The sequence below is a fragment of the Anarrhichthys ocellatus genome, unplaced genomic scaffold (assembly GCF_004355925.1).
Source record: "Anarrhichthys ocellatus isolate YVR2014 unplaced genomic scaffold, GSC_Weel_1.0 scaffold2, whole genome shotgun sequence".
NCBI lineage: Eukaryota > Metazoa > Chordata > Actinopteri > Perciformes > Anarhichadidae > Anarrhichthys > Anarrhichthys ocellatus.
In genome coordinates, this window is record NW_022280032.1 from 7,295,200 (window position 1) to 7,347,332 (window position 52,133).

A 52,133-nucleotide genomic window follows, 5' to 3' on the forward strand; every position below is an offset into this window, starting at 1 on the left:
GGAGAAAGCCCACGCTGACACGGAGATCAAATACAAAATATAAATGAAATATATATATAGTTTTCACATATATATATATATTTTATTTATATATATATGTATGTCAATACAATGTCAATACAATGTCAATACAATTGTCAGACTCGCAATGAACAAACAGTGGTGTAGTAGCTAGCTCTGTTGCTTTACAGCTAACAGGCTCTTCTGTGTGGAGTTTGTTCTCCGTGTCAGCGTGGGCTTTCTCCGGTTTCTCCTGCTTCCTCGCAGTCTAAAACGTAGGATAATCAACCCTAAGATTGCCCCTTGGTTTGAAAGTGAGTGTGAATGGTTGTCTGTCTCTGTGTGTCAGCCCTGTGATAGCCTGGCCCTGCCCTGCCTTCGCCCAATGTCAGCTGAGATCATCTGCAGCCCACCCACGACCCAGAATAGGATAATAGAACAGATAATTGAAAACCGGATGTCGACATAACCAGACAGCACACAATTTGATGGGAGATTTGGATGAGTTATGCTAGTAGTGGCTCATGGAACCTCGGAGCCGCTAGCTGCTAGCCTCAAGCAGAGACGAGGAGCAGGCTACAGAGGTCTCTTAACATCACTGGCTGGAAATTTCCATGTGTTCATAGACGCAACACTCGAGGACCCTAATAAAGCGTTTGCCTAAAAAGCTATAATACCAACAAGCTCGTTTTGTAAAGCCATTTGACTGATTCAGCAATTGTTGGCCAGAATAATTACAACAAAACTCTGCGAGATCATGAAGAGACTCAATAGTGTGTTCCTATTAAATAGTCCACAAAAGAAAGGTTATTAGATTAGGTGTGTAAACAAAGAGAATCTCCACATTGTAATAAAATAAAACAACCGGGTTAATGGCTTGAGAGCATTCATTGGAAAATTAGGTTTATTACAGCATGTTACTGGGCTGCTGCTGTCAGTAGATTATTGATATCTCAATAACCTATTTAGATGCTTATTGTCTGCGACTGACTGACTTATGTAGAATCAGATTACAAATGATGTAGCAACCTTACTATTCTCTTTCACTGATTCTTTTACACGATATTAAAGATATTTAAACTGAAGGATTTTGGAAACCATAACTAGTTCTGAGTCCATTGAAATCAGTAGCTTTAAAATTATTATGCTGTTGAGGTCGAAGAGGCTTAAGACTTCAAATAGAATGTTCCCACAGCGCTGCATGCCGCATAGGGTTCCTAAAATTTTAACAGACGTCTTTGGCTTCATGCTGAAGTTGTCAGGCCTCCAGCGTTTCAGACAGTGACGTCAGCAAGACGCAAGTAAATCTCCTAAAACTGGGTCATATTCAAATCTTTCTCTGCAATTGGCAACAATTGCTGGATTCAAAGTGATCGTTGTCTGGGCTTTTTAAGCAGTCACCCGTTTAAGCTAAACACAGCATTCATACCGTATGGGCACCATGAAGGATTTATGGGTTTAGGAACTATAAAGGATTTCTTTTCATGTTGGTAATGTTTGTTAGCACTAGAGGAAAATACCCAATGCATTATAAAACTCTCTAAAAGCTTACTGACAAGATAAAGTCTTGAAGAGCAAATGTAAATAACCTCAAACTAACCTTCACAGATTATCTCAAAAGCAGACGCTCTCACTTGCCAACAAAACTGGATTAAAGTTTTGTTTATTGTATGTGCATTGTTGGGACTGGATGTTTGGATTCGTCTTAGCTTTGGAAAATATAAAAGATTTTTTAAATTCACTTTCACATCGAACAAAAAAAATGTTGCACTTGTGTTCCGTGGAACTGAGTGTTGAGGTACTTCTTCTTGAAGGCTTCTCCTTGACCTTCTGTGGCTTGTTTGTGTGTCATTTGTACATTTCTTTAGACAAAAGCGCAAAATGCAAATGTATTGTTGTTATTTTGATGGAACATATTTCAAAATTGCCGTATTGTTAATCACTAGTCTGCTTGTAAATGTGCATACCTAATTTGACATTCAATTTATTGAGAGTCATGCATCTTAATTAGTCTCAATTACTAGGAACACTCACACAAGACAGATGACATGATTAAGTGTCAACCCACTCTCCTGATTATTCTTTCTGTTTCCCTCTCATCCTCTTCACATGAAAACACTTTTGCATCATAGAGAATCACTTTGATGGCATTGGAGAACAATAATGGTCAAAAATAACAGTATTGTCTAATGGTGTGTAACAGAAGGAAGCAGGCTGATAAGGTCTTGTTGTTCTAGTCTGTATGAGGGTAATGCAATTTTGATGCAGAGTGATTAAGCACAAAAAAAGAGCCACTGAGCTACTGATACAAATTCAATATGTTGGCCTCAGACCCTCGGTCATGGATGACTCCTCACCAAAGTTAATAAATAAGATATTTTTCTACTGTAACTATGATACCCTTTCTACAGTACAACCCGCTCCAAGGCGATGTTGAGTTCTGTTCCAAGAATTCAATTTACTTTATTGTAGCAGGTTTGAGTGATTCAGTTTCCTTTCTGGAAGAGCGAATGGCACGAAATGGCTTTGGCCGACAATTTGTAAATTCTGAGAGCAATAGGAAGACCTTCAAAGAACAAAATAGACCTTTAATTGGATAAGCTAGTGAGGTGACTTCACCCTCTGAAAGCTTTTTTAATTTTAAAGTCTCAGTGAATTTCAAAACAAGATCAGTCATCTCATATTAGTGCAGCTAACTTAACGAAAGCCATTGGGTGCAATGACTTTATTGCACAAGTTGTGTTGGACATTTTATTTGAAATTGTGTCAAGACTTCTAATTTCATGTCCACCTTGATCAGCTCTGGAATAAATCTATCACTTTCTCTGTCCATCTGTCCCTCTCTCTATCTATCCATCTCTTTCTCTTGTAGCATTGTGCTTGCAAGATGGGCTGATATGGACATGCATTATTCATCCTTGTGTCCTTTCTGTCATTGCTGAGCTGAGCTGTGAGAAGAGGGGTGCGGAGCAGGACTACAATCAATCAACCAGGGTCTGACACTCGACACAATGGGATACGTTGATTGGATGTCACAAGATATCCATGCAAATAGAGAAGTGTTGTGAGTCCATTCTGTACACACTGAGATTGTCTGGGCCCTCTTCACACCAGCAACAGTTGAAGTTCATTGGTATTCTACTCCTCAGCCGATGAAATACTCAAACCACCTGTTTCAGAAAAGACCCAACTGCTCACCACAGTGATGGCCTGGATATGAATACGGTTACTTTGTGGGGTGCACGAAGAGTTAATCATAGTGATATAAATGCAAATGAAGAAAAGCCAACGCATGTCATGCAAGAACATTTTCCCATAGCATCCTAAACATCTGATTCAGTAATCTCTCTTTACTGCATAAATTGTCATAAGTTGCTCATTTCGACTTGATGAATGTCACCTGTTCATAAGTAGGAATGAATTCAAGAGATGTGATGATTCGCATAATTGATGCCCATAAATGTTTACATCAGGCTACATCCATTTTCTCACTCACAGAAACGTTGCTGAAGAGTAGAATATGAAGTCGTGATGTTGGATGGAAACATAAAACATTTAGCAGTATACGTAGTCGTGTTCGAGGTCCTGAAGCAATTAGAAAGTAATTGATACAGTTACCAACGACGTGTCATCAGATTTATGAAATGCAACAGAATAAAAAGGGAAAAGATTGACGTAACGATAAATAGTCCTGCTAAAGCTATACAAACCATGACTTAGGATGGGAAGAGGTCAACTTCTACAAGCTTGGACCACTCAAGAGTTCTGTTTGCAATGTCGGTATATAAACAGGTGAATTGAAGAAGGTAAATCTTTTGAATTATCTGTAAGAACTAATCTTTTTTAGAAGAGGTTATTGCATGAGGCCCATTGTTGCTTCCTGTCTGACTTTTAAGTATACCCCCCCGTGTTGGAAGACAAATCACTTTCATTGTCATGCAGTAATTAAAGGCAGACAGAAGACATTTGCACTAGGAGGTCCTAAAGTTTGCAAAGTGTCATCAGAGCAGTTGATTAAAACGCTATTTCAGCCAGCAGGGAAGTTTGCATTTGCTGATTGAGACATTTGTTGACACACTGCCTTGAATATTAGCATTCCATTATTTATGCAGTTTGGACACTTTCTAAACGCTGGCTGTGGCGTGGGGGTTAATGCTTTTAACCCAGAAAATTGGTCCAATCAATATTCTGCAGCACACGTTAAAGAAGTCACGAAGTAGAAAACTCGATAAAGAAGAACTCCTGTGCACATGTGCAAATCCAGTTGTTTGAAAAAAAAGTACTGATTTTCAAATGTAATTATGAATTTCAAACAAAAGGGTTGGAATGCGGAATTGGTCCCCTAAACTCTCATCGGTTCTTTATTTATCAGAAAAGTCAATTTCATGGCTAATAGAGCCTTCTCTGATAAAACCCACTCAGGAGTTGAGAATTAAGCTGCTGGAGCACAGGTCTTAATACGGCTCTTTCTCTGTCTCTCTGCTTCTCTTTCTCGCTGCAATATTACAGTGAAGTCAAACTTCGACCCTTTTGTTCATACAACTCCTGTATTTTAGACTATTGTGACTGCCGTGAGGAGCAAATCCAACCACACAAGAGTAATCTCCTTGTGTAGAAAAGGGCACAGCTTTGCCTCAGCTGCTCTATTCACTACAGACAATTTATCTGCTGTTCTGGGAGAGAGAGTTTCTGCAAAGGTCCAGCTAGACAAGACGGCTCTGTGCTGCATACTAATGACAGCAGACTGTTTCTACCACACAGCCTTGGCACATCATGCATTCGAGACATGTTCTCATGCTGTCACGCTGCGGTGGAGATGGAGCGCTTTATGAGGCGATGCGTTGCTACAGCACGTGCTAGCTCCGACTTGTGTTTGAAATTGAATTCCTTATTGTCATGCAGATACGCCCAGACCCAACCTGCGTCATGCCGTCATATATATATATATATATATATTTTTTAGCAAGTTCAACATACCACACCTCGATATCCTGATTCAGCACATCCTGACAGAGGCTGAGAAAGCGTTCTGCCAGCTCGTCCACCTGCTTAATCCCACATGCATGTGCAAGGTGCATTAACACAAGTTGCTCTCCAGAAATCTCATTTCACCCTCTGCTCCCCGCCCAACTGCATATTCTGATTTAAAAATGCGTCCGGCAAACAAAGTGCAATTAAATCTTCAATATGTGTATGCACAACTTGGCTGGGCTAGAGTTCTCCCTTTCATCTGTTCTAATCTAACACTCTCATGTAATATTCACCAGAAGGCTCTCGGCTTATCATAATGAACCATGAGGGCTAAATAATCCACTCTTTTGTTCCCAATCTGATTACTTCAGTTTTTTCTCTCCGCTTAGATTTCCTGCTCTCTCTCTTTTGTCATTCACACTTTCAACCTTCAAGGACACTGTTCCAAGGTTTAACAGTGCATGCTTAGCACTGCAGGTACCACACACACACACACACACACACACACACACACACACACATGCACAGATATAAATAATGGAGCTTGTAATGTTGTGGTCAGGAAAAACAAAAGAACAGTGGTTCACGTGTTTGCAAGCTATTTGGCGGAGCAGGATCAGTGCTCCTGTCTAATCCAGTATAACTGACCGGCCTCACCGGTCCGTATTGATTTCCAACTTAAGTGGAAGATAGATCCTCAGAAGAAAGATGGAGTGAATATCTCGGGCTGCCAGAGAAAGGGAATTACACATATTTATACGTTGCTTCTAAACTGTTGGAGTGACTTTAGCTGGAAGAGGTGAGATGACAGAGTTTGAATCAATACACAACACATTTATCTGTATTGAACACACGAGGAAACTGTAGCATCCGACCAGCGTTTTGGGTCAAGTGCTTCATAAGGAGCCTCATGGAAACTAAACCCTCTTTTAGGTTTTCAGTTGGCTAAACTAGAAAGGGGGAAGAAATAAAGCTCTAAGAGTTCGTGCTCCTTGGCAAAACGGCAATCAGCTCTATAAATAGCTTCCGCAGACGGTTCTGGCCAATTATTTATGAATAATAATGGAATGACTTGCATGGAGACACGTCACAGTTCAACACAACATCATCCATCTCTCCCTCTCCATCTTAGCTCTCATTGCCCAAGGGGAGGTGGTGGGAGTGGGGGTGAAAGGAAAGGGGGTGGGGGTGTTGGAAGTAAAATAAAGCAGAAAAATCTGTGATTTTGAGCAATGCGCGAGGTGAATGCCTGCCTGGTTAAACCACACTGACACGTAACACATCAACCGGAAGGAGAGGCTCCAGAAATAGCAAGAAATCAAAATGTCTTCATCAAACAGTGTTTCAGGGTCAGAGGAAATTGTGAGGTGAAACTATTTCTGGATCAAAGATGCATCTCCGTTCCCTGCCTCACTCTGTAAAACACAGAGAATATCACTATTCAACCGCTAATGAGAATAAAGAGATTTCAGCTCTACAACACAGTCACAGTTTCAAAAGCAGAAGTATTTAAATGATGTCCACAAAAGTATACGAGCAGTATGCCTTTGGCATAAATTCAGCAAAGTTATACGGTTGTGATACTTAACTAAATAATATTTTAAAACTGATGGTTTCTACGTGACTGTAATGCAGTGTCTAGCTGTTTATTACAGAACTCCTGTCATTAAAAGTGCTTTCTAAAGCATGCTGGCTCCGAGTATAATAACTAAAGCCACTGGAGCGTATCGCATTTTGGGAATTGGACAAGCTTGGCCCATCATTAAACATTACTCAGCATCAGTGTTCAGTTTAGTGTAAATATCAACCGCGGGGGCACACAGAAAAGCCTGTGCCATCCTTCTAGTGTTGCCTCATTTGCATTTATACAATGAAACACTGACATATTATTGTGTGACAGTCGTGATGGTGGTGAAATTGGTTGTAGACTGAGTAATGGAAGTTTCTAGGCAAGTGTAGAACTTAACCCAACATAAATACAACTCTAACCTGGAGCCAAGTCACTAACTTGCAATATCATGCAGTCCTAAGTACACTTGTGCCCATGGCTCTGGATGGATGGTACAGGCTTTGTATTGTGTATTAAGAAAGAATGGCGCAGCTCATGTGATAGAACATATTGCATACCTCTGGAACTGAATATTGTGTAATAAAACAAAATCTACCAATAACTTAAATTTGAATTACAAATGGTCTCCGCTCGGGCTAAAGAGGTTAAACAACCGTTCAACCAATCAGGGACCCATGAGAGCAAAGAAAGCATCACCTTAACCCTCATTGTGGACACCAATGGTTGGTTCAATAATCTCCATAATTTGTATATTATACCAAATTCTGTAGTTGCTGGATGAAGGCAGGGATCATCTCCATGCATTATTTACTTCCTCATTTTCACTCGCTGTTCATCCTTCCATTGGTCCCGCATGTGGATTACATCTAAATCAGGGCAATGCCCCCTGAGTTCTCCTTGACTTTTCTGGGTCACAATGATAAGAGACTGAGCCGGTGTTTCTTATCCCGAGTTGAAAACATCTTGCATGACATTTTGGCTTCTATTGACTGTCACTCGAGAAAAAAAAGAAGAAAGAAAAAAAAAAAGGTGCAAATATGCATTAAAAGGTCTCAGACTGTTATCAATCAAAATACATTCTACAAAGAAAGTCATCTTACACTGGCCTGAAAACATTCACGAATAACAATGATCCACATGGCTCCAGGTGGAATACAGCTGTATGGACTGACGCTTTTCATTCAGCAGGAATAAAACTGCCTTTGCAATGATTACAAAGAATGGGTCTATTTGCTACTCAGCCAAGTTTATTATCCCATCACAACATCATTAACAAAAAGGTCTTCCATTGTCGACAAGATAAAGGGTACTTGGAGTAACTGGGTGTGAACGAGCTCAGACGATCAATCATGAAATTATTCTACTCGCAAGTGTCTGGACACTGACACATATTCTTGATTTTAGGGGTGGGAATCTTTGAAAATCTCTTGATTCAATTCTGATTCTTGGTGTCACAATTAGATTCAGTATCAGTGTGCCAGACCCTTCCCTTTTGGCAGAGCTCCACTGGGTTTGCTACTAATGTTATGTCTCCAGCAATGGGGAACAAAATGAAACAGATTGTACATCTAATGACTTGCCTTGTCTGATCATTGGTCAACTCACTAGTGCTGAAGATCGGTTTTTAGGTGATGGTGTTCTTAGTATTTCCCAAAGATTTCACCTTCGTCTTGAAAATGTAATTATTAAGTCCAGGTGCTGCCTTGTTCAGTCATTTTATTAATGTACAAAATCCTTTTTTGAAAATTGTGAATCGACTCAGAATTGGAAAAGTTATAAATGTGATTTAGTGTGAATCAACGCTTTTCGCTACTTTATATTGTGTAATTTTTGGAAACATCACGAGCTAAGATATTGTGCCAGAATAAACATGACCATCCTTGCCGCCACAAAGCGGTTTGGATCTGCTGTGTTCGAAGCAGGAATAGATGACAGCACCTCCTCTTTGCTGCCTACACTTAGTGTTGTCTTGTAAATGGAAAATGTGCACCACCTGCTACAGTAGAGCAAGCCAGCAGCCTCTAAGCCAGGCCCAGACACACAGCTCCTGGTCTTCTGAGTGTGTAGGCGGACAAACTCCCTTTCACTTGGTAACAGCCGGAATGTCTCCCCAGTACATGTGTGTGAACTTCAGTGCCTCCTTCAGCAGGCAGCTTCTTCATATGTACTGTATGTCACTGTAGTCTTTTGAGAGAGAGAGGGGGGGAATTTAACAGCATCATTTCTGGCCTCCCCCCCATGAACCACAATGCAACCTGATACAGTGCAGCAAGATCAGAGACGGAGGGGGAGACAGACAGTGGGGGGAGGGGAGATTCATCAGTGCCGCTACGCTGTATCCTTAAACAAATTGAGAAATGTTAAAACAAACATCATCATGCAACAGACACTGTGGGATTTGGTTGCATAAAAAGTCAAAGAGAGGAGGCAATGGCACAGTTGTTGTGCTATCTGCTGTGAAGATCAGATCTGAAGAAAGAGCGTGAGCGAGTTTTCCACCCGCTTAAAAATGACACCTATAGTTGTAATGCAGACAGATGGCCTGATATCATCCATCCAGGCCATTTTTTTTCCCTATGAGTTCTTCCAAACGCACAACCCTACACTGGACTGCAGGGCCCTGTTGCTTGCCATCTGCTTGCCATGTTTGGCACTAGAGCACGCGTTTCCTGTTCGAGTTCTCTTCTATTGGGGACACTATTGACTACTCAATTTGACAACCCTGTCATAAAGACAGCTTTATCAGGCAGTTGAACATCTTAGTCACATCTGTCAGGTATACATTGTTACCTCTAGAGTTAATCAGTATTTACATTCCAAATTGCAAAGAAAAAAATTACTTTTTTGCTTAATCTTTTCTATTGGGAGTTTCCCCAAAACGGTGTTATTTCATGCAGAAGTGATTCTCAGTCTCTGGGTAATGCAAAAAGAGCATTTGAATCAAGACTGAGCAGTTGTTAGATGTTTGTTTTGCTAATGCCTCCCTGTGAATTTCTTACAGAGCCCAGCAGAAATCCAATCTCTACCGATCATCCTGCCAGCAAAAGAAATTACAGTCAATTTGTCAAGTGGAACCAAAATCTAATCTGTTTGTTTAATGATACGAGGCTCCTATCTACAAGGCCCACTAAACAGCCTGTTTTTAAGTCCCAGTGCCTTCATTGCTTATCACAAACAACATTTTAATAGACCCAAAAACACATCCATCAGTCTCAGAACTGTCATGATTTTAGTATATTATGGTCATAGCTTCGGTGTATATTACATATATTACAAGCAGATAAAATGTTGAGTATTTATTCAAGGTGTCCTACATGATTTCACATTAGTAGAGGGCAATATGAAGATGTGAATATGTCAACTATCATAGATTTCTCTATATCGTTTATATACCGTACAAATTATCGTTTAATATTTTGGTTGGTTGGACTACTTTGATAATCAATAAATCTGTTGATTAAATCTCGTTAATTGGATTAAAAAACAAAAGAAAAATGATATTTCCAGCATTTTATTTAAAAACCTTAACTTATTCATCTTCTTGTACAATGCTATTTAACTACAATTAAAAAATAATTTAATAAATGGACATTGATTTAGCCATGCACTGAAAATAAAAGGGAAATATAATATATATTTGATCATGATATTGCTCACGTCTCTGACTGAAATAAGAAACAATAAATAAATGGGAATAAGTAGAGTTTGTGAATTAGGAGAGTACTGGCACTTATTTTCTTCCACTTCATGCAGTGGATTAATGAAAACTAACATAATTTGGTATTTGTGTGTTAATTTGAATGAAACCCATGTAGCCTGATCCCAAAACTACGTTGTAGAATTAACTTTGACCCGTTTACTGACCGTACCTTTGATGCTTCGTTTCAACGAGTGCCAACGTAAGTCAGTTGCATTTTACAATGTAAGGCAAGAGCTTGGTGTCAAATTCTAAATCTTCCCCACATTGCTCTTCAGTTAGTTTAGTGTAACTATTATCTGCTCAGCCCGACTTGTTAGTTTCCTCCATATAGCGTTTACAAACTGAACAATAATAGCAGCATAGTTAACTGATTGGGAAACAGATTACCCAGTGCTGGAGTACAAGACACGGCCCGTTCAAACTTTAAATTCAATCAGATCAACCTGATAGATCAGATTAAATCATTTCCATGTTTGAATATTAGTTAGAATTTCAACACTTTTCCGACACCACCACTATTTTACTTCATCCCCCTTTTAATTCAATTTCCAAGTCACTCTGCCTGGATTTCTGCCCAGATAAAGTACGATCAATTCATATTCTGCAGAGATGAGTAACAGCCTGAGAGTCTCAGCATCCTCCATGCTGATAGAGAGACTAATTCACAGTGGAGGCAAACATTTCTTAATGGAAAATGATCACTAAATACCACAGACATTCTTCCTACTTTCGAATGAACTAGTGCTTGATTTCCTGTAGTTGATAGAAGTATTTGATACAACTAAGTGCACAGCACAGGATGTACATGTAACAGTGCAGCGTATGAGTCAGTGTCATCAGCAAGGACGCACTGATTATATAGAAATAGTTTGCCTCCTTTAACATGACTCATAGCGATACACAGAGAAGCACTAATAGCATAGCAACATTCTAATAGCAAAAAGACACACACTTTCAGCCACCCAGTGGTGTTAAGAGTGTGTACCTCGACAGTGAGAAATGCTGATGGTAGTGACCAGCCCTGCGTTACCTTGACCCTGTGCCAGACAATCAAGGGCAACAGCCTGTTACATGAGGGGCAGGGCCAACACCCTACTGCTGCCACCCACACAGGCTGTTACAGTCATCCCACTGCTGCACGGGAGACTGGACTAAACTGGACCTGGTGTCTCTGAAGCTCGAAAAGGCTAAATATTCTGCAGTGATTTAGAGACAGCAGACTAATTCTGAAAATGGCAAGACAAATTACCATTCATTCCACACCTGTCAACGGTTAAGTTATGTGCCCTTAGGTACCATAAAGAGCTCAAGTCACTGCTACACATCCTCACTACAGTATACAGAACACAAATGAGCAGCTTATTGCTGAATTTAACTCTTAATTACATATAATTGTCATCTATTTCCTGCCATTCAAACAGTGGAGAAGTTACAGGAAAAGATACTGGCTTAACATTTTGCGGCATACACCCAGACTCTTAACATCCTGCAGTGTGGAATAAAAGTTAGGCTGATATCAAGGTTCGGCTTTTATATGATTGAGAACAATCGGCATCAGATCCATTCAGTTCACACTTCGGACAAGAGGGGAGATATGCATCCATGCTCCCGCCATCCTACTGACTCAAATTGCCGGACTGGATAACGTTAACGATAGGCCGATCTGGTATCGGAAACCACTATTTTAAGAAATAGTAATTCAGTAAATTTATATCTGTGTATTATTTGTTCCATTTGTTTGTTTTTTTTAATTAGGAAAACAATATTTAAGTCAAGCTTGATGCTGCCTTCCGTGTCTGTTCCGCACCATAATGCATTCAGATTATTCATTTAAAACAGGTATTAGATCAGTACTCAGTATCGGCCGGTACCCAAAGCCCAGGTATCAGTATCGGGACTGAAAAAGTGCATCTCTAAATCGGCACTTGGATATTGACCTGGGTGGGAGGAGGAGCTGAGGTGCTGTGAAGATCCTCATCTGGTGTGACAGACACAAGGTGCTGATCTTTGTGCCACAGTAGCTTGAGGCAGGTCTTAATGAAGAGGTAGCTGAGAAAAAAAAGATTCATCCTGGCTGTCAGAGCCAAGGCAGTGGCCCATTAGTGGTCGGCAGCAGACAGGAGAGGCCTCGCTGACAAGGTGCGACTAGGGACAGGCACTCGTCGACAGCTAGCAGTGGCTAACTATTGTTAGGTGCTAGGAAGGGTAGTGAAGAGAAAGAGTGAGGCCAGGTGAAGGCAAACAAAAAAAAATTTGCAATTTAAGTGTGGGAAATATACAGCAAAAGGTTTGTGTCATGTCATCTATATTTACAAGGTGTAATAGTGGAACTTTTCCCTGGAGGCATTAGATTGTATTTAAAATAGGCCAGTTGTCAAGAGCCAAATAAATTACTGTACAGGGAATCTGCTCTAGTGTAAAAATAAGAATTAAGAATAAGGAATCCCCTCGTTGGCTTTTTTCATTTTTGTGGAAGAGTTTAGCTTCCTTAACAGCATAGCTTACTAGACTCGATAAGGATAACTTGTGACTATGTATTAACGCAAATGTACAAAGTATACAAATTGTTGTGTTTGTTTGTCTGTCGGCCTGTGTGTGAATACACACGTACGTGTACAATGAACAACTCTGCTTATTAGTGGGCCTCCTGTTGGTGTTCACTGGCCCATCTATTTGAGGTTGATCCAGTCATCCCTCTGAAGACTACAACTCAAAAGGAGATACAGAAGAGAAAAACAAGCTTTGTTTGGCGCCAGCAACCACAAGGCCACAGTGTTCCAACTACAAAGCCTTCTTTACATTACTGATCAGCACATTACACACAGTACATGTGCCGATAAGTGCCACACCAAACTAGTTACACATATCTCACCATCAATGGAGCCTTATAGGACCTTTAAAGTCACTGCTACATGACAATAGTGCTGCTTTTCAGAAACAGATGACAGAATGAAACCAACACCAGAATAAGAGATAACAACTAGTTCCTTGACTAAATATAGCAGGACTAACTTCAAAGTAAGTGCTATTTCTACCTTTTTAATGGTGAAGTAACCCAACATGGATAACGTCCTTGAAGGAAATGCCAACCCTGTCTCCATATTGGCGAGCTACTCTGTGACAAACAGCATAAAATGTCACTGTGCTCCATTAAGAAGTCCTTTGTCTATGTTTCCGTTGTGGCGTGGTCTTCAGAGGCTAATGGTCTTTGTGGTCCAAAAGTAATTTCTTTAGAGAAGGGAATTCCCTCTCTGTCGGATCCCCTGTGAGCACTGAGCACAGGGATAAGGCATTGTTATTAGCAGATAGTCAGGAACACCAACGGGGCCGAGAGGCTTAAATCACAGACAGCATGGTAGTCTCAGCTCTTAATAACACAAACAAACTAAGACAGATTTAAACACACACACACACACACACACACACACACACACACACACACACACACGCACACACACACACACACAGATATACAGCCTCAGGGGTGGAAATGTCCTTTGTCCAAAGCATGCGTAATCAATTTTTCCTGATATGCATTTAAAACAAAGGCAATTCAAAATCCCGTTTACCCTGAAGTTAGTCAATGAAAACAAATGGGTTACTGAAGTCCTTAAACTAGTTGTTAAAGGAGAGAAAACTGTGTAACATGTACATGGGCTCCCAGGGGCAGAAACATGATGAAATGAGATGACAAACACTGAGTGCTCTGATGGCTGAGTGCCTGCTGTAGGGAGGAGCATGCATGTGAGCATTTGTGTTTATCTGCAGAGTGTGAGCGGTTGTCCTCTACGTGCTTCCTCAAAGATTCAGCCCTCCGCTGACCTCCCTGCGAGTGTGCGTTCCCACGCCTTTGTCGATGCTCTTCAACATGACAAACGTAAACAGATGTTGCGCTGTGACAGGAAGTGGCCGACTTCTGAGGGGCTGATGGAAAAGGAGCTGTTCTTGTCCTTGACAGAGGACAGCGAAGGGGTCACAGTACAGCAGGAAACGGCAGAGAATCCGTCCCAGGCGAGCATGTGTGTAGGTTCATGTTGGGGATTGAAAAGGCTGCATTTACAATCTCTAACCCCGTGGTTCAGGGTTAAACAGCTGACTACTACACCTTCATGGCTCTAACCTTATTGAGCCGCAATACCACCAGGACTGTAAATCAATGGCAGAACACAGAGATTATATCTAACCAGAACAGGGAGAAGGACAAGTGATTAAATAAAAGAGAGCGAGAGAGAGAAAGAGAGAGCGCAATAGAGAGAGATTATACAACTTTGGCACCTAATGAGTAATAGCTGTAGAACTAAGATAATAAATAACCCTTGAATGACAGAAACAAAGAATATTGCAGCAAATCATGAGCTACGTGTAAAGTGCACTTCACTAACAGCAGCACCGGCCTCTATGTCTGTTGCACTTCTGATCACAGCTGGGCGTCATATTAAGTGCTCCACTCTACTTGTTACCACATCTAAATGTGATGTAGTTTGGTACTTTAGTGCTACGCTACATCACTGGTACTCAAGGTGTGGAAAAGGCATGTTGTAGCCATTAGTTGGCAGGGCAACACCAACTAAAGTTAATCTTTAAAATTAGTTAAAGAATGTATTGTTATTCCCTGGTGAGTATTTCCCAGATTGATTTTTCACAAATTCAGTCGGCCTCAATTATCTAATCCACTATATGCTACTAAAGCCTCGGACATACTTTCATGCACACAGTTTCAATCATGCTACAATTGAGGGGCCACGTCGGTTGAGGGTTGTAATCTATTGTGTAACCAAATTAACTTTGTCTTTTTTTTTTAACTGTATTCACCGATGATACCAAAAAAAACCTTGTACAATATACTGTACTAAATTACATGCACAAATGAAGCCAATTCCTTTTGCTGTGGTGCTCTATGCTTTGGGAAGTGGATGTAAATGATATGGAATAAGTAGAAAAACTGGGGAACAAAAACAGCAGCTTTTAGGGACACCTTTAAGACACCTTATTTGTCTTTCTCCATTTCTGTATGACCCCCACAGATCCATGTGAGTTTGGACCACAAGTTCCAGAGGGTTTGCGAAAAGGACAATTTAAATAGATCAGATGACAGCAGTCCACTACAACATTTGAAACCAGCCACTCCATTAGCGCTGAGCTAGCTCTGTTCTGGAGCAAATCACAGTGGCACCAAATGGAAGTGCAGGGCGCCTGCTGCAGGGAGGAGATAAAAGTCTGTGTGCTGGGTCCTCTGGGCCTGCAGGCTGCCATCCTACTGTTGAAAGATTGCCTGCTGATGTTTGGCATGCAGATGAGATGGCACTCTTGACAGAAACACCACATACACAGTGCTGAAGATGGCGTGCACATGCAGTAAGTGTAGGATATGCAAAAAATGAACACATTTAAGGATCAACAGGCGCATCAATGGACGTCTACAGGCACTCGGAGTGAAAGGGGAGAAAAACTGTAGTGTATGACAGACAGAGGAGTCTGGGGAGAGACAGAAAAAGCTGGATGAAATATTAATGGGAATGAAATATTCACGTCATTCTTCTATTGAACTCTGAAGTTTTGGGAATGCAGTGTTTTGCAGCATCATGTTAACCCCTCTTTAAACTAGGATTCCTGAAGAGATGTGGGAAGGCTGTCATGTGGTCCGTCCTGTCTTTTCATATAAATGTGCACTTTATACTTTCTTCAGGATGCTTCTTATGAAACGCCTTTAGTTGCAGGCTTTTGTACTGATGTGCTGTGTAATTATAGTCTGACAGCCAGAGGCGTACAGATGGATCCCATGTAGGAGGCAGGTGATGTTGGCTGCAGACATCGAGGTACACAAACATGCAATCCAAGGGACACATAGGCACCCAACCTTATTGACAAATATATATGTACAAAAGACTTGCTCACGAACTAACAACAACCACGGATAAGGCTTTTTCATTTTACTCCATCCACACATACAACTTCTGTTGACACGTGCCAAGCTCCATCATATGTATTCCAGTGAGAATTAATGACAGGCTTAACAAAATAAAAGTATTTGCTCTTCTTAATCCTCTAATTAGTGGTGGTCTCCTGTGTCAAGTGGAAGGGAAACATGTATCTCTGTATGATTAAGAGCATCCAATGCCCTCAATAATACCAGATTGTAATTTAAGTTTCCCCCATAACCTCCAATTCTACATTGGCACTGTATCGGGGACATCAACTGCAAAGCCTACCATGCCGCTTACAACATGTATGACCTAAGGGCAAAGTCATATGTAGATAATGTGGAGACATAAAATTGTCAACATTTAGCCACGAGATATAAGGCTGCAATTATTATTGTCATTAGCAATTTTTGTGTGAATTACTTCAATGATAAATTGATTCTTAAAACTGTCAATTAATTTTCTGTCAATCAAAAACTTAATTGAGAAATAGCTTCTTTACTACCAAGGTAATACAACATCACAAGCCCTTCTAAAGCTTTAAACACTGTTCCAATGCAGCAAGCCAACTTTAAATGCCTTGAAAACAAGCTGAAGCATCTGCCTGGCAAAGTGCAATTATTGAACTGTCACCACCAGAATAACTACACCTGATGTATTTTCTGTGGGCTTTAATCGTTAAGTTATCAGTTAGCCATGCCAACGCGACAGATGCCCCCCTTTTCTTAACTGGACGCTGTCAGGTACCAGGATGCCCGTCAATAATTGCACCTGACAAAGAAATGGAGGGTGGTCAAGCTCTTACTGATCTGACGAAGCAACTTAATTGAAACTATCAATCAGAGAGCCACTATACTCTTCTTTTCTGACTTTCATTCCTTCCTGCATAATCTATTCCTCCCAGTCACAGCTTCAAGAATGTATCTTCTCTCTGTCACTTTTGCTGTCTCTCATGCTCACTTGCACACACTTACGAGCTATGCATGTGTGCAAAATCAATACAAAAAACATTTCTCCATCTTCATCATTCCCCCTACTATGCAAAAACACATTGTCCATGACATAGTGACAGAGCTAATTAATACATCATTTCTGTATGTTCTGCTGTTTTTCCTTCAATAGTCTGCCTATCTGACTCTGCAGCAGGTTGTGTGTTTAGCGCAGTGTCATCTAAGGTCCCTACGCTAAAGCGTAGTACTGTAGAAGCTTTTTTCCAAATCACTACAGCCCCACAAGGGATGTCACAGTCACTGTCAGGGAAGAGAGGTTAGAGTGAGAACAAAAGGAAATACCTCCCCTCGCTGGAGAGGAAAGGGTTAAGCCTATTACAGAACACCAATCATGACTGGGGGAGCACTGCAAACCTCCGCAGTAAGAGAGAGAGAGAGAGAGAGGGAACGAGGGAGTGAGGGAAAGAGAGGAGAGGAGTGCAAAGCGGGAGATAGAGAGATACCAGGAATGTGATGGTTTGCACTTCTATCCAGACAGTTAGGCATGGAGGGAGCGCAACAGAGAGTTGGTGAGATGAGTGTTCACAAACCTGTCCCTATGGATGGTTAAGAATTAAAGGGAGGAGAAGAATCCCACCAACATCCCTGTCAGGACTAATCTCTGTGGACTTTGTTTTCCTCGGTCTGTGACTCCGGAGGGAAAGAACATCTTTCAGTTGTGTGACCCTTGCATGTTCATCGATATTCAATCTCTATTCGTGGATTACTGCTTGAAGGAGCAGGAGATCAACCAGCAGTTTCAATCGGTCGACCTAGATTGCTGCAGGGCTGCAAGGAGAGGGGACAGCGTGGTGTGTGGACCAGCTCCGAAGCATCTGTGTTTACCCTGCATGGTGAGCTCTGCCGTGTTTTGATGGGGCACTCTTATTTATTGGTTTGATTTTCTGCCATAAGTGGCGTAGAAGGTGTGTGATGACAAAAAAAAAACTCATTGCCAAACAGCTCTGTCACCACAACAAATGCATTGGATTAGAAACTATCAATATTATTTCCTGAATAACTTCAGGTATAATGTATTGTTGACTTATTGAGTAACACTGGTTATGGTTTAAGTGAAACCTATTAGTAACTGATTAAAAAAGCTTGTCTTGCAATTCCAAGTAGCATGTAATGTAAACATCACACTCTAAAAGGCTCTTGATCATTTGTTTATGCACTACGATACCTCACATGCTGGGAGCAGATCTGTTTGTGTTGTATTCCTACACATATAAATATTCCAAACTGTCTAGGCTGAATATAGGAGAAACTTGATATGCAATTGTTCACTTTAAGATCTTCATGACGTACATGATCCTCTCTTTAATCTAGTCCTGAAGCATGCTACTTAGTGACCATTTCTGCTGACATTGTGGCATAGTAAAGCATGGCATCCCTCACTGAGACAACCTTGAAAAATGACCGACGTGTTCCTCTGAAGAGATTACATGGATGATATATAGTGACACACGAGAGGGCATCCATGTCTTCATGACAAGTTCCCAGAGGAATCACACGGCACTAAAGCTCTAAGGAAGTCTGGCCTATAATGAAAATGGTATGACCCTTTTAGCACCCCTGTTGCTGTACAAGTGACATACACTAATTACCACTAAGCACGTTACTGTAATATTTTACACGAAAACAATAAGAATAGCAACATATTACTACAGTTAATCCGAAAAACGGGAAGGTGGGATTATCTAATACCAGTTGCTTTTATTGCAAGCCCTTGATTAGTGCTACTGTTATGTTAATGCAATAGCAAAGATGTAAAGTGAATCAGGCGATACGCAGGAACATGATAAGACATCGGAGGCTTGTTGCTATGCTAATGAGAGTTTCCTTGTCGCCTCGCTGCTGAGGATATCTTTATTTTCAATAACGCATCCCCCACACATCCCTGTCCTACTCCTCCTACTCTCTCTCTCTCATCCATTACCCTATCCTTTCTGTCTCTTCAGGTCGCTGTGAGAGAAAGATGTGGAATTGACGGACAGACAGATGATGCATGCAGCTCCCTCTACCTGAAGTCCATTTCTTAGTCCGGGATGTTTTTGCAAATCCACAAGATTCATGAACTCGCTCCCACTACCTCATGAGGATGACCTTCTCCTGAATTCCTGAATCAACCCCCCCACTACCACTACATATAAAAAAAAGTGATGATCACAAATGTCTCAGTGATCACACATGCCATGGTGATTGGACACACACGTGCTCTCAAATAATCTGCTCTACTCACGCCATTTCTGGTGATTGAGAGTTCAGCATGTCGAGGGCAAACGGGAGACCTGTGCTCGATTTACATGTCAATGGCAGCTGGAGCCAGGCCTACAGAGACTGATGAGAAAGGTGGAGAATAAAGGTCTGTTCCATTAGTGGTCCCAGGGGGGACATGGGCCTGGATGCTGCCCGGACACACTGACCTCTCCTGGACAGATTCTGGACAATACTATGGTGTACACCGGGGGACTCTACATGGCCGACTGACAAACTCTGCCTCTTGGAGTACAAGCTGATGGATGTAACTGTTTTTTTGTATTTACAGATCTGACTACTATCTTCTCATTGAAGACAAAAAGGCAAGGCTTTGAATCATCGCACAATGAGCAGTACATTCCAGCCCTGCGCAGGGGAAAGAGGCTGTGTGTCTATGTTTTCTTGGTTGGCTGCGTCTCTCCTGCCTGGGAATATCATGAGATTATAAACAGGAGGTGGCTCCAACATCTTATCCCTGTTCCACTCATCCATCAGAGCTCCCACCATCACCAAAGAAAACGGACCAGACATCTGAAAAAAAGTTTGTAGAGGACATTAGCCTATATACTCTAAAACCCACTGGGTGCAGGTGGCTGATTCCTTAGCTTTCTTATCACTGGGGTCAGGAAGAAAAGACTGGCTGCCCACAGACAGTCTTTGGCGAGACGGACAGGTGTTTTTTGGCCTGTCAGCCTCTCTGGGAGGGACTAGCAGTGAAAGGAAAGGCCTCGCTGGGGGGCTCTGCTGGAGCGGAAACTCTTTTCCAAGGGCTATGTTTGGATGTGATGCTCGTCTCTGTGGATGCAACATGGACTTTATGGCCTGATTACACAGCCCTGGTATTCAGATAGTGCTGGCGGGAAGGGTAAATATGTTTAAAAAAAACACTTGTTTCTCTCCCTGTCAGCTTTTATTAGTATCATTATTATAGAGTGCATGTGTAATTGGTTTCTCTCCTCTAACCCATTATTGATTACAGCTTCAAATAAGTTTCTTTTTTTGGTGCACTACTTGATCCTCCAATTATTGAAGTTCTGTCTGAACAAACATCTTGTATTCTGAAGTGTGTCTCTTAGAGTTGGACGAGTGCTGTAGACAAACTCAACATAATCTTCTGGCAGAATATTCTTGTCAGTTATGAACCACCTCCTTTAATTTGGCAATGGCTGAAATGCTGCCAGAAACGACGCGTTTAGTTAGCAAAGACCATATAAACCATGTTGTTTCCTAACTCCCCCCTATATCATATTAATCACAGCCAATTGGGGCTAAAATAAGCTTTCTTCATCATGGCCTTCATGACCTCTGGTTTATATTCAGTATGTATACGGTAAATGCTAAAAAACTATGTCAGCTTGAATGTGCTGTTCAGCTGAGGCTCAGACGAACACTAAGCCACAGCTAAGCCACTACAAAGCCTCAACATACTAAGCCATTAAGGCTATGAGGTTATTATAATTTAATTTCTTCCAAAGTGTTTCTGTGATGTGCCTCCGCTGTGGATGCAACGGTCTGATCAAGGATGGTGATAGCAAAAGCAGAAGCTGATTGAGGCAAGATAGTTACTAGTTAGTCATGCCATGTACGTAGTGAGACAATCTAATCTGCAGGGCATGATAGGAAAAAAAGTTCCAGCACTGTGTCTGAGAGTCTGATCTCAGCATTTCTTATTCAAAACTCAATACGCTTCCTATCGTTTGATAACTGGCAGCATTACGTCTGACAAGATTTCTCAGATGTGTGTTAATTACGACTTTCTAGGGATGCACATGAACATGGACCTCTTCCTTTTCCTCTTCATGAATTCTCTTTTTCTCTTCTCTCTACATGCAGGATAATGCATATCCTTCCTTGCCCTGAACAAGAAGCCACCATGAGCAACGTCACGGTCACCGACAACACTGAGCCCATCAGCCGAACCATGAGTCCGGCAAGCCCTAGCCCGTATCCCTATCCTGTTAGTTTCCAGGTCTCCCTGACTGGCTTCCTCATGCTGGAAATCCTCCTGGGCATGAGCTCTAACCTCACAGTCCTTGCCCTTTACTGCATGAAGTCGAACCTCATTAGCTCTGTCAGTAACATCGTCACTATGAACCTCCATGTGTTGGATGTGCTAATTTGTGTGTGCTGCATCCCCCTCACAATCGTGGTGGTGTTGCTCTCCCTGGAGGGAGACACAGCACTCGTCTGCTGCTTCCATGAAGCCTGCGTCTCCTTTGCTAGCGTTGCTACTGCTGCTAACGTGCTTGCCATCACCCTCGATCGCTACGATATCTCAGTCAAACCAGCCAACCGGGTGCTGACCATGGGCCGCGCCCTGACCCTGCTGTCTGGCATTTGGGTGCTATCCTTTGTTAGTTTCCTCGTACCCTTTATTGAGGTGGGCTTCTTCGCCCATGGCCAGGCTGATCTGAACCAGACAGTGGTGGAGAATATGGTCCACACTAACCAGTACTACACAGAACTCGGCCTCTACTACCACCTGCTTGCTCAGATTCCTATTTTCTTCTTTACTACCGTTGTCATGCTCATCACCTACTCAAAGATCCTGCAGGCACTCAACATTCGCATTGGCACACGTTTCCACGCTTCACAGAAGAAGAAGGCTCGCAGGAAAAAAAGTCCATCCATGACAGCCATGACAACACAGCATGAGGCCACAGATGCATCCCAGAGCACTGGCAGCCGCAACCCCACACTGGGTATGCGTACCTCCGTCTCTGTCATCATCGCCTTGCGCAGGGCTGTTAAGCGCCACAGAGAAAGGCGAGAGCGCCAAAAGAGGGTTTTCAGAATGTCCCTCCTGATCGTGTCTACCTTCATGCTGTGCTGGACACCCATCACAGTGCTCAACACAGTCATCCTGAGTGTGGGCCCCAGTGACCTAATGGTCAAGTTGAGACTGGGCTTCCTGGTGATGGCTTATGGGACGACTATCTTTCACCCTCTACTCTATGCTTTCACTCGGCAGAAGTTCCAGAAAGTCTTGAAAAGCAAGATGAAGAAGCGAGTGGTGTCGATCATTGAGGCGGATCCTACCCCTAACAATGCCATTATTCACAACTCCTGGATCGACCCAAAGAGGAACAAAAAGGTGACATTTGAGGACAAAGACGCCCGACAGAAGTGTCTGTCGTCTGAGGACGTGGGGTGAAGGATCTCATTGTCTTTACGGTATACAGTCAATAAAAGCAGCTAAAACTGACATCAGGTCATGATGAAAAAGGGAACATGTTAATCCAAAGCAGTAATGTAAATATGTGCAATAGAATGTACAAAAACAAGAGGTGGATAATTTATTACTATTTATTGAGAACAAGTGTAGGTTTCATAGATAGACTATATACTGTACTGTAGATATTGCATGGCTTTTTGTAATGGTAGCAACATACAGAGCATTGTGTACATACATAATACATGTACAGTATAGGGTAAACAAGGTATTTAAATAGAGAGAAAGAAGTAGGAAGTACTATGTTTATGTATATTTATAATAAATATCGTGTTCACCTACCCAACCCAGGCAAAAGCTTCCTATTCTACCATCCCCCAAGTTAAGTGTTTGCAATTCCTGTAACAACTGTGAGATTACAACCATTCATCATCATGCCACTTGCTCTGAACACCAGACCTGCAATTCACAGTGACCACTGACCTTATTGCCTGGGAGCCCTCTGAGGGAAGGCAGACAGGTCAAACATGGAAAGAGGCAGGCATGTAATGTATGTTATGTTGCTATAACCGTAAAGCTATGGGGTACTGTTCACAATCACTGCTTTTAGAGTTAAAGAAGAACACTCACATTCCATAGACACAACAGAAGACCATGGCTCTCATCACCTCTTTGACAAAAAACAGATATAATCAAAGCATAGTCTGTTTTACTTTACCAGTCGCGTCTTTCAGCCAAATGGAAAATATACAGTTGCCTTATTTTGGTTTGATGAATTGAGCATGACTTTACGCTGGGACAGGGAGAGCACATACTAAACACAGTGCACAAAATAATGACAAATATTGTTTTAAACCTGAGTGAATCCTCAGAGGTTATGTTTTCATAAGGAGGTTATTTAATCAAACTAGAGGAAAATGTTGAAAACTGTTGTATTATCAAAGTGTCTGTTTTTAATAACACAAGCCGAACAACAATGCTCTCCAAATAAGCAAATCCATAACTGCAATAAAGAACTACTGCAAACATGTTGAAGCCTTATAAAAGATTCTGCTTACAATCCACAATAACAGATAATGAAGTTCTTCTTCCCTGCCTTTGTGTGTCTACCAGTAGTGCGTGTCCTCCTTTGTTTATCAAGGAATACGATAGTGAAACTGTATTTCCCAGGTGGCTGTTGCTGGTAGATTATAAGTCAGCCAGCCTGATATTTTCGGCTCAACTTGTCCTAAATAAGAAGGAATAATATATTCAGAAAAATGCAGAAAAATGTCAGTGGTAATAACAAGAAAAAAAAAGCTGTCAGCTTATTATATTCAGGCTGCGCTCTAATACCGAATCTAGATGAAAAGTTACAATAACCATTAGCATATAAAGCCATGCTCAGCTAGCCTGGCAGTTGACTTCATTACAATCCCTGTGTCAATTATTACATTCTCTCTAAGATGTGGATATATACTGTGCAGTGCAGTCACATGCACGCATAAAGGTGCACACACACAAATGCATATGCACACTGTATGCCACAGTTTATCTCAGGAATGAGCTTATGACGCCTTTGCTGTCTCGGGGAAAGTTAAATAAAATTGAAGAGCCCTTTAGATACTAAGAGCACAGGGCTATTGGCTACCAGAGCGATTACACAACCTTGATCAGATGCTTCTCTGGCTGCCAGACCAGTGTGTGGTTTGTAGCACAACAGAGAGGGCTGATATGGGAATATTGATGCAGGCAAGGTTCTTTATGACCCTGCAGTAAATAGGCAGTGTGGATGTCACGGTACCTTGAGGGCATGCCTGTGATTGAGAGAGGAGACGGGATGAGAGCCAGCAACAGAAAATGTCCTATGAGATGAAACATTGAGCTGGAGGATAGATTTAACAAACGCATGTGAACAGTATGAGTCCAACTTTTAGTAGGAAAACGTCATAGGCGGTGCATCAATATACAAATGGAAAGACTTATTCCCATTGCCAACATAACAATGATTCACTACTAACAGCTGTGTTCCACTACTGAATATATCATTTAGCCCTCTGCTCAAATGGTACCAATCCAAACTTAAATCAGTGCTACTGAAAAAAAATCACTTGTATTGATTACCTTTTTAAAATGACCTCTCAAAGACCAATACAATTTACACTATCTAGGTCACAATTTGTTTTTTTATCCTGGGGTGCAGCCGGCACTGGCTAGGCAAAAAAAAAAAAAAGAACAGTCAGAATCAGTCAGAACATCGTGCTATGTTGGGTGTGCTTGCACACGATGTTCTGACTGAACTGCCACGTTGTTAATACGCCATTATTCAGTTTGACATTCGCTTCTTGTTTCTCGTCTTTTTCTGTTTGGTGGGGGGGGGGGTATTTTGCGCTCACTAATCACTGAGCTTGATGTATCCGTTCTCTTGATGTCATTTTCAGCCAAAACTGAAGCCGTGCGAGTACTGGATAGGAGCAGTTAGCTTCAACATTATCAAGTTTATTGATGTGAGATGATGCTTTTGTAACATTTAAAGTAATTAACTATTTGCTATTTTACAGCCAGTTTGCACACCGAGCTACATGACACGCCAAACCTGTCAGCTCCTTTAACTTGAACCTCATTAAGGCCATCAAGAGAGAAAGTACTGAATCTTTTGTAGCACTAAACTTTTCCTTAACTCTCTTGGGGAGAATGGCACAAACTCCTTTCTTTTAAAGAAATGCCTTCAAGGCATGGCGGTGTAAACTGTTTTTATTCACAGGCTGGATAGCTCCACCTTTTTTATTGACGCTTGTTGCTATATTTGTTTGGATTCTGGCTCTGGCACAGGTAGATGACGTTCCTAACCTTGGCCCAACCTATAAAAGGCACCAACAGGCTCAGTCGTTTCTCCAACTGGGGAAAAATCCGTTCATGAGAGCAACAACAACTCTAAACCTCTTACGCCACAAATAACACTGATTCAATATCAGAGTGGATGCACTTTTACTTAAAATAGCCCTCAATGTGCTCCAGTGCGCTTTTGAAATATTCAGCTTAAACACCGGATCTGTACCAAACCGTTATCCAGAGCTTTGAGTTGTATTGTAAAATGTTGTTTAGGACATTAGACAATGACCGGTGACCTTAATATTTGTCTCAATCTCATTATCATGAGAACATTTCATTTCATTTCTAAGCTGCATTACTGAATTATTGATATTGACCATCCACGGCAAAGAAAATGCAACAGAGTGTTGATATATTTTTGCTTATTGAGTTAATGGCTTATTAAAGACTTATAATGTTGTACAATATAGGTTAGTGAATCAACGTGACGTACATAAACATGCCCTGTTAAGCATGTGTCTAATAACTTAAACAAAGGTTGTACAATTTACACCATCGTCTGATGTGTCTCCTTTTTCCTTTTAATATGTATATCATTCCAAATAAAATAATATTGTGAGGGGCAAGCATTTACAGTCTTTTATGTTCATACTCTGAACTGAGCAGAAGATACCATCATTTACCCTTATTGTTATGATTGCTATTATATTGACTGTGTGTAGTTTCATGTTTCATTTTGGCCCACATGGGACCACTTTAATGTAGACATTTACAAACGGCTGCCATCTCTCGAGCGCTGCTGGTTAGCATATCGGACAGGTTAGCAGGCTGCCACTGGACCTCTAACCCGAGGTGACCTGCAGAGAAAAAAATAGGTCAATATACTACCATACTCAATAACAAAGCTTCAATGACGCTTTACTGGGAGCCTTAATAGAATCCCTTGACCCTGCTGTGTCCTTCTCCTTCTCCCTTATACTCCACAATAAGGCTGGTGTTTACTGCTGTCCCCATCACATACATTATGTCCCTCCCCCTTTCGCTCAGGCAGCCAAGCCCAGATTCAGATGCCATCTCTTTTAGGGCTCCTCTCTATCCAGCCGCAGACACAGAATAAAAGCCCGGGAAATCATATTACTCTGTCCGTATGGAGCCTCTATTGCATTAGGTCAGCAAACACTCAACTGTAATTCTGCTATCGTAGAGAAGAAGAAAGTGAATTGAGCACACCAGCCAGCGCAGCTTGACAAATTGTTGCTCGTGGTCATTTTCCAAATGTTGCTCTCACCAAGCCACATGCACTGTAGAGACGGAAGGACACTTTACAGAGCCGGAAGATATATGACTCTGATCTACAACATTTACGCTCTGTACAAGAACATCTATGGCTCAGATAGAAACCAGGAATCAGAGGCAGACAGCGGGGTATAACCTCTACCTCCTGTGACCTTAATGGCATCATTGTGTGGTATTGGAGGAAAATAACACACTGGTCTGAATCAATGCTGTGTAAATTACTCCTCTCTGTCAGTATAAGTCCAGCGCAGATGTTTAATGATAAATGAAGTGTTCTTCTTTAATATGCAGTCTACATCAGAGAACAACTTTATCCTATGGGGCAAACACGAAAAAGCTACTTACATGCATGCCAAAGTGGACGATATAGAATATTGTTGTATTGTAATAGAAAAAAAAAATCATGGAATTTATTTGTACACAAATTGTCCATAGCACAATAAATGCTTATGTTATGAAGCATGTTATAGAGACTGTTTAGTGTGTAAGAATTTTACATTTGATGAAATGTGCCATTATATTGTGAAATCCTCCTTTAGGAAATGTGAGTCAGACAAAGGGAACGACGAGCATAGTCTTATCTCACTAAACCAAAAAATGTGAAGGACAAAACAAAGTCAGAAGTGCCGACATGGCTGGATGCCCAGTCCCTGTGTGTGTGTGTGTGTGTGTGTGTGTGCGTGTGACTGTCTGTGTGTGCATCTATTCAGCAACGTGTGCATACTCCAGCAAGTGCAGCTATGTCCAAACAGTATGTGCATGCAGCTATGTGTCATTCCAATTGTTTTATCAGGCAGTGACAGAGTGTCAACCATCGGTGTGAGAGGTGACACAGCAGAGAGGAGATTGCTGCCCTCCAGCTCTCTCTCCACATGAAAAGATATGAATGGGACCACCACAACAGAGCTCACTACCACAGCCTGGCAGCTTGAGACACTACAAGGTTACAACATTTGTATTATTAAAGCCAAAAGAGACCACTACATTTTAAATACGGTATATTCCACTCTCCTTCAAATACCCTCATGTCAGAATAGAATTGCAAAGTGGTAGAAGTTATTTTGAGTGTCCAGGGCTACTGAAGTAAAGGTCCTATTCATTTTCATAGACAGTGTTGGGCTTGAATGGACTTAAAACTCATTATGGTTGAATCATCAGTACAAAAGGTGAGCACAAACCGGCTCTTTAACATGAAAAAGTCACAAGCCTGAATATATGAAAACTTAAGGAGAGAAGTTAACCGACTACCAACTAGAGCTGTGTATTGGCAAGAATCTGGCGATATATGAATCGTGATACAGGGGTTACGATTCAATGTATTGCGATACATTACAATACTGTAAGCAAGGCGATATATTCCGATTTGTTAAGTCAAATTTTTGGAAAACTGTTTTAGTATAAAGAACAAACCACGATATAAGGATGCACCAATACCGATATCGGGCCGTTGCTCACTCAAAAAGCTGGATTGAGTATCAGTGACAATGGAGCCGATCTATACAATTTAATGTTTATATATACAATATGTACATTACTTACTGGATTTTAATTCCTGTTTGAGTTTTGACCAAATGGTTGTTCGATTAAAAATATGTACACTTGAACTGTAATTCCTGCTAATTTTGAAGATTTTCTATCAAGTTGCTGGTGTCCGATTCATTATTTTGAAAACAAATAAAAATGTAATAAATGTATGTCTATTTATTTATTTATTACATTTTGTTCTACAAATTTATGAAAGCAAGCACAAGTAAAATAACGATCCCAGTCCTTCCACACAGGGAGGCTTATTATTTACACCTCCCTTTGCCACAAATATTTGCAAGTAGACTTTGATTTCAAAAACATAATATCGTGATACTCAAGTGTGTCTATATTTTCTTACACTCCGACTACTAATGTGCATTTCCTTACAAAACAACCAATCTCCATACTTGAAATTCTGTTGTGCAGCCAACACTGAGCTGGAACTAAAGTTTAAATAATTAACACCGATCGCTAGAATATAAACCGATGAGACTCCTGTGTTTCTGTGTGAGGAACCCTGAGGTTGTCATTAAAAGATATTTTAAATATCTAATTAAAAAGGGGGTGGGGGGGTAGAGACACGGGTACTTCATGGTAGCTTGTTGATTGGCATCAACAAAATACAGCTTCAATATTATGTTTATTGACAAAGTTTTAGGCATGCAGTGTACAGTAGACAGCTGATACTGCAGCTCTAACAAATTTTCAGTCTGCCTCCTCTATAAAGCCTGAAATACCAGATTTCACCATGTTGCACAAGAAAACTGCTCTCGTTATTAAACTAAACATGAGTGTGCTGCTTCACCTTAAACCAGGTTTTCCCGCACCAATTTCTGGAGAAAACCCATCGTCATCCGACCAAATCCCTGGATGCATATGATTTTAACCTCTTTGATACTGAACATGTCCTACCCATCATTTAATATGATTCCCACAGTTAACAGCACAACTCCTCCTCAACTCCTCTTACCGTAGATCTCTGTGAAACTCTCTTCTCTGTATGTGCATCTAAATAGTGTTGCTTGGAAACAGTTTATAGGGAAAGGGCATAATTTACTGTGAATTAATCATGTGGCCTTATTTCATTATAAAACAAACAGTCAATATATTATAATTTAAATAAGAGGCATTGTTTAAACTGCAAAGGACAGCGGGTCGCTTCTGAGTCTCAAAATCTCTCACATCCTGCACATCTAAAGTGATTTAATGATACAAAAGGAAGAAATTGCAACATTTGCCTTTACATGCTTAATGGTCTGTTCAAGTATGTAGCTGTAGCTTGATGAAGCTCACTGGAAGTTTGCAAGAAGTCTTAAAAGAGATTGGTCATTGTTTTACTCCTGACTGGATACATTAAGTTTGATCTTAAAAAAAAAAAAAAAAAAAAAAAAGAATGATGTAATGTTGTGAACATGTGAGAAACTGTTAAATTCTTAATATGATCCATTTTCAGTTCAAAGGGATATAATAACCAGATGAAAGGGTCTTATTGCTCTTAGAAACAAGTCCAAGTCAAAAAGTCTCAAGTCTCTGGGTTAGAGTCCAAGTCAACGTTTCAAGTCTCCCTACTGGTTTAGAGTGACAGTATATTCTCATTCCCCTTTTCTACTCTTAAATATTGATAATCCAGAAGCCTATCAGATGGAGTCTAAACTATAGAATAGCTATTTCTAGAAATTCACTACCTATTAGTATATCCCAGTCATAATGACTTTACAGCTCTGCTGCATAATGAAATTAGAGTTAGCAAGATAAATGCAGAAACTTCATCAAGATAATGCAACTACAGCGTATGATCAAGTCCAACTAAAGGTTGACGTTACAAGTAAAGCATCAACTAGTTGTAGTGTATGGTAATGACAGTTAAGATCTAAATAATATGTGCATGTTTGTAGCTCGTTTTACATGAAAGTTAGGCTATATGTAACACTAATAAAACATGTTACTCTGCGTTTTCATGAACACACAATTAACAACAAACAAACACTGAAACCCTGGAGGAAGTAAACAAGCAACCAACCAAAGTTACAGTTAGCCAAACAGCTAACTTTAGCTAAAACACTGACCTGTTTGAATGTGTCCTCACTGTTGATGGGCTTTAATCCGAGTCTTTTAATTTCACAATCTGTATGCGATGTATGTGATCTTAGTTCTTTCACAGCGGAATGTACCACGTGCTTTCTGTTTTGTCCAGTGTTTTTATAGTTCCTGAGTCCAAGGCTCTCCTCAGCTCAGGATGCAGCTCCAGAGAAAGCCCAGCAGATATGGGTGGTTGGTCTGGATCCATCTTCACACACCTGTGGCTGGCTGGTAAATTCCAGCAGCATGCAGGTTTAGACATGCGCCAAGGACAAGAATTACAGTACTAGTTTTAGGCTTGCACATTGTTCATGTCATTCAACTCTAGTGTATGTGCTGCAGGCAAAGGGGTCAGTCAAAGAGAAAACCACTGACTCCTTCGAAAAGTTCCAATTTTAGGCTAGCCGCTTTACCTTGTCCAGTAAGCATTATGTTGCACATTAACAAGGTGGTAACAATATGGCCAAGCAATACCACCTTGTCTGTTGGTGCCCCACTCCAGATGTTTGGCCTCTGGATCTTCTTCCTCCTGGAGGCATGTCCTCACCTTTTGTCTGTCGCCATGTTTGTGAATGATATCCTTGTCTCCCTCTCCCTCTCTGTGTGTGGTTTCATTGTCTCGTCTCTCGATGCGAATGGTGTGCTGGTATTTTGCCTCTCTTGCAGTATGTGTGTCCTCTTTCCAGGTCTCACCCACAAGTACCAACATGCCAGAAAATCTACAAACTTTGCAGTTGCAGAGGCAATAGCTCTTGGTAAGGTCATGGACTAGATGTCTCAGGACAAGAAAGAAAGAAAGTGCACTTTGAAGGAACTCATGTGAGTACAGTTTGCATGTAAGTGACCAAAACAAGTTCTCTTTATGTCACCTGGGGGTGTTTGCTCATTTGGGCCCCAAAGAAAGTCCACTCTTGGCACCATTAGTGACAAATATGGAGCTCATGATAATACCCTATATGTAGGCCTAACTGAGTTACTCACAAATGAGGACAACATAGTAGCTGAGATAGGTCAGAATAGTATCAAATTTCATAAGGTATGGGATGCCATGCCATTATAGTCGCAAAAGAACCTGAGCCTGAAGGCAAAGCTCTCAATTTACAAGTTGATTTATGTTCCAACCTTCAGTCACAAGTTTGTGTAGTGACTGGGATGATAAGATCCAAGGATACAAGCAGCTGAAATGAGAAATCCTTGGCAGGGTAGTGTGCTACTCCTCTGGGACAAGGTGAGGGATTGTGATATACATGAGAAAAGTTGGTCGCCTCTCTGTGGAGGCATTCTGGGCACAAGCAGCACAGTGTAGACCTCATGTTACACACAACATACTCAATAGGGCCTATATTTCCTCAGTTGGCAGAATGCCCTTGGTTCACAAAGCAGGCAGGAGTTTGTGCATACTTCCCTGCATCAAAACAACCGTATATGTAATATTTAAGAGATCATTTATGAAGTCCATATGCATTGTCGCATTGACTACTGTACCTGTCAAATGTGTACAGACAGGCAATAACTAAAATGAATGGAGCTCACAGGTTACAACACGCCAGCGAGCACACTATCACCATAGCCTGACCATCTGCTTATTGCAGGCATTTTGCTGTAATGACTCTTCAGTCTCCTGAGCTGCGACCTCAGAGATGGTGAGGAGAGGGGAGCAATCAAAGCGCATTCAGTTTCTGCTACAGTCATTTGGCCACTCTCAAAAAGCCATCACAGGGTGCAGCTGTAAACATTTTGCTCCTCAGCACTCCTGAGACATGCAGTCAAAGAGGATAGCAGCCATCAGTCTCTTTCACAGAGGAAGCCCGTGTGAATACACTCTGCAAGCTGAATACAGCGCAGAGGGGGAAAACACACAGATCAGTCATTGGAGCTGAATTCGGTGAAAGAAACAAAACAAAAACTCATTTTTGAAAAGGAAGAAGAGTGTACTGAAGGCTGCACTCCAGAATTCCCTCAGTCTCTGTTATTGATGCGCAACACCCATGCAATTCATCTGTTCATGTGCAAGATGAGCAAGCCAATAGAGGTTTGTGTTCCTTTTCAAAAGGCGCACAAAGTCACAAAAAGAGCAATCCTTTCAAGTCTTTTTGTAATGAATACGCTTTTGTAATGAGTTTATATCTGCTATTTCAGTGACAACTATTTATAGTCAGCTGGTGTGTATGTACACAGTGAGCCTTTTATCCACACTGTCAGCTGTTTGTATATCTCTTTGACACACAGGGAATATTTGGATTGAATTCACTTCAATAACTGCAAAAAACACAGGACTTGCTGCTTCCAGCCGCTGTGCTAAAGCTATATTATGTCATTGGATAACCATCGCCCTCTTGTGGACATTTGTTTCGCTTCTTCTGGGCAGAAAAAGCCCAGTCCGAATAACAGCATAACCGAAGAGATATAGAAAAATGTGTGCTTGTTTATTTTAGTGGTTTTAGGGATAAGTAATGAACACCAAGGCTTAATTATTATTTTAAAAAAGAGACTGAGTGTCCCTCCCTCACATGACTATTTTTGTACCATGACATGAAACATGAGAAGACATCAACAAACACACTCAGACAAAAGACAAAGTGGAGTAGAAGAAGAAATCATGTAAGACAAGTCTTGCACTCATTCCTAACTGAAATCAAACCCTTTGGTTAGATTGATCAGTTAAGTTGTGATCTTTAACAAATCCAAAGTGGCAGACCAATGATATCGACAGTGGAGAATTCTGCATCCCCTTATATGCTCACCAGCAGCTGTTGTAAATGTGTGTGAGCGCATGCGTGTCTGGACTTTCCCATTCTTCTGATCGCACAACTTTGTCTGGTAAGGCAGCAACTCTGTTCATTGCTTGGAATAGATTGACCTCCTCCAGAATAAGCCACTCATACTAATGCTGAGGAGTACGAATATATTTAGAGGTAAATGCCTTTAAATAGCAAATAGCTGCAGATTGCCTGTTTCATGTAGCAGTCTTACAGAAACATTTGTGTGCTAACTTTACAATATGAGTAGCATATAGTACAATATACTGTATATAGTTTAGTATGTATTCTTCCAATGCCATTTGTTTATGGGGGAATGATTGCTGTTGTAATTTAACGTTAGTTGCTACTATCTTGCTACTACTTATTTTGCTGTGTTGTGCTTTGAAATATGCAATCCAGATATGTAATAAATTGTATACATGGAGCTAATGAAACCTGTATATCTCCTCAGGAAATCCCAGTCACAATGACTCTCCAGTGGACTGCTGTGGCTTTCTTCCTCTATGTAGAGATAGCAGTCAACCTAATCTTGTGTATACCCGTCATATCGGCACGGAGGTACTGCAATTTAACTCACAAACCCAAAACATGATCAAAAGTTCATTCAGCAACTCGTCCTCAGCTTCCTGTGCAGAGGCCCATTTTCTGAACCAATAATTTAAAAACAAAAGGTCCTATGCAAGAGTCTGATTGTAAATAAGAAAAATGAAAGAGCCACTTCACACAAATCACCAGCAGAGTGCATGCATGTCCTTCCAGGGTAGATCTAATGTGTATTATGTTTCACCCACAATGGCCTTTTTACCTATACTTTGTAGATGGCGTTCAGTTTTCAGCTGGAGAATATGGAACTGGTTATCTCCATATTGGAACAAATGCTTTTTTACCATGATCATGATTCTCATTGTTCTCTTCCTCGGTAAGCAACCTGCTATGGCTGACATTGAATAACACTGAGTACACTGACAGCTCATTCATGCTTCTGTCCCCCTGCCCACCCTCAGATGCTCTCCGTGAGGTGCAGAAGTACTCAGGTCCTGAGCCCATGCACGATGCCACGGTAAACCCAAATTTGTACGACAATGTCCATATGAAGCTGTTCAGAGCCCAGAGGAACCTCTACATATCTGGCTTCTCTCTCTTCCTCTGGCTGTTAGTGTTATTTCCTTCCACATTTATTCAGCTTAAGTGTTTGGGACCTTCGTCAAAGACAAACATTACCATTCCACACAACTGTCCACTTCACTTTCTGAGGCCCCCCGTCTTCTTTTCTTCCGGTTCTCATCTCTTCCTGTCCTCCATCACAGTGTCATGCGTCGGATTGTCACCTTGCTAAACCAGGTTGCTGTCACGGGGGAGAACAGTGCAGGTCTTCAGGCACAGATGGACAGTGCTGTCAAAGCAGCCAAGCTGCACCAGGACGACAACTTGATGCTCACAAAAGTAAGAGTTAATCAGAGTCTGACGGCAGAACTAAAGCTCTTTTTGTCTAGTAGTCCTAAAGCCTGTTCTTTTCCTCAACTTCCCCAATGTGTAATATCTACTGCAATTCATATTGTACATTTAGTATAACATTACTTTGCATTTTTGTGACTCATGTACACCTTTTTAAAGTGTGTAAGCATTGTTACATACTGTATTTTCACAGAGGACTGTTTCTGTGATTTGTATTCTATATGTGCTCTGTTGTCTGCTGTTGGTAATCAAGGAGAATATTTTGTGCTCAGGCTCTCCTGGATGAGGAAAAATCCATGTCAGTAAAAAAACAGCAACTGAAGCTGGAAGCTGAGAAGCTGGCAGATCAAGTGAAGGTTGCTGAGGAGGGTGAGTGATCATCACTTGCTTCATACAGGTTGATCTGCAGTTCAACTTTTTAAAAATAAAGAAATGTTCTTATAATAAAATGTTCATGAAAAGCTATAATTATGAGAAAAGAATATAAAACACTAGAAGCTAATTCTAAGGGGCATTGATGATATGAAGAGCAATTGATAGATGAAGCACTGTTTGTGTGTGCAGCTGTGCGCAAGTCTCATGCTGAAGTGGAGGCCATGAGGAGGCAGGCCAAAGGTTTGGCACAAGAGTATGACAGACTATTGACTGAACATCATCAACTCCAGGTATAGTATACACGTACACACTCACACACGCATGCAAATACAAAATCACAAGCTACATATTGTATATATTAACCCACCTAATACTGGAGTGTATTAAGAGTTTTTAATCTTGTACTTGATCCACAGAATCTCCAGAGTCCTGCAGACAAAAAGGATCAGTAACCACAGGAACACAGTGACAATTGTTTTCATATTCCTCCTCTTTACTCATGACACTAAAACTGTGTGCCATATGCAGTGGGCCACCAGAGGTTTGTATTATCTTTTACAAATTTTATATTAAACTGAGGCACATATTTTAATTGATGAGATTAAACAAACAGTAGGCCATGTTCATTTATTTCAGTGAGATAAGCACACTTGTCCCTTGACTTGATGTGCTGATTATCAGCGTCTTTGTTTTAACAGATAATAATGAAATAGTGTTTACTAAGCATCCTGGAATGATAGATCTACCTTAAAACCTTAATATGCATAATTTGACAAAAAATTTAGAGTTGGCCTGGCATTTCCTGCCACCGACATTTGTGACAGTTTGGTTGGTATATGAACATGACAAATAAACATTTTAAACCCCAGAAAGTGTGTCTCTTATTGTCATGGTGATGTAAAAAATGAAGTCCCTGAAAAGGCTGATACCACAGCAACACAAACAATGGTTTAATCTAAGTGAAGGGATGCTTTTTGTTACATCTGTACAGGAAGTTCCCCAGTTTGCCAACGGGAAAGTCTTTTAGCTGCTGCTGTGCTGCTTAAGCGTTGATCTGCTTGTTGACCTTATTTGTTCACAGAAGACACTAACTTTGCATTTTTGCGTCAGCCAACGTAGTTCTCCTACACGTTTGGCACACAGGGGAAGTTTCAGTTGGCTGAAATCTGCAACGTCACCTCTAAATGCCGCCAGATTCTATACACTGCACCTTTAATATATATATGTTGAATCCCAAAATGCATTTCATCTAATTTATTCATAAAAACGAAGACCAACCTAGAAAATACAGCAGAATTACATTCTTGTTTTCTACAAAAGTCTTCCAATCATGAAAAACACATATTCCAGAAATAGTATATTTTGTTTTAAGAATGACTCGTCATCTCCACAAATCCCGTTCAAATATATACTCTGAATGCTATTAAAAGTGTCCACAGTTTGTGTTTCTCTATGCATCTGACTGAGATGCTCCATAGAGCGGAGTCAGAAGAGAAGAGCTTGTGCTGAGGCTCACAAGTGAGTCTCTCTGTCGGGATTGCAGTCCGAGGCCAGTATAAACGGCTCACAGTGTATGGAACTCTTCTCTTCTTTCCTTAGTGACTCCAACTCTGCACTCCCATTGGTCGGAGCATTTTTCTCCTCCTCCTTTATATGTATTTTGAGTAGAGAAAAGCCTGAAATACAGAGAAGGAAGGAGATTGTCCTTAAGCCCAGAGTCAGGCCCAGGTACACCATCCTGCAAAAAAAAAAAAAAAAAAAAGCATTGTACATATGCGTTGTACATTTGTACCACTAGTGGTAAGGGTCTAACAATAGCAACATTGTTTCTCTATTTTTAATCCATCGAATCATTTTGTTTATAAGCATTGCAGCCATGCAGGGCATGTAACTTGGTTATAGATGTTTTGTTATGTTTGAAAGTAAACTTTAGTTGTAGAAGGCATCCTAGTGGATATTTACACACAGCATTTTATAACAAAAGCCCTACAGATCAAATTACCTGTAAGCTGAGGTGTTGTATATTCTGCATGCTCCTCTTCCTCCACACATCTTGATTCCCCATTTGAGGCACGTTGTGTCGATAATGGCTCCAAAGTATATTGGGGCAGGTATTCCAGCTGTTCAAAATTCAAAATAACTTGTTACTTTAAACAAAGAGCACATTAAGGGTGTTATTGGTGTACTTATTGCAAAGATTATAGTGATGCTTTTCAAAAAGAAAATAGGTTTCTAAAATACTTGGTGATAAAAACGGTTCACGTAGGATCCTGAACATTTTTATTAATATTTAATGATGATTTTCAAGTAAGAATTTCCACACACGCACACACACACACACGGTTCTCACCGAGGGTGCGAGTGGCCAACGTGTAGATTCCAAGAGCAAGGGATTTTAGCTCAGGCTTAATGCACCTATAGAGACAAGACTGAGGGGTTTAAGGAGACTCAACTCTTAAACCTTGCAACGCTTTGAGAAAAACAATGATTTACACTTGAAGGCACAAAAGTAAAAATATTATAAAGCAAACTTCTGAAAATATCTCCACTGATAATACTAAATGATTAAATTGTTCTGATACGGCAGGAAGTGTCATCTTTTCAAGAATGCCAACATGATGTATCGCTCCAACAACAGGCTGCATGTGTAATGAGTCTAGTGACTCCACAAGGGGGGTTGTCGACGGACCTGACAAGCAGCATGAAGCCGGGTGTTCCCCCAAGAGAGATGATGAAGGAGCTGAGCACAGACAGAGCCAGGAAGTAAGGAAAGATTTTGTCACAGCTGTCTCTGCGTGGACACTGGCCCAGAGTGGCCGTTGAGTTGCCTTGTTGGGTGTCAGCCAGAAATACACAACTACAATTGTCAAACACCTAACAAAGAAGAATGATAGATGAGCTGCAGCACAGCAGGAAACACTTTTTGTCTTGAGGGAAAATAGTCATGCCAATACAACTGAAATGTCATGTGCTACTCTGTTGGCATCCGTAGGCATGATAGGAAAGAATCTCAGCAATTAAGCCCAAATATTAAGCTGCATTTGTTAGTCAACAGTTAAACTGAGAAATATGGATGTGGCATGAAATGAGTGGTGGGTGTCTGACCGTATTTCTGCCGGCCCCAGTGGAGGAGGTGCATCCAGCCAAGCAGGGGGACATGTAGGTGATCCCGTTCTCCCCACACACCGGATCCCACTCCCTTCTTGAGCACAAGCAACCCGAGTTACAGTCAGAGGAGAGAGACTGTTCCTGATAAGACAAGCCTTCCACTCTGCATGTGACAACATGAAGAATATGCATATATTATTGACAGCTCTCTTAAAAAATGTATCAAATATGGAAGCCACAACCACATCAATGTGCATGGGATATGAAAATAGAGACACAGAAAGTGTCTCAGCTGTACTGATTTATTGTAGAATTTCCCTAAATCCAAACCTAGCTCCTTCTTTTGAATGTTTTTTAACCTTTGTTTACCTTACCCTACACACATGAGGGAAATGCATCGAGACATCACATACCCGGTATATGAGACTGTGATGCCTGCCACCTTGGAGTTCTCACAGCCCATGACTAAGAAAATGAGCGACAGGAAGTAGCCCAGCAACGAGGTCCCAAAGGTGAATTTAGCTGCTCCCATGATACCCAGCTTGTACTTCTTCATGACGACCCCTCCAGAGAACATACCAAGGGCCACAGCCGGGATGTTGATCATGCCTTGCCAAGCCGGAGAATATAAACAGATTTGTCAAGAAACAACAGGAATAAGCAACACCAGGCAGCAACATCGCTCCCCAAAAGGGATCAAAGAAAGAGCACTCATTCATATGAAAGTAAGCTCATTCATATTCCATGTAAAGTGTACTGCAGTCATGTTGTAAACGATGAAATGACTTTTGTTGGCAGAGAGGATAGAAATGCATTTCTCATCATGCAACACCCTCCTCACTCATTCTGTTATGTGGAGGAAAACGCTGTTATTACATCATCTCCAATTCCATAACATTGACCTTATAACTGGTCTCATTACTCTGTGTGCTTTTTAAAAAAAACAAATGCCAAACTGTCCAATGATTTCAGTAAACCTGACTGGCACATGGAAGCTGCAGCGTTTCCTGAAGAGGGATGTGGGAGTTGGAGCATAAAAAAAAAAATCATCAAAAGCTGGCTCATGAAACTCTTATGATGACCATGTAGATCATATGACTTTGCATCCTTTAATACTTTTCTTTCTATGAAGCAACACAGGCTTTGGACAAACATGTAAATCATCTACAAGGATAAAATAACCCAACAAAAGTCATCCAAACAAGGTAAACACTATGAATTATCAAAACACTCTGCTTACCCATGAGAAAATTGGCTTTTGACACTGACTGGCCGTAGTGTTGCTCGATGTATTTTGGTTTGTAGGTGACCATCCCGATGAGAGAGTTGAACTGAATGATGGTCACGCATAAAAAAGTGATGTAAACCGGATTTCCAAGGAGACTCTTCAATGTGGGTAGAAATTCTGTGTGGGGAGGTTTATGAAAACCACTTGAAATGTCATGTGAGAATTTGTTTTATGTTTTTCTTAATTCACAGATTACTGCCTTTATAACAAGTATATGGTCTTCAAAAGTACACCCTCAAACATGCTTAAAAGGACGAAGCTTTTGATTAATTGGAGTGTTCTGAGGACAATTTAAATTCATAAGAAGAAACACATTTCTTTAAGAAGTTTGGTTGTGGTAGAAATGTAAGTACTATGGGTTAATAAAGGAAATGAAGAAAGTAGTTGCAAAATAAGTTTTAACATCACTAAAAATTCCCCGCACTGCATTCAGATTACGATGCCATTACTTAACATTCAAATCTTCCAACATTACAACTTGCTGCGACTATAATCATACCTTTGGCCATCTGATGTAAATTAGCCGGCTCCTCAGGTCTGAACTTGTGCTCCATGGTTGGGGAATCTTTGATAAACCTGGTTTGCTCTGGAGTGCAGCTGGTATCGTGTTTATCCACAGGCATGGGCAGTGATTTAGGCAGGAACCAGAAAGGAACAGCAGACATGAGGGTGATGGTACCAGCGATCAGGTAGCCCAGCCACCATGCCCCCACCCAGCGGGCATCACCAGGGGTGATGGTCACCGTCTCTGGGACGAGAAAAGAACCATCTCAGGACAGGATGCGGATTCAATTTGTTTCATTTGCTTACCATTTACTATAAGTATGTTTACACAAAATGTAAATTGCTTTTAGTTATATTGCTTTTTACGGCAAGGCAAGTCCGTTTCAACGAGCTTCATATACGCTATAAACTTTAGACTGCGGTAGACATTCAAATGCCACAGTTCAGAACCAAAGAGACGTCTCCTGACTTCAAAGTGTTTCCCAGTCAGATTACACTGTATCACAGGACTTACCCTGCCCTAATTCATTTCCTCTTGCCAGGTGCATTGTGTCTTACACAGCTTTAACACCATTGTGTACAACAGCCAATTTCTAAATCCAACTCCCCACAGGGGAGTGCGAGTGCATTTCTGCAGTGTGAACAAATTATGAACAACTTATCAGAGAGATGACAGCTTTACTCACCCATGTCCACATAACCAATGTCAACGTAGATCTTGGCACACAGCGATCCCAGCAGGTACCCAAAGACAGGACCGATGATTGATATAGTTTGGACACATCCTAGAATATCCAACAAAGACGTGTATTTTCATTTAACTGCATTCAACACCTCCTAGCATACAAACAAAACATGAAATGTTTGGACTCAATTCTGCAATTTTTTGACTTTTAAGATTTATTTTTATTTGGTACTTTAAGACATTCCATTGAATAATGCAGTCAATTTAAGTCTATTTGTATGCCTCCCCGCTGGCAACAGCCGCAGTCGGAGGCATTATGTTTTCAGGTTGTCCGTCTGGACGTATACCATTCTCGTGAACGTGATACCTCAAGAACGATGGAGGGAATTTCTTCAACAGTCACTTGGACTCAAGGATGAACAGATTAGATTTTGGACCTTAAAGGTCACTGTAACCTCACAAAACCTCACATGTTTTTGGCTATAACTCAATAATTCAGATGCTAATTATGACAATTTCACATAAATGTCTGGAAAATGATGAAGTGATGACACTTTGGACAGACATGAATGTAAAGAGCAACATAACTTGTTGGCGGTGCCGTACAACCATGAGGCGGTAATTCTAGTGCTTTAAGCAGTATTAAACATGTTTTCACCTACTCCCAATGAATCCTTAGTACATCCTATATGCCTACTAATACATACTGAAAAACGCAATTCTTTCTTAGCTGCTTATAAAACCCTTTTATTCAATTATACAAATTCAAAGAAAATCCATTCCTGAATGAATTACATTGATTATGAAGTAATCTTGGTACGGTGCAACGCTATAGTAAGTATGAGTAAATGAGTAAAATGCATTACCAATATAGAGGGCAGCATTCTCTGACTGTGCGTAGTCATCAATATAGGAGATGCCCAAAGGCTGCACTGGAGTCTCTCCAATCCCACGCAGGACATTTCCCAGAAAAACATAGACCCACATTGAAACACTGGACTCTCGCTCACAGCCTACAGTTCAAAATGAAATAGGAAAAATTTGAATTAAAAATTCAAACCTTCAAAAATGTACAAAATATGAACAAAAAATACAATGAACTTAATACATGCTTTGCCTGCCTCTTCAATATTACTACATTCTTGTTATTCTTATTAACCATGGTAAGAAAGCTAGTTTTGGTCTTACACATCACATCGAGACAACTCCAGCAATGTCAAAATAGACTAGTTTACTGTGGTGGTCTAAATCCTGTCTTGGGATCTGTCTGGTATTGTATTGGAAACAATACACAAATAGTATTGGTAATTTGGCAAATTGTGAATAAAGAAATAAGCAATGTGTTTTTGACCAAGCGCACTAATCCCACTCTTACCTCTAGAGGGCAGTATAGCAGGTCTGTCACCAGCCCTGGTGGACTCAGGTGAGCTTGCTGGACATGGAGAGAGGTTATTGGTTGAATTCACAGACCATCTAACTGATGTTTCGATCTTATAGCTGCGTACAAAATACCAATTTGACTGTTAAACAAGGGAAGGGAGAAAGCATCCGGTATCAGATACTCACAATGTTAAGCACAAATACATATATAATTGTCAAAGTGCAAGGGATACTGTCACTACATTTTGTTTACGATGCTTGAAGACAAAAATCATCATGCGCAGAGTTTGTCAGCTGCAGTGATTGCATACAGACATGACACTTTGCCTACCGGTCAATGATGAAATGAGGCATGGCGATCAAAAAGGTCCCAAAAGACATCAAGATACATCCAATTGCGATGATCTTAGGTCGGTGGAGTTTGGCACCAAAATAGCTCACAAAGGCAATGACCAACAAATTCCCTGCAAGGTTAAGATGATCAGAAAAGCAATAAAATATGAGACCTACTGTTGAGGGAATTTTAATTAGTGTAGTATTCTTCAAAGGCTGTATTCCATACATATTGTATATACGTATACGAGAAAAGGTCTGCGAAATACAAAGTATCTAAGAACATCTAACTCATTTAAAAAAAATAAGTCTGAATAAATCCTATTCTAAATCCTAAAGATTATAGACGGCTGCAATCTCTTGTAAACCCTGATACTTACTGTATCTTACTGTCTTGTTTTGATTATGCTGACAGCTGTAAGATCGCTACCCTCAACACATATAAATACAGAGGAAAGGTCTTTTTATTCAGACAACCATACCACAAGCACGCTCGCTTGAACTGAGGATATAATAGCAGACAGTCTGCAGCTTTTTCAAGAAACGTATTTATCCTGCAGCGTGGGCTCTGTGATATTTCTTTATGTGTCTGCATGTTACATACTGTATATCGATCACTGCAATCTGTCTTTTCACAAAATGTCTGTATATAATGTACCTGTATAGTATCAACAGCCCTACAAGAGGTCTGTGTAGATTTTGATCAAAGTCAGCGTGAAAATTAAGATTTATCTGAGGCATACACAGACATTTTTATATGTTTTGTCCGTAGTCTGTTGTGCAACTACTAAAACCATCACAAAATCCCTCTATTCAAAGCCTACAAAAGCATTATTCACTCATTAGGAGTTGATTAGGTATGCGACCACTGTGACTATTCAAAGCTCAAAGGGGATGCATATGGTGCCAAGCTTGCTGGCATGCTGGGGACATATTCTTGTCTTACAGTAGCTTCCAGATAGATAGAGAGAAAAATAGAATAAACATGAAGAATATTTAACAATACACTATTAATATACCGAACTATAACAATATAAACAAAGGATAACAGACTATAAACATTAGACATAAAGGATCTAAATGCATCAAAATGTATCTCAATCGAAGAGCTTCAAAACTATTTAGCCAGCTAACAGAGAGACACATGGACAAAAAGGAATTGAGAAACTCACCTATTTCAAAGCTGCCATCTATGATGCCGATCAGATAACTGGGGATGTCGAATCGCCTTTCTAGTTGTGTAATTGTGCTCTTCATGTAGCTGCCAGTTAAAGCCTTGGCAAAGTAGGCAAAGGACAATGCTGCAAGAAACATCTAGAGAGATACAGAAAGAGAAGACGTTGTGTCAAACTATGTGGTCCGCACTTTTCCTCTACATTTTAATTTCAAAAGAACAAATCAACCTGTATTGTTATTATTTTTATATTTAGTTCAGGCAGTTCAAACACTGTAGTTCAAATACCTCAGAGCCACAGTGGAAAGGAAACACAAAAAGTAGGAGAGTTAAACTCTGGAAAGAAAAATGAATATTGGGATTTTGTGACAAAAAAGCAGTAGCTTGTGACTTTGTGCATGTTTTTCTCCGAGTGAGTGAGTGTGTATGTTTGTACTGTATGATGTGAATTTGTAAGGCAGATATACATTTGTAAAAGGAGAAGCTGTCTGTTAGAGCTTTGGCCAGAGAGTGTATTGAGCTAAGCCACCTGTGGACACTGACAGTCAGTAGCAAAAAAAAAACTATTTTTTTCAGTCAAATTAATTTATTCCATTGCCATTTAATAAACAACTATGACTTCACAAACCACTGGTTCTGACAATAATGGTGTTATAATTAATAATCTACTTTAAAGACACATACCAAAAACAAAATCAAAATGTATTCTAAAATGTTCAATACAATTCACAGATGAGTGAGTGAGGGACTCTATAAACCGCTGCAGTAAGAGACACACAGGTTTGGTTTGGTTTGGTCAAATAACTGAAAACAGATGTTGAACGCACAAATTAATTAGCAGATGGTGAAGAATCAAGCATGCCACATACCACATGTAATGTTGGCTAAGTAGATGCTAAATAACATAAGTAATGACCTTCAGCCAGGCTTAATAGTATGTTAAGAGTGGCTCAAAAACCAGCATACTTATGGAAATCTCCATCACCAGAAATCTGTCAGCATCGCTCCTACAGCGGACGGCAATGCACTCAAAACTTCATCATGTGAACTGTAACCCCATTTGTCTTTGGCCCAAAGCTCGTCCAAGCTGAGCTGAGCAAGAATCTTAAAAACGGGAAGCGTGGAATGACATTTCCTCAGCATTCATTTAACACTTCTTGTTTATAGATTATGTAAATGACAAGGTGTTAGTGTTGCTATGGCTACCACCTGGGTGGTCTGCAGCTGATTAGTAAACTGGCTGGCCTAGCTCTAATGTCAAGTGCATAATTGCCGTTCATACCACAGAACATAAGTGGTTATAATGCTTGTGCGGGAATTCTGAGGCACGAAGGGTCTCATTTGACTGCATTAATAATGTTGATATAGAAACCTTACACAACCATCATGGTGTCTGCATTTTCTTCAGACGTCATCATTTAAAGAAGCCTTCACTGCTTTTTGCAACAATGGATGGTGAGGTGTGTGAGGAACATCATGTCAGATCTTAAAACGTACCTTTACCATTGTCTCATCTTTTGTGCTTTATTTCAGCTGTCATAATGTGGTTTTACAAAAAGATGTGTGTAAATGAAATCTATATATATTTAACACAATTTAATAGAACTACAACCAATTAGAGCAAGAATACATGTGACCTAGCACTGAGCTAACTGAAGGAGTGTTGCACTCTTTCTACAGTTGTGATTGGCCCGTCAAATCTCAATTTGCTGGAAATTTGTCTAAAGCGGAAGGGGACCAGATGAATTTGCCAGACTCAAAAACATGAGGCTGCAGATTCGTCTGGTTTTCAGGCAACGCGTGTGTGCTACAAAGAGACAAAACCACTTTCTCTAGAATGCATGTTGTATTCAAAGCACCTCACTTAGAGGTTCATTGTAAGATTACACGGAGGGAGAACACACATGGATAAAAAGGCATGTTTCTTGTAGTTGCCCTGGTATTTCACTAAGCAGCTTTTTAATTTTTCTCCAATGTGCGAACTAATCCAATAAAGAGGTCCAATCTGACCTCTTTCACTTAAGCACACACTTTGTCTATGGAATTTCTCACTTAATACTTAAAACTTAAAACTTAATACCCAGTCCAAAGGTTAGCGAGAGCTGCATGGTCATCCACTTGGCCTCCTAACACGAAGCACGCTCAACTCAAATGCTCAGTAAGTGTTCAAACACTTACTGATTTAGATCAACACACTCACAATTAAGCGGCCTTAAGCAGCTAGACAGTTTAAACAACTTGCTTGAAAAAAATCCCACTGTAGCAGAAATGGCGACATGGATAGCTTTTAGATATTCAAACACAGGAGGGTACATTCATCAACATGTGCGCTCTGTGCTGCTCACATACATGTGATCCCAGTAATTGCAGAGATATTTGTGTGCCCCCCTTGAGGCCAGTCAAATGACAAAGAATGGCCATTTCAGGCTGAAATACTTCATATGATACATGTTCTTATGAATGTTCTCTGGTGTATAACGCTGAACCCATTTTACCTGTGTAACTGTACTTCAGTACTATTTCTCTCTCTGCCACTTAAAAACTGGATAAAAAACAAAAACACATTCTACAAGATATGAAATATTAATTGTGGAAATACTGTAATGGTATTTCGGAGTTTGATATAGATACAATTTTTCTGTATTATTGGAGGTGTGTATTGTCTTTACACAAAACATGAAAACAAAGGAGCTCCAGCACACATTTGACACCACACCACTAGGAAAGCCATTTACAATATGACACAGTTTTGACTAAATTTACCAGTACACAACAAACCTTAATTCACGACGTCCATTTAGTGAAGATTTTGTTATATATTCAAGAACTGTAACAAATACGGTTTGGCAAAAGGTCAAACCACGGGTTTGTCAGGAGAGTACAGTACCTTCAGATTGGGATGGCAGGAGTTCTTCCCTGCAGAGGAGGTAGGGTTGTTGGTTAGAGTCCAGCTGCCTGTAGATGTGTCGTCCATTTTCTTCATGGCTGCCTCCTACTGTACTTTGCCTGAGCTGTGGTTTCTCTTTAGATGATTGACTGCGTCTCCTCACTCACAACTGTTGGAAGGAATTTAGATTAAGAAATCTGTCACACCCATTTTGCTCAACAACAATTAGTAGTATAGTATATAGTAATGGTATTCGTTTAGAACAGCACTATTATTCACAGACATTATAAGTTCTATGTATTGGGGATAGCATTTTCTTTGGACTAAAATAAGGTGAAACTAGAATTTGCGCATTGCGGTTGTATGCCTCCGCCAACCAGTCATGATTCACTTTACATCCATGTCTGTCCAAATGTCATCACTTCATCGTTTCATCCAATTTGACATTTGTGTGAAAATGTCATAATTATCATCCAAATTCTTGAGTTATGACCAAACACATTGACCTTTGACCACAAAATTCTAATCAGTTCCTCACTGAGTCTGGGTTACCGCTTTTGCCAAATCTGAAGACATTCCCTCCAGACTTTCCTGAAAAATCGGGTTCATGAGAATGGACCGGACAGACCCAAAAACATAATGCCTCCGGACACGGTTGTCACCAGCTTGGAGACATAGAAACATAAAGCAAGTTCCACAGGTCTAAAATTCTACTCTGACCAATAATGTGACAGCCAACAGGTTTCCGGACAAATGTCAACACATTGCAAAACATAGTGATATTTAAAGTATAAATCGGAAATACAAATTGTAACCACCTACTATAGAGAGCAAACTAGGAATGCAATGAGTGTCAGCATGAGAGAACTGATATTTGCATTCATTTTGTTTAGTCTGCTTGTGAGTGAAGACATGATGAGAGAGAGAGAGGAATATAGAGTCAGAGAAAGTAGAGCAGTTGTAACACCGTTTAAAAGCCAGAATGTTTATTCAGTGACAAGAAAACTCCCAATGGACTCCTCCTCCATACACCAAACCACAGCGTAGCTTTGACCTCTGCAATAAAGAAATGTAGCTGTAGATGATGACATAAAGGCTTTCATGCTCATCTAATAGACATTCAGCAGAACTGTATATATATATATATATATATATATATATACACACAAGACCGTAAACAATTATGGCCTGCAGCCCACATGTGGAGACTCCGGGCCAAGTATTTCAAACACAACAGTCAAAACATTTCATCAGTTTGTTCTGAAGCTTGTATCTGACTGAGCTGTTTGCTCCAAGAGAGACTGTTAATGACCCACATTCTGTATACACAATTATTAAACTGCCTTCTCTCCAGGGCCACTATGAGAAAATATCACCTATTCAAGTCCACACAGGAGGGAGGTTTTTGTGAATAATCCTGGTGTTCAAGCTGAATAAAATGTGCACTTTTAACACTAAATATTAGAAATGTTTTTTTGGTGTCCGATATGAATTTAAGAATACCCTTATTAATATTGCTGCATTAACTAAAGGGTAGTGACTTCCTTGACTACCTGTCAAGATTCTTGACAGTAGGGTAATCCATAAGTGTGCCGCTGTTGAGAATCAGCTGCATGAAAGCAAATCAATATCTTTTAGGGGGCCAAACTCTTTGAAAGCGACTGATAACGACTGCAGATCATCGTCAAACACACTCTGATGTTTAATACACCAGGAAACAGGGTGTAAACTTGTGCTGGGTTCAAAGATAATCACATGATCTCTTTTGAATTATGGGCAATGGTAATACCACATGCACTCAGGTTAATTGGTCAATACATATTGAGTAATGTGATAAGCATCTGTACATCTGTGCACTGCTGGTTAAGTGTTTGTTGATGCTTCACTAGCCAGGATTCCATCCAGATAAATATTATATAGCCTTTTTAATAGATTTAATATTAAAAAAACACAAAACTTCGACCGAAGGGAATTCTCATGTGCCATTAAAACATTACAGAAGAAAGGGATGCAATGTGGTGTCATGATGTCAGTCAAACATGAAAATGATAAAATATTATGTAAATATGTAATTGATGTTTTACAGTCTGCTCATGGCTCCAGACAGATCTGATACATACACTGATATATATAGGGATTAAAAGCAAAAGACATAAACATAAAGTAATATGACCTAATATGGTTTACCATCATGTTTCGTCTCTTCAGTGACGTTTAAGTCACATGCTTCGTATAGGCTGCGTCATGATTAATTCTCTCAATCTGCTTTCATTGCACTTTTTTATATTGTTGTTCTATCGATACACCATTTCAACATCAGCCAAGCGTAAAAAGTTTCCTGCAGTGTTTGTTTCACACATTTTTTACGTTTTCACGCTCAAATTTAAAATGTGCACATAAAAACAGGTGGACGAAAACGCACCTAAACTGGGGCAGTTTCGGTCGATCACCTGCCTTTACAAGTCATCTCAAATCACATCGCTGCAACTTTACTTAATTGTAGTCCTGAAAAGAAACTGTCAAGAAAACAATAGGCGCATGCTTTTTCTGTGACAGAGGAAATCATGCTACTTACCCAACTCGAAGCTTCAACCTTCTCCCTTAAAGACGTCTCTCTAACTTATTATTCTAAAATACAAATTGAGGCAGAAGGATCCTGTTGTTTCGCAAGGCTTCACCGACAGTGATCCTCTTCTAATGAAGTCACCGACTCACACTGCAGCCGACACGCTCCTCGGCGGCGGAGAAGACTGTGTTTCACAGGAGGCGACAGGGTGTATGTATACAGGGAGCAACGTGTTCACAGGGAGGCACACGTGATGTGCTGAAGAGAGCTGCGAAAACTAATATCCAGACATAAGCCAGACTTAAGCTTTAAGCGGTGAAGTGTTAATGCAAACATATGCAATGTGTCGGTATACCCTCAACACAAAGCCATGATTCAGTTCCCGTATTAAATTACACATCTATTAGACCTGCAGCATGCTGTGGCATACTAGAGGGACTGTATCATTTAGCTCAGACAACATGCATGGATTTATTATTCACCCTCTGCTTACTACAGTATGAAGTGTTTACAGCTTTCAAGGGTGTCTCACTTATAAAAAAAAAAACAAGATATGCTGGCAAAACTATGTCATTTAGATTGATTTGACTCATGTCAACAGAAAAAATGTGATCCTGATTGAGATAGGTGGACTACTTCTTAAGTCACTGAAGTCAAATCAATTAAGTCAAATCAATTAAGTCAAATCAATTATCCTCAACAATCTAGATACTGTAATAATGTAGCAGATTTCTGGCTCATCCATGGCTATAGAGAGAAAATATGTATGGTAGTCAATGGCGAGAGATTATTATCTTCTTGATCCCGTTTGAATTGTATGATTTACACATTATGATGTTTGTCAATTTAAAAGATAATTTTGCACGTCAAGACAGTCGCAGTTTGTTTGTCAAAGTACCTTTTAGTTTTGCGTGAAACTGCTCAGTGAACTAAGTATAATGCACATGGGAGAACTTTGCCCTTTCTGTCAGAAATCTCCTTAGGTTAAGGCAACAAACCTACTGGGTTAGGTTTAGGAATAGATCATGTTTTGGGTTAAAATAATCTCTTTCTGGCAGAAAGCACTGGAGGCATACTTGTCCCGTGTACATCTCTCGTCTCGAATAACGTATATTTTCAGTCTTATACTTCAACAGTTGTGTGACAAACTGCGACTTTGTTGACGTACAAAATGATCTTTTAAATTGACAAACGTGTGTAATTCATGGTGCAATTCAAACAGCATCAAAAAAATATTTTTCTCTCGCAGTTGATTACCAAACCTAATTTTTCCAAAACATGGTCCCATGGTGGACAATAGTAGGGACTTCGCCTTTCTTTAAACTTGTGTTCAAATATAGTGAGCTCGTTGCTCTATCTCTTATCTAATTTAAGGAGTCACAAAACTTTGTGGTAAGCCGTGGAATTTGAAATGTGTTAAAGTTTGACTGACCTAATATCATCTAACTGCAGTAAGCTTCAATAAAATTAGTCATAAAGGCTCACAAACCCTTAAGGTTCAATCAAATTTGAAAATGGAGTCAAGTTCTTTGCATGAATTGGATTGTTGTTGGTTTCAACTTTTTCTTAATTCATCCCAGAGACAATCTTCATGAAAGAAAGTCAGATGAAATACGTTTTTAAAGGCCTTCAAGACCAAGTGGGTGCCAATGCATCATTAATGCTTCGTAGATAGACAGATAAGGTCATAATATTCCTCTGTTGAGCCTACTGACACAGCAGCTGGTCAGACCTCATTTTCCAAGTTTCTCTGTTGCCATGAGTACAGCAGACCGCTTGTTATGAATGATACCTCTCTCTATACAGGTAAACATAACCTACTGCTTTAACCACCTAATTAGATGCTACATTGGCTGCTACCTTAGCAAGAGTGAATTATTATGTTGTTATAGGACTGGGCAATATCAACTACAATCTTCAAACACGACAGGAATGTTTCTTTTCGGCAATGGACTGACTTACTCCATCTGTGCTCAGAGAGGGACTAATGGAGTATCTTTGGTCTGCTTCTGACTAATTCAACATAGCCAAATATTTCTGAAAAGCATTTGAATAACGCTTTAAAATGATAAAAAAATGGATAAGACTATATCTTCTAGACTTAAACTGTGTCCTAGCTCAAAGGTGCTCTTGATGAAGCGCAACACCTAGATCTTCAAAGGATATTATGTCGTGATGTACCGTGTCGATTTTAATACAAAGCCATTTCTAAAGTTAAATCAAAGATGGAAAATAAACACAACACAGACACGGGGATACCACAGAAATTATAGTCTTGTAATTCAATGTATTCACATTACAACATCCACATGGTTCAGTTTGTGACAACTTCTAATGATCTTCAAATATATTCACTGTATGATACATAATACCAATATAGGCACTTCCAGTAAGTCTGGCAATATTGAAGCTACAGTATAGTGTCTAAATTACAAAATGGTAAAAATAAATAATGTATATCTAAAAGAGTTTTTGTAGTTTTAAAATTTCTCTACTGTACAGCATATATGTATATATTGTACAAAATGGAGCGTCAACCTGCAAGAAGATTATTTTACTTTCACAAATACTGTGTATTTGGACATATTCTTCCTTGTGTAAGTATTAGCACATGTGATAAGTGCAAGGTACTAGTGAGAAGAAAGCAATTATTAAATCATGTGTCAACTATATAAAAATACTCATCTCATTTTGTTTTACATAATTGTAAAGCTTGTTTGTTTCCCATGGTTACAATTATGCTTTGTGTGTGAATAAGTATATGACAATGAAATAAAACCAATTAAGACACAAACAATACACTGTCAAACCTGATATACTGTATCAGTTCAAAAGTATTGACTTCAGACTGATGTGACAGGGGACAAAATGCATCACTAAAGAAAAGAGAAAGACCCCCAACAAACTAACACAGTGGACAGAATCTCATCACCTTTAAAGATGAGAGACGTGTGATGCATGCTCGACTGCTGTTGCCAGTGAGGATCTCTGATCTGCACACTGAGCACTTGGCAGATCAAAGAGGAAGCACAAGGAAAAATATGCTGTAGGACCTTCTGGGAATAACAATTTCATCTGAGCATCTGAGAAGAATTGAAGAACGACTTCCTGTATCACTTTACCCTTCATTATTTCATCACCTCTACTCGTGAGTAAGCCTCTACTCAACAGTAAACGCTGGACAAATAAAGTCACATTAGAGAGGCCAATGGAAGAAATCAAACAAACACAGATACAAACACACATTATCTTGCTCTCTCTCTCTCACATGCACACACACACACACACACACACACACACACACACACACACACACAC

The 52,133-nt window shown here is 40.3% G+C and overlaps 3 protein-coding genes across 4 annotated transcripts; 2 read left to right on the forward strand and 1 right to left on the reverse strand.

Annotated features, from left to right (window-relative positions):
• Window positions 1-17,561: 17,561 nt before the first annotated feature.
• Window positions 17,562-28,386, forward strand: LOC116394790 (G-protein coupled receptor 22-like). Its single transcript, XM_031868112.1, has 3 exons — window positions 17,562-18,005; window positions 19,116-20,278; window positions 21,247-28,386. The coding sequence occupies exon 3, from the start codon at window positions 21,251-21,253 to the stop codon at window positions 22,565-22,567; it is 1,317 nt and encodes a 438-aa protein (XP_031723972.1). The 5' UTR covers window positions 17,562-18,005; window positions 19,116-20,278; window positions 21,247-21,250; the 3' UTR covers window positions 22,568-28,386.
• Window positions 28,387-33,099: 4,713 nt separating this feature from the next.
• Window positions 33,100-35,752, forward strand: LOC116396153 (B-cell receptor-associated protein 29). 2 transcript variants are annotated; one of them, XM_031870593.1, is made up of 8 exons: window positions 33,100-33,118; window positions 33,512-33,618; window positions 33,879-33,979; window positions 34,065-34,212; window positions 34,368-34,503; window positions 34,788-34,884; window positions 35,080-35,180; window positions 35,307-35,752. In XM_031870593.1, the coding sequence occupies exons 2-8, from the start codon at window positions 33,527-33,529 to the stop codon at window positions 35,340-35,342; spliced, it is 711 nt and encodes a 236-aa protein (XP_031726453.1). In that variant the 5' UTR covers window positions 33,100-33,118; window positions 33,512-33,526; the 3' UTR covers window positions 35,343-35,752. The 2 variants fall into 2 exon arrangements, with proteins under 2 accessions (XP_031726453.1, XP_031726444.1); XM_031870584.1 differs by having other exon boundaries at window positions 33,103-33,213.
• LOC116396144 (solute carrier organic anion transporter family member 1C1-like) lies at window positions 35,465-48,967 on the reverse strand. Its single transcript, XM_031870572.1, has 15 exons — window positions 48,825-48,967; window positions 46,250-46,418; window positions 43,361-43,502; window positions 42,187-42,319; window positions 41,851-41,972; window positions 41,342-41,488; window positions 40,477-40,575; window positions 39,786-40,034; window positions 39,239-39,403; window positions 38,412-38,607; window positions 37,996-38,161; window positions 37,580-37,764; window positions 37,241-37,305; window positions 36,893-37,010; window positions 35,465-36,628 (listed from the first exon to the last, which is right to left on the reverse strand). Exons 2-15 carry the CDS (start codon window positions 46,343-46,345, stop codon window positions 36,403-36,405), a joined length of 2,109 nt encoding a protein of 702 aa, XP_031726432.1. The 5' UTR covers window positions 46,346-46,418; window positions 48,825-48,967; the 3' UTR covers window positions 35,465-36,402.
• Between the last annotated feature and the right edge of the window lie 3,166 nt (window positions 48,968-52,133).

Bases quoted from the DNA above. Each gene is read 5' to 3' on its own strand.
- LOC116394790 (XM_031868112.1), top strand. From the start codon at position 21,251: ATGCATATCCTTCCTTGCCCTGAACAAGAAGCCACCATGAGCAACGTC.
- LOC116396153 (XM_031870593.1), top strand. From the start codon at position 33,527: ATGACTCTCCAGTGGACTGCTGTGGCTTTCTTCCTCTATGTAGAGATA. The intron at 33,619-33,878 runs GTACTGCAATTT...TATACTTTGTAG, and splicing joins CCCGTCATATCGGCACGGAG to ATGGCGTTCAGTTTTCAGCT. The intron at 33,980-34,064 runs GTAAGCAACCTG...GCCCACCCTCAG, and splicing joins TCTCATTGTTCTCTTCCTCG to ATGCTCTCCGTGAGGTGCAG.
- LOC116396144 (XM_031870572.1), bottom strand. From the start codon at position 46,345: ATGAAGAAAATGGACGACACATCTACAGGCAGCTGGACTCTAACCAAC. The intron at 42,320-43,360 runs GTGAGTTTCTCA...TTAACCTTGCAG, and splicing joins AGATGGCAGCTTTGAAATAG to GGAATTTGTTGGTCATTGCC. The intron at 41,489-41,850 runs GTAAGAGTGGGA...TTTGAACTGTAG, and splicing joins TGCTATACTGCCCTCTAGAG to GCTGTGAGCGAGAGTCCAGT.